Source organism: Bombina bombina, chromosome 4 (genome assembly GCF_027579735.1).
Source record: "Bombina bombina isolate aBomBom1 chromosome 4, aBomBom1.pri, whole genome shotgun sequence".
Taxonomy (NCBI): Eukaryota; Metazoa; Chordata; class Amphibia; order Anura; family Bombinatoridae; genus Bombina; species Bombina bombina.
The window spans coordinates 125,465,437-125,537,525 of NC_069502.1; positions in this window are offsets into that span (position 1 = coordinate 125,465,437).

The following is a 72,089-nucleotide window of genomic DNA, read 5'->3' on the forward strand; positions in this document are numbered from 1 at the left end:
TTAGAGTATGCTTATATCTAGAAAGTAACGCCAACAGTGAATATGTGAATTATATATCAATATTGTCTAATCCAAAGAATGTAAGGATTAATGAATCAATTGTTTATTAAAGGGACACTGACATGATTTATTTCAATCATTGATTTCACTGTTCAAACTGTTCCAAATGATTTAACATTGACTCCTATTATAATTGTAATGTTGCTACATTTTAATCTTAAAGGCAGATAAGCAATTATGGATTCAATAAATATTGTTTGTTGAAGGTATCCACCAATCATCAATAAAAACCCAGGTTGGTCAACCAAAATTGAGCTGCAGATAAATGTACATTCTTGATTTTAAAATACATTTAGCAATAGAATATTTCACATATGATTATAGTATTATATTTAAATGTTGCTTAATATTGCATGCTCTATCTGAATGACAACATTAATAATTTTAGCTCAGTGTCCCTTTAATATAAAAATATATTGATTTGACAAGGTTGGTGTTAATGAATTCTCTACTCCATATGTTGATGTAATGAATGGGATTGAGCATGCAATTCGAATCTAATATGTTATTTAAGGATATCCTAAGAATTATTTAATTTTCATCTATTAAAGGGACATGAAGCTCTAAATGTGTAATTGTATACTTTTTGAAACTATGTACTACTGTTATCTCAACACATGATTTTAACTTTTGACCCAATGCCAATTTATGCATAAAAAAAGAGCCGGATAATACCAGTAATGCATTGTTTAACCTAAACCAAAATCAATATGTTTTTAGAAGAACTAAAACAATAGACTGAACCAATGTAGCTCATAAAATGTTTAAACAAAACAATAAAATCACGTTTACAAATCATTCAATGTAAAATTTCGTTGGCATGTCCCTTAAATGACGTGATCAATTTCAAAAATGGAATCTATATTTTTTTTAAAAAATCATATGCAAAAGTGTGTGAGTTTTTTAAAAATTTATACAAATAAGATTAAGCAATACACAAGGGAAGAATATAAATTGGACATTCAAAGAATCTTACATTAAAATTAAGATATCCAGAATAGATGGGATATTTGAAATTTGATAAAAATTCAGAGTAGTCTTACAATGTAATCCTCTGTTTATTTTTTTTTAATTCTTATTTGTAAATATTTTACTAATCCATTTTGCAGATACATATAAATATTGAACAATGTGGATTTAGTATGTAATGTTCTGTCCATGTTTCTAAGACAACTGTCAATTCAAATGAGACATACCATACTGTGACAAGCCCTGGCTTGAGGATCCAGCACCAACATCCAGATCTGTAATATATTAAATGAAGATTGGATATCATTAATACAAATCATGCCATGTTTAAAATATTTACATTATTAGCAAATCAATTAAAAACTATTAATCTTTTGGAAGTCCCATGAGTTAATTGTTTCCTCAATTAAATTCATGATAAATATATCCTGTACTCTTATTTTCAATCAGTTGTGTTGTTTACTGTAGCTTTAATTATTTTTTGGTGTTATTTCATTCTCATCAATTGATGGGCATATGTTATTTTTGTTTTTGATTCTGCTTTTTTTTTATTATGTATAATATTGAAAATAAGAATACTGTATTCTTCACATATATAATAATTCACATTTCATTTTGACCAACATGTATAAAGCAATGCCACTTACAGCAAACCCATGTTAACGTGTATGTGCAATTCTAATTTTCGCGATCATTGCGCAATGATTCCAAGCTGAATTACGCATCCGTCATTTGACCAACATGTATAAAGCAATGCCACTTACAGCAAACCCATGTTAACGTGTATGCGCAATTCTAATTTTCGCGATCATTGTGCAATGATTCCAAGCTGAATTACGCATCCGTCATTTGACCAACATGTATAAAGCAATGCCACTTACAGCAAACCCATGTAAACGTGTATGCGCAATTCTAATTTTCGCGATCATTGCGCAATGATTCCAAGCTGAATTACGCATCCGTCATTTGACCAACATGTATAAAGCAATGCCACTTACAGCAAACCCATGTTAACGTGTATGCGCAATTCTAATTTTCGCGATCATTGCGCAATGATTCCAAGCTGAATTACGCATCCGTCATTTGACCAACATGTATAAAGCAATGCCACTTACAGCAAACCCATGTTAACGTGTATGCGCAATTCAATTTTCGCTCTGTGACGCATATTCTGTAGAGCACAAGAAACATCATTCCTATTTCATGTGTCACTAATCTAAAATCAGATATCTAAACATCATATGTAGTGTATGTTGTGAGATCTGTATAGGTTTAGTATCTGACTATATACACATTTTTAAAAAAATAATCAAATATTAAGATATTATATGAAGTTGGATAGTTACCTGGTTCAGATTCTCTATCAGCTCCTCCCAGGCCACCGGACGGAGAAGCAGCTGCCCTGGCCCCCGCGTCAGGACTTTCAGATCCCGCAGCTGGGAGGGAAGAAGAGGAGGCCAAGGATGGCGAGGATCTAAATCTTTTGGGGACCCGGAGATTGAGGAGCTCGCATAAAGTCACCTCACAAGGGAGTAGGTATAGTTTCCGCGGGGCCTTTCTTTGGCCCCCTCTTTTACGGGCTTGTACCCAGTCCCTTATGAGGTTGACTTTTTTTGTCAAGCGCAACCTCATATCTCCGAATCTCCTCATGATTTGATCCTGGCTCCTCTGGACGTCACACACCAATTGAACCGCATTGGTGATAGACTCCCAGAGGGCCTTCTTAACATGCGCATCTGTCGACCTCCTCTTGTTCCCAAACAGCTGGGGATAAAAGTCCTTGACGGCGTGGACCAGTGCAGCACTCTCTGGCTTGGTGAACCTGGGAGACGTCATGCCTGCTAGGTTGTCTAATATAAATATTTATATTATATTATAAATATATAACTGCCTGCAGGCATTAGAGAACTGACAAAGATGGCAACGTGTAATGGACTTTTATATGGTGAAGTAAACATGAGATGCACCATGGGACAAGTTATCTGTACATCTGATTGGATAAAAGTTTGAAATAGTGTTAGAATGTATGTGAGACCATCCTGACTCAAGTTGTGTTTGTGTGATGAACTCTGATTGGCCGTTCCTTAATGTTTCATATCTTAGTAACTTCCTTACACATACCTCCTGGTGGTGCTGTTACTTCATTTTTCATGTAGACTTATTTGTAACTCATGGGCCTGTCATGCGGATATGTGTGACGCAGATTTAATATCCGTGATCCGTTAAATATTAATGTTTAAAATCTAATACTATCACATTATTAAATGTTGTATACATTTTTCGGTTTAATAACGGTCTGTTTCTTTAATACAAATACACATTTAATATTGTATGTCTTTATTGTTTATTAAATCAATTTGCTGACTTATTGTGAAGTATTGACATTGCTCTATTAAATGTATTTCATAATGCACATTGATTGTGTGCTATTGCGTGACATTAGACTCTAATGTTTAAAGATGCAAATCTGGTGTTTCAAGATCCGTTTCCCATGCAACATTTCTGAATGTTCAAATTCAGGTTATAATGTGCGTAACTTGTATAATCTGTTTATAAATGTTAAACTACAGGTTTGTTTGTTATTAGTAAATAAACCTCGAGCTTGTATTTGTCTGAAGTGCTCATATATGTTATTGTGCAATGGCGTCTTTATTTTTAAATAGACATTACAAACAAACAATTGTATCAAAAGATCTGTAGAGATAGAAAATGGTTTAGACTTTAAAATGTAACTCAATTTATCTTAGTATTTAGATATCCTCAACAGAAGAAATTTAAATGCACATGGTTGAGCCAATCACATAAGGCATCTCTGTGCATCCACCAATCTTCATCTACTGAGCCTATCTCGATATGCTTTTCAAGCAAAGTATGTCAAGATAAGAAGAGAAGTAAATACACTCTTTAAATCTCTTAAAGGGACACTGTCCAAACAAATTTAGCGTTCGTGATTCAGATTGAGCATGAAATGTTAAGCAACTTTATAATTTAATCCGATTCTCAAATGTTAAGAATTATCTTGTTATCTTTCTTTGCAAATCAATAATGATATTTTAGATTACGGACAATTTTTGCAAAAAAAACCTGGGTTGTCCTTGATGATTGTTGGATCAATTAATCCAACCAAAAAAAAAAAGGTCTGTCCAGAGTACTGAAGCAAATAAATTATCTATTTAATGCCTTATTTTTAAAGTAATGATAGCAACATCACGAGGAACATTGATAATATGAGACAATTTTTAAAGTTGCTTAAAATAGAATACTCATTCATAATGTATAAATCATTACTTTTTTAACTGTCTCCCTTTAAGTATATTTTGAGTTCATGTCCCTTTTAAGAGACATTTCACAATAATGCTTGAAAAATCATAAACCTAGCCACCTTCCTTTTGCTAAATTAGTATAACATATGAGTAAAGCATATTTAGATTAACTTCTGGATTGTTTTACACACTGACTGAAATATATATTGTAATGGATGTATTTCACAGTCTTCAGCTTAGAGGGACATTAAGCTATATGTTATGTATGCATTTTGGATAAGATTATAATATTTGAACAACTTAATATGTTTTGGTATTCAATCATTAGATTGTAATTATATATATATTCTTGGATTAAATACATATCTAGATAGGCTATTTTGATGCTGATTGTTGGTTGCACATAGATGCCTTATGTAATTGACTAAGATATGTGCATTGATGTATATTTTTCGAAGTATATTTAAAGACTGAATGTAATTCTATAGTACTTTCTAAATATGATTAAATTCTTTTATTATTTTTTAAAAATCAAGACACAATATACTTTGTGAATGTCCCTTTAAGGACCAAAACATTTTGAATGTTGATTTAACATTGTCAAAAGAAACTAAAGGGGAATGAAAATTATGTCTAACCCAAGAGCTAAGATTTTAAAACATACATAATATTAATAACTATAGTTAAATGTCCCTTTAAATGACTCCACTAGAAAATAAAATCTATTAACATGGCATCCAATAACTAGCTTGTGAAAAATATGAAGTTAAATGACCTACCATTTATAAAAGTAAACATTTATAAATTTAATAAACTAATGTTTTGAGATACCTAAGGAAGATACAAGATCTAAAAACAAAAAAATATTCCTGGAAGTCATCAGATGACAATCTGAAATTAAAAAAAAAAATTTTACAAAGTTAATACACACGTTGTCAAATATTCATAAAATACATTTACAATCATCTTGTGTCTATGCTCTAACTTTGTTCAACATTTTATCAAGATATTTATGATTTAAATTAAAAAATAAATAAAATAAACATACACCATTATATTGTGTAATAAAAATTAAATTTAAATATCAGAATTTCGAATTATACATAATAATGTATATCACATTCCAATAATAAATATATATGTATGCTTAACATAAATGTAATATTTCATGTCCATTCAAATACCTCTATATCAACTATAATATGTATTCCTTTTTCAGATTGTGATCCCTAAATATCTAATTATGAACTAAATATGACTAATGTATGTAAGCTACTAATATTCAACATTCTTCACTAGCATGCATTGGTACACCAACCTGGATAATGCATGGTCTTTAAAAGTCAATTCAGGGGTAAACAGTTGATCTTCAATAGGTGTCTTATTCATCAGTTCATAAAATAGAGGACTGAAATACCATCTAAAAAAGTAAAATCCTCTAAGTGTCTGATTGTGATCCCTAAATATCTAATTATGAACTAAATATGACTAATGTATGTAAGCTACTAATATTCAACATTCTTCACTAGCATGCATTGGTACACCAACCTGGATAATGCATGGTCTTTGAAAGTCAATTCAGGGGTAAACAGTTGATCTTCAATAGGTGTCTTATTCATCAGTTCATAAAATAGAGAACTGAAATACCATCTAAAAAAGTAAAATCAACTAAGTGTCTGATTGTGATCCCTAAATATCTAATTATGAACTAAATATGACTAATGTATGTAAGCTACTAATATTCAACATTCTTCACTAGCATGCATTGGTACACCAACCTGGATAATGCATGGTCTTTGAAAGTCAATTCAGGGGTAAACAGTTGATCTTCAATAGGTGTCTTATTCATCAGTTCATAAAATAGAGGACTGAAATACCATCTAAAAAAGTAAAATCATCTAAGTGTCTGATTGTGATCCCTAAATATCTAATTATGAACTAAATATGACTAATGTATGTAAGCTACTAATATTCAACATTCTTCACTAGCATGCATTGGTACACCAACCTGGATAATGCATGGTCTTTGAAAGTCAATTCAGGGGTAAACAGTTGATCTTCAATAGGTGCCTTATTCATCATTTCAAAAATAGAGGACTGTGAAATACCATCTAAAAATTAGAAAATAATCTAAGTGTCTCCAATAGGATGCCTCCACAGCCTTATTCTATCAAATAGTTGGCACTTTCCATGTGAACATGTCTTTGTATGTTTTTCAAGGTCAGCAGATTGGAAAGATAATGCCAGACATGATCCCATTGGTATACTTCAATTTCAATCTTGGCTTTTCCACTGTCAGTCTGGGCAATCTTCACTGTCAGGCTTCGAATTCTTCCCTTTCAGTCTTTAGATTAAGTCAGCTCCCTAATGGCAGAAAAAGTTTAATAAAAATTACTACAAGTGTGTGAATCAGTTCTGTACCACTCTACCACCCCCCATTTCAGAATAAATATCTGTCACTAGCTTACTAAGCATGTGTAGCATCTTGTGTTATGTTCTATCAAGTTTGAAGATGAGTCATATTGAGCAGAACGAACCTCTAATGTGTGACATTGAACCATAGTCATGCTAGAGGATAGTTATGCTAGAGGATCCCTTTCTGAGTATGTACATTTTAAGTAATGTGTAAACTAAATACTAGTTTTGAAAATGTATGCCATATGATGTATTTGTGTACAATTCATGCCAGCAACAGTCCATACATTTATACTTACCAGCTGATGTCCTCTTTAAAAACCAGGTGGCAAAGACTCGCTACAGGACCCAATGACCAGAGCATCACCTATATTAAGAAATCAAAAACATTTTTAGCATTTGATGAACAATCCTAACATGTTTGCACAATTCTCTACTTGTCATTTCCCTAGAGTTCACATCTATTGACAATACTCCAGTCTAACTTCTATTATTTACCGTTTAAAGTGGCGGTTGATGATGTCTGCTCTGACATTGAGCCCCTCGTCCCGGAATGGCCCCTCTAGAACAGGATTATCCTCCTCATCTCTGAGGAGGTTTCGGTGCGCCTGGACGCCCTGCAGCATCCCAGCCCGCTGTGCAATATTATGCAGGACACTACAGGCTACAACGATCTTAGCCACCTTCTTTGGGTTGTACTGGAGGGCTCCTCCCGACCGGTCCAGGCACCTGAACCTCATCTTCAGGAGCCCGAACATCCGTTCAATCACCGCCCTGGTTCTCTTATGAGCCCTATTGTAGCGCTCCTCAGACACATCAGTCGGGCTACGCAAGGGGGTAATAAGCCAAGGCCGGCTCATGTACCCAGAATCACCTATAAATTATGAACAGAACATAAAACTGAATCCTCAAAATAGTATTTTGATTCCAATAAAAGTTTTTGTACACGATAATCCACTATCAATTTTTGTATTTTAAAAGAATAATCTAGTTCAATCTTATTCTCTATCTTCCCATTTCAGCTAAGACATGCTACATATGCGTATTTCTCCTAAACCAAACCTTGTGTAAAATGCAAACTAAATGGTTACATTGCATTCTCTATCTGAGCATTTAAGGTAAGACATGCTACATATCTGCATTGAACTAAAACTAAACCTTTGCGGAAAGAGACAATGACATGGTTAAATTGCATGAGCTAATATCTTCCCATTTCAGCTAAGACATGCTACATATGCGTATTTCTCCTAAACCAAACCTTGTGTAAAATGCAAACTAAATGGTTACATTGCATTCTCTATCTGAGCATTTAAGGTAAGACATGCTACATATCTGCATTGAACTAAAACTAAACATTTGCGGAAAGAGACAATGGCATGGTTAAATTGCATGAGCTAATATCTTCCCTTTTCAGCTAAGACATGCTACATATGCGTATTTCTCCTAAACCAAACCTTGTGTAAAATGCAAACTAAATGGTTACATTGCATTCTCTATCTGAACATTTAAGGTAAGACATGCTACATATCTGCATTGAATTAAAACTAAACATTTGCGGAAAGAGACAATGACATGGTTAAATTGCATGAGCTAATATCTTCCCATTTCAGCTAAGACATGCTACATATGCGTATTTCTCCTAAACCAAACCTTGTGTAAAATGCAAACTAAATGGTTACATTGCATTCTCTATCTGAGCATTTAAGGTAAGACATGCTACATATCTGCATTGAACTAAAACTAAACATTTGCGGAAAGAGACAATGACATGGTTAAATTGCATGAGCTAATATCTTCCCATTTCAGCTAAGACATGCTACATATGCGTATTTCTCCTAAACCAAACCTTGTGTAAAATGCAAACTAAATGGTTACATTGCATTCTCTATCTGAGCATTTAAGGTAAGACATGCTACATATCTGCATTGAACTAAAACTAGACATTTGCGGAAAAATAAATAAATGGTTAAATTGCATCCTATTGCTGAACATTACGCTAACATTTTAAAACTACAGTGGCAATTGTCAAACTAATTAACCATGTTGTGCACAAATACTCACCAACAAGATAACCAGGGGGCATTTGTCTTTCCTCAAACGGTCTCCACAGGGACGACTGAGCGATGATGCGGGCATCATGACAAGCCCCTCCAAAATTCGCACACACATGCATAATCCTCATCTGTGCGTCACAAACATACTGCACGTTGAGGCTATGAAAATGTTTGCGATTTCTGAAGGGCAAGTCATCAATTGGAGCACGCAGCGCAATGTGGGTACAATCTATGGCTCCCAAGACATTGGGCAATTGAGCAATATCAAAGAATTCCCGCTTCAGGCGCCTCCAATCACCATCATTTTGTGGGAATCCTATGTAATGCTTACTGATACGTACCATGGCGTCCAGAAAGTTATCAAACACCACAGAGAATGTACCTTGAGCCAGGCCATGCATGTACATTTCTCCGGATTGAAAACTCCCGGAGGCCAGGACGTAAAGACAACTTAGCATCTTACTCATGGCGGGAACAGCAGTCCTTATTCTTACACGTGGCTCCAAATGAGGTTTAAGAAGATCGTAAAGGCCAATGAGCTGTTCGCGATTGAGCCGAAACTTATCATAAACCTCAAAGTCGCTCATGTTTTCCAAGGTGGGTCTCACCCTGTAGACACGAGGACCTCGAACCAGACGACCCCTTCGTCTCAGTCTGAGCCGCCGAGGCTGCCTGATTCGATCAACAGCTAGTTCGCCAATAGCAGCACCAGCAGCGTCTACCATGTCATCGTCATCCATCTTTCAAAACAGCGTAACAAGGTATGCACTTGATCTGATGTGGATCACAAGTGATGCATTGGCCATGTTGTTTGGGGATTTATAGTACAATTAGTCCAATGGTAGTGAGTTTGTAATGATTGCTAATTGTATTCACTTGTTTGTATGTGAGCGGCGCGAATGCTTTCACAGTGGGCGATTTTTTTTTTTTGGGCTGAAATGTTGTTTTCCCCCAATGAATCTCAATGTGAAAGTGTCAAATATCACACATACAGTGCATGTTTGTAATGTTTGATCATATGCGTAATCAATATTTCTTAAACACGATCTTATAGTAACAAGCACACGTCCAGGCTAACATGAATGAAAGTGCATAGTTGTGTATAATGTGCATCGAATGTGATCAATCAATGTTGCTGCAACATTGTTTGAAAACGATAACAGTAACATCTGCCATCTGTAGTATTGTATATATAAGTGATTGGTGAGATGTCAGTATTGTATGCGTCCCTTTAAAATCGCAATAATAATTCCGAACTTCCCGTCTGCCATCTGTAGTATTGTATATATAAGTGATTGCCGAGCTGTCAATATTGTATGCGTCCCTTTAAAATCGCAATAATAATTCCAAACTTCCCGTCTGCCATCTGTAGTATTGTATATATAAGTGATTGCCGAGATGTCAATATTGTATGCGTCCCTTTCAAATGGCACTAATACTGAATAACTTCCGGCTGTCATCTGTAGTATTGTATATATAAGTGATTGCCGAACTGTCAATATTGTATGCGTCCCTTTCAAATGGCACTAATACTGAATAACTTCCGGCTGTCATCTGTAGTATTATATATATAAGTGATTTGCGATCTGACAATATTTCTTAATTGTCCCATTCAAATCTCCCTAATAATGCTGTTCCAAACTGTTATTTACGTATATGTTGTATTGAGTGTTAAAGTTCAGAAAGCGGCGGTACAGTGGTGAATCTGTAATGTGTATGGTTGAATCTTCTAATGACGTCATCATATTATTAACCTGCCTATGTAGTTCTGAAATCCTCATTGTGTTGTTGTATTGTGCTACATTGTTATTGTGTGCTGAATAAAATATAAATGTGTGCTTTGTGGTTGCGTGATGGGTGATGCGCGTTATGTACATATACGTATATATTGTGATTGTGTCCCACATATGCTGACTTCTATATAGCGGTCTGGCATTGTTGTTCCTTCCCATAAAGTGACATCTGTAATCTTGTACGTAATTCCTAATGGTTTATTGTGATGGAATCATGATGTTAAAAGTACATTAAAATCCATATGTTCTGTTTTGTGATTCCTATAGAGAATGTAATGTGTTTTCCCCCCATCATTTGAATGCACATGTATGAGTGAATGCTAAAAGTAATGTATGTGCATCCATGACTGATCATGTGTTAAGCCTATGTAGATATGCAGTTGCTGCAAGCATATGAGTTGAATAAATGAAATTCAATAATAAAGGTAAATGAGAGGTGTTTCCCATTGTGTACTGTTTGTGAATCCTGAAAAGTTTGAATTATTTTTGTGTCCGTTTAAATGTAATATTTTTTTTTAAAAGTTTGTTACTAGTGATGTTGATTTGTAGTTGATGTAATATAAAAGTCTGAAACAATTTAATGGTGTTGTGAATATTCAATAAGTAAAATCCCTAAGTCCACCATAGGGAAATAGTCATTTCTTGATCTATTTATCATAGCTGGGTCTAACGCAGAAAAGCATGTATTTTCTAGCGCTGGTATTTGGAGTTTTTAGGTCTACGCTATTTGCGTGCGTTAGGGAAATCTGTCTTTTGCGTGCACGAGCACGTCTTCCCCATAGAAGTCAATGGAGGCTCCAAATTTTGGTCATTTTTTTTTTCTAACACTGTTTTTCCTCGTAAAGTGAGTGATGTCATGAGCTTGTGTGAAAAAGTAGCTAAATCGTGTTAATTTTGTAATAAATAACTTGTTTGTGTATGTAACGTGGTGTATATTTTTTGTATGCATTGATGAGTGTATGTTTGTGATAATCTTATTAGTTAGATGTAGCTATATGAGGGTCTTTTCCCGTGTGTCAATGTAAGTCAATGGGAAAATGGATTTGTGTTGTTTTTTTTCTAACACCCGAGATCTCGCAACTTTTATCCTTTGTATTTTGAAGAAAAATTATTAAATCTGAAAAATAAATATAGTGTAGTGTTTGTATGAGTGTAAGTGTAGTTTGTGTAATATTTGTTTTGTGATTCGTGGATGTTTATTTTGTCGGTAGATGTTAACTACTGGGTTTGAGCTGTCGGTAGAGATTTGTGCGTTGGGTGATTTTTGAGTCGGTAAATAAGCTCTAAATACCGGAGTCCGTAAGAAACCAGCGTTAGGAGCCTCTAACACTGGTTTTCACGGCTAACGCCAAACTCCAAATCTAGGCCTAAGATTGTAGACAACTTATCAATTCAGTTTGCATTACCGAGAGAATTCAGTTACACTGCAAAAGAAATATCTAAACGGCAGATTTAAAAAGAATAATACAAAGAAAGGTCTCAAAAAAATATATTTTGCAAACTACTAATACAGAGTTATTGCTGCTCCTGAACTCCTTTCATATGAGTGAACTGGTCCTTTAAATAATAAAATGACAATTTTCTAGTGCTCTGTCTACGCACTGAGCTCTGATTTTACAGACAAATATAAGATAAGGATTATCCGAAATTCAACCCATTACAATTTACTTCATATATACACAAACTTGCAAATGCAACTTCTCCTACATTTTAAACTATTCAGCTTGTATAACAAGCCATGGACAATACATTAATATCAAAACTATGTTACAGTGGACTGTCCCTTTAAGGACTAACCATTTATCACGTAAATTACATATGTATACCCTAACCATAATTTAGGCTGCTTGTATGATTTGCCACACAAATTCCACCTCTGTACTGCATCATGACCTGCAGATTAATTTACTCGCAACAGAAACTGACCCAAATACTTTTAGATACATTTAATTATATACAGCCTATAACTATATTTTATCTTTTCCACTAACTCCTTACAAGTACAACATACTTAACCCATTAATCATACCAGAAACACTCTCATATTTACTAGAGCGTGACAAAAATCACACACACCATCACACTTTCAAAGCCGTTAGTTACTTCACTTGCATAAACAATATATTTATATGCCGCAACAGGTGGACAGTTTTTTTTCTTTTATATTTACATGCAACAATTATCACTTATAACTAAACTGCTTATTAATAACACACATACTTAAAACATGCTGTTGACTTTAAAATACATTTATAAAAAAATAACACTACAAAATACCTCCTTACAACGTCTGATTTCCCAGCAGAGAAACAGAAAGAAACATTTTTACAGCGATACAGACACACAAGCCTATCTCATCTCGCATACCAGAATTCACTCCCCTTTTCACTCCCCTTTTCCTCCGGAAAACTAATATTCAAAATAACATACCAAAGACACATAAAAATACAATAAGATCAACTTTTCACCAAGTTTAAAATGTATTTAAGTGTCAGAATCCGTAAAGAATGGCCATTTCTCAACAGATTGGGACAAAAAAAATTCAAATAATACATTCTTTTTTTTGTGGTTTAGAGTAAATCTGTTACACGTCATACAAGCCACAGTGAGGACCGACAGACCATCACACATTCTGCATCACAATATACAAAATTTCCTTTTCATTTTTGCAAACAAAGAGAGAAAGAGTTTTACCAACAGAGCTGCTGCAACAGTTTTTTTCCTCTGTTCTCTGATCTGTGTGTGCGCTCAGTGGCGGCCCCCCTTCTTTGCCCGCTACATTATTAGCTATAAGCAGATCCCATTCCTCAACACAATAATAGCAACAATAATAAAATGCATAGCCACTTAATATTTTCTAAGCACAGCACAATTTTATAGCAGTAAAAAACAAATAAGCAAAGCAAAGCATCAGATATCAAACATGAGATCCAGGTGGGTAACAAAACTCTATTATAGGAATAAATATGGAAAACTTTAACACACGTGAGACTCACTCACTGTAACAACACACTGCCAACTTGCACAGGGAACTTAACTTAAAACCTCCTGTTAAATTGCATGCTAACTCTTATCTCTTGCGCGCTTACCAGACAGAACTACAATATCTGTCTTAAACAAGCACAGGACTATTAACCTGGCTGGAGGGGTTATCACAACTGCCGGCAGGACTTTAACCTCCTCAAACCTGTGCCTCCACCGCAGGAACCCCTTAACCCTTTATCATATATTACCAACACCTATTACAAGACTAAATTTAGGTTCAGATTCACAGAGGGAAAGCATGGTAAAAACACTCATACTCACCGACTGCGAATCCCACGAGCTGACACCAGAATTGTTAGGTATTATTCCCAGGGGGGGAGTGTCAGGTCAGGCCGAAGCCGCGGGCCCACTGTACCACCTGAAGCAGATGTAGATTATCTGATAAGGATATACTTAGAACAGACTCAGACCACGCAGCAAATGATCTAACACTATTCATCTTTATTGAACAGTGCAAACATGTCTTATAGACTTCAGTAACAGCAGATAGGGTTAACTTGGTGACACGTTAGGACCGCGTCATTTTACACAGTTATACACAGTGTTTGTCAGGGAAAAGTACTAGCTCATAAACAATATCTATAGTCATAACAAGCTAACATCTGCGAGAACAACAAGGTCGTTGGACCATCTTATTGAGATAATACCCTCCTCGGCATATTGCCAGGGACATCTACAAGGTTAGCTAGCTTTGCAGAATAAAATGACAAGCATATATTTCTCACTACAGAATAACCCATTATAATAAAGTCTAATCATTACAAAATGGATGCCAATCATTACAAGATGGATGCGAAGAACAAGATGGCGCCCAAGAACAAGATGGCGCTACTTACGCTAACAATAATTCCTAACAGTGTTTATAACACACATCTGTTTAATAGATACATTATATTTGAACAAAGCTATGACCTAAGAAGGCAAAACACTGAAAAAGGTAATTTGATTAATTGCTTCTCAAGAACTCTTGGTAGTGTAACTACTCTTTTAAAGGTATTTTATTGGGGGGTTTCTCTCACTCTTCCCTTCTCACACTCCCCCCTAAAACCTAGACTCTTACCCCCATGGTTTCCATCACAGCAGCCACGCTTAATGTGCAAGGCCTTAATTCCCCCACCAATCGAAGCCTCCTATCTTTCTACCTATTGGCACACAAACTACACCTAATTTTTCTTCAGGAGACCCTTTGGGAGAGGGATACTCAGTTCTTCCAAAACACTACCCACTTCCCTATCTGTGAAACAGCTTAATTCTCTGAGAAGAAAAGGGGAGTAACCATCTTAGTACATAGAGAGATAAAATGCACAGTTGACTCCATAGAACGCAACCCTGACGGCCACTATATAATTGTTGTTTGCACTTTAAATGGGATTCTATGCACCTTAGCTTCAGTCTATACACCAAACTTAAAACAGTTGCCCTTCCTACGGACATTAGTAAGGCGGGTTGATGAACTTAAAAGGGGACACCTACTGATTGGGGGAGACTTTAATCTTGTATGGGACCCCACACTAGACAAGAAAACAATGGGGAGTCACCCAACTGACCGCAATTTGATTTTCTCAATCTAGTGCGTTCCATAAACTAATGTATCAACATAGCCTGTATGATATATAGAGATGCTTATCCCGTCAGAAAAAGACTACACACACTACTCTAAACCCCATAACTCCTATGCATGCATAGATTACTGTTTGTGTGATTAGTGAACATTAGACAAGTTTAGTACCCCATGTATGAGACTATGCCCCTGGTCTGATCATGATATGGTCAGCGCCAGCTTTTCCCTGCTGCAACTCTCGGAAACCAGGCCGTCCTGGAAACTCCGGACCAATATCTGTCTGACACAGAGGTCCCTCAGTTAGTAGACGTCATTCAAGACTTCTTGATGCTCAATGACATGGGGGACACCAGCCTAGAAATATTATGGGCCGCCTTTAAAGCCTATCTTTGGGGACACTTTATGAAAAAGAATGCCCAATCATGCGCACAAAATAAGCATCCACTAGCTAAATTATATGAGGAACTTTGTAAATTAGAGACCACAAACAAAAAAATACCCTAAACTTTTGATTGCACAGCAGATTGGAACTATTAGGGAAGAAATTAAAAAACGGGAACTCATAAGAGTAGAAGATAACTTATTTAAACTCAGACAACTATACTACTGCAAAGGAAATAGAGCAGACAGACTGTTAGCGCTTAAGCTTAGGAAGCGAGCTGAACAGAATAGGATCTCAGTGATACAGATGGCAACAGGTATAGTACGCTTCCTGAAAGTGATAGGACAGGCGTTCGCCGACTGCTACACCTCTCTATATAATCTTGAGGACACACTGAAAATACCCCAGACTAATACTGAGACCATACAAAAATTCCTGATGAGACTTCACCCCCCAACCTTGACCACAGACTACATAACAGAGTTAAATAGCCCCTTAACAACAGAAGAAGTTAAATCTGCTATACTAAACTTGAAAGCACATAAAGCTCCAGGGCCCGACGGCTTTACCGTAATGTTTTACCAAACTCTAGTTGAGATATTAACCCCACTACTCCTCAAACTTTATAGTAAAGTGGCAGAAAAAGATAGTTTTCTCGCCATACCTAAAGAGGGAAAAGACCCAACACTATGGGAAAACTATAGACCTATCTCCCTAATTACCGTTGACGTTAAAATATATATGCAAAACTATTGGCAACTAGATTAGGGAGACATTTACCATCTATCATACACCTAGATCAGGTAGTCTTCATACAGGGACGACAGGGTACATATAACATATGCAGACTACTCAACGTCTTTACAGAAGCAGCGGATATAGGTTTACCTCTGCTCACCCCATCTCTAGATGCAGAAAAAGCATTTGACAGGCTGGGGTGGAGATACATGTTTGAGGTTTTGAGAATGTTTGGGATACCAGACTTTTTTAATACAGCTTATAGAGCATTATGTACACCCCCACCAGCAGTAGTTAGAGGTATGGGTTTTTGTTCCCCTAAGGTCCATATTATGGGACTAGACAGGGATTTCCCCTGTCCCCACTTCTATTTGCCATTGCCATAGAGCCGTTAGCAGAAGCTGTTAGACAAAACAGTGCAATATAAGGCCTCCAACTACACGACACTGTGCAGAAATTAGTTCTTTTTGTGGATGACTTGACAATATTCACTACCGCCCCTAATGTCACTTCTAGGGTTCTTTGGAAACATCTCGCATTATAAGGTCAATGTGACCAAAACAGAAGCATACTCAATTAATTCAGAACAAAAAGAACAGCGAGAAATCCAAAGATCGTACTCTTTCAAGTGGTCAACTAGGGGGATCCGACATTTGGGAGTGTTCCTATCACATGACAAGTAAATCAATATTAAAGATAACTATAACATCATGCTAAAGGAGATAGGTGTTATGCTCAGTTTGAAAAAATATGATGAGATATCCTGGATGGGTAGGATAGCTGCCTTAAAGATGATGATCCTCCCCAAAGTGACATACCTATTCCGATGCATACCAATACAAGTACCGACGATCATACTACACAAGTTTCAGGCATTGTATTGTTCAACACATATGTGTGGAATAATAAAAAAACGGTGAGTATCTTACAGTCCCCTATAGAGAGAAGAGGGTTAGGGCTCCCAAATGTAAGACTATACCATGATGCAGTAATGGTTACTCATGTCTCCGCCTGGGGTCAGGGTCTTCCACCCATAAGGTGGAGAGAGCTAGAACAAGCATCACTACCAGCCTACGTTAATCTCTCAGACCTCCTTTGGCTCCCACCACATCTGGCAAAAATAATGTAATCATATTGAATCACATAGTTAAAGGATGCCAACTAGCCTGTTTTAAATTGCTTCACAACTGCCACATTGCCCCACACTTGGTTGTTGGCTTATTACATGGCTTGCCTAACATGCATATTCACAGCTAGGGGCAAACCGGGATCTCTCAATTAATGGACTTTTATTTGAATGAAAAACTATTAACACATTCAGAAATGCTGAATAGACTAGACCTCCCCCCTAAACTTAATTTTGAGTTTTTGAGATTGAGATCCCTCATGAAGTTGTGGGACTTCCTAGCAGATAGACACCGCAAAGTGACACTCTGGGAGATTAGATGGAAAGCTGACCTCCAATTAATTAAACCCCTTACGACTCACTATAAATGCCTTTTGGGGGAGTCCACACTAACTAAAATGAGACATATGGAGGCCTGGGAGACAGAACTGAAACAGACTTGGACTAGGGCTATCAATCTAACCAAATTGGCCATGCATTGTGTGACAATGTATGAACTCTATTTTAAGTTGTTTACCAGATGGCACTTAGTCCCAACTAAACTGCAGAAAATCTTCCCTGAGCACTCTCCTGAGTGCTGGATGGGTTGTGGGGAGCTGGGAACCCCTCTCCACATATGGTGGTCTTGCTCTAAAATCCAAACCTACTGGACAAAGATTCGAAACATGTGTGCGACCCTAGATCTCCTGGAGATATCTCATCCCGCCCTAGCCCTGTTGAACCTTGGCATTAAAAAACTTCCTACACAAAAACAATACCTACTCCTCTATATTTTAACCTCAGTCAAAATGTTGATAGCAAGAAGCTGGAAATAAGTAAACCGTCCCAGATGGCAGGGTGTGGTAGACTACATTAACTATGTGAAGTCTATGGAAGACTATGTCTTCAGAATCAGAAAACAGTCAGCAACTTTCTGCTATATCCAGGAACCATGGGAAGCCTATTTAGCACATAAAAAGACAGTGATATAAACTACAAGACAAATATTTGCCCCCTCATTCGCAAACCTGTATGTGGGATGGTGGGATTATCTATATCTGTATACTGAGAATAATCCCTTTAAAGAACATATTGTTTTTTATATGCGTTTCATAGACGATTTGATTTTCATAGTCAGGGAACCTTTTGAATACAATGATTTTCTTACATATCTAGGTCAAAATGAATTTAATCTAAAGTTTGTAGGGGATATGCATGAAACTGTAGTTGATTTCTTGGACCTTACCCTGAAAGGGGATGTTGAGACTGGCGAAGTGATCAGTGATACTTTTCGTAAGTTGACAGCAGGGAATACCATTTTACATGCTAGGTCATGTCACCCACCACATTTGGTACGATCTATTCCCAGGGGTCAACTTATGAGACTACGCAGAAATACCAATTTGGACAGTCTGTTTGAAGTACAGGCCAAGGCCCTTATTGAACGTCTTAAATTAAGGGGGTATGATGAAAACTTCTTAAACCAAGTTTATACAGAGGTCAGACATAAATCTCAGCAAGAATTAATCAGAGGAACTAAAAAACAAAATACAATAAAACAGGACACTGTAGTGTTTTCCACTGAAAATTCAAAGCAATTTAATCAAATTTGTTCCATTCTAAGGAGAAAACTTAATTTGCTTGAGAATGATGACGTCTTAAGACCACTCATTGGCTCATGTAAATTTGTGCCAAGGAGGGCACCGACACTTTCATCTAGATTGTCCCCAAGTCTAATTAGCTCCAATCACTCAGATAAGAGTGATTGGATTATAAGGAGAGGAAACTACAAATGTGGCCACGGTTCTTGTATAACTTGTGGCTTTGTACATGTAGGTAATGGCTTTAGGAGTAGCCAGACTGAGGAAGAGTTCAAGCATAAATTCTATGCCAATTGTAGAACTACATTTGTAGTTTATCTCCTTGAATGTAAATTCTGTAATTTGCAGTATACAGGTCAGACAAGCAGAGAGTTGAGGTCCAGAGTTAGGGAACACGTTAGGGACACTAAGGAATATGTAAAAGAGTCAGCGATATCCAGGCATTTTAATTTAATACATATGACTAATGTCTTTGATATGAAGGTCCAGGTAATAGATCGCATCATGTTTCCACCTAGGGGAGGTGATAGAAATAGATTACTATTAAAACAAGAATTATATTGGATATATAAATTGAGAACTATCACTCCCCTAGGCTTAAACCGTGAATGGGACATGAGTTATTTTGTGGAATAGTTTAATTTATTTAAACATAATTTATTTGGTTTGGCCTTCTTTTTGCAGTATATGTCCATTATCCTGTTAGCTTATTTGTACAATTTGTAGTATTCTTATCTGTGTTTTGATTGCATAATTTTAGATGCATAGTTTCATTTGCATATAGTTTTATACTGATATGTATAATTATTATTCAACAGAGTTGATATGCATTTTTTCAGTACAATGCTATGTTATTATGCATTTGAAATAATATCGTATAAATGCTATTGACTATTTAGATAAATCCATTGGTTTAATATTTAGCATTTAGATGATATAATTTATTGCTCCACATTTAGGAAAATTTACATTTCCATTTGATTAACACTATAACCCTTTGTGGGGTATCATTGTGATTGTTTTGATGTGTATTTTTTTATTGATTTTTTGAGCTTTGTTCCATCTTTGCAAAATGATAATAGAGTTTGCAGTAAGGTAAATTCAGAATGTATTTTAACATTTGTATTGTTGTATTTTAATTGTCTTCAGGTGTGCTGTGCCTTTAAATAGGCTATGCACACTGAACAAACTCACCCTATGATTAAGTGCTCAATGGAGCACGAAACTAGTCAGGGAGTTTGTGTGCCCTGTACTGTCCATTTTTTAATGTCCTAATAAAAGTTTAATTTTTTTAAACAATTTTTTGGATAGCCCTGATCTTTTCTCCTTACTAGTGCAGCTGCTACTCTTCTTATTTTTAACACAAATATTTCCCCTTGTGAACGCTCAGAGAGCGGGAAATCCCTGGATTAGAGAATATCATTCAAGGTTCGTTCCACCCTCCCCTACTCCAGTGACCCATTACTCCCTCATTTTCTCTTTCTTCCCCCCCCCCCCCCCTTTTCCCCTATTTTTTTTTCCACTCTTACTACCAACTAAAAGTTTTGTTCTTATTAAAATACGAGAAGCACTAATTTGTTAGGTCATAGACAATTGTGAACACAACATTATTTGTTGTCGATGTATATAGGGTACAGCTGAGATTACCATGTACCTAATACCTGTTAGTGTGTACTTTCGTTAAGGTGTTTTAAGAACTTTACTAGGAAAAAATTGAAATAAGCATTCTTGTTTAATCTAAAGTTTTGTAAGAGCATCGATGTATAACTACAGAATGTAGAACTTAACATTTGAATGATGTATACACAAAATGTTTGTATTCATTTTCTGAACTGTTTAAATACAATAAAAATTCTATTATAAAAAAAGTGATTTGGATTTAAGATAGACAAATGGATATTTAAACAGTAGAATTTATTTCTTGTGTAAATCACTTTCGGCTAGATTACGAGTTTTTGTCGGTAATGGTGTGCAGTGTTAACGCACAGTTTTTCCTTACCGCTCACCACAGACAACGCTGGTATTACGGGTCTTTAGAAACCCGGTGTTAGCCGCAAAAAAAGTGAGCGTAGAGCAGAATTTAGCTCCACATCTCACCTCAATACCAGCGCTGCTTACGGTAGTGGTAAGCTGGCAAAACAGCTTGTGCACGATTTCCCCATAGTAATCAATGGGGCTGATTTGGCTGTAAAAAAGTCTGACACCTGCAAAAGCAGCGTTCAGCTCCTAATGCAGCCCCATTGATTCCTATGGGGAAACAAAAGTTATGTCTACACCTAACACCCTAACATAAAACCCGAGTCTAAACACCCCTAATCTTACACTTATTAACCCCTAATCTGCCGCTCCCAACATCGCCGCAACCTACATTATATTATTAACCCCTAATCTGCCGCTCGGGACACCGCCGCCACCTACATTATACTTATGAACCCCTAATCTGTCGCCCCCAACATCGCCGCCACTATAATAAAGTTATTAACCCCTAAACCTAAGTCTAACCCTAACCCCCCTACCTTAATATAATTTAAATAAATCTAAATAAAATTACTATTATTCAATAAATTATTCCTATTTAAAACTAAATACTTACCTATAAAATAAACCCTAAGATAGCTACAATATAACTAATAGTTACATTGTAGCTAACTTAGGATTTATTTTTATTTTACAGGCAACTTTGTTTTTATTTTAACTAGGTACAGTAGTTATTAAATAGTTATTAACTGTTTAATAACTTCCTAGTTAAAATAAATACAAATATACCTGTAAAATAAATCCTAACCTAAGTTACAATTACACCTAACACTACACTATAATTAAATAAATTACCTAAATTAACTACAATTAATTACAATTAAATTAAATTAAATAAACTAAATTATGAAAAAAACACTAAATTACAGAAAATAATAAAATAATTACAAGTTTTTTAAACTAATTACACCTAATCTAATCCCCTTAATAAAATAAAAAAGCCCCCCAAAATAATAAAAATTCCTACCCTATACTAAATTACAAATAGCCCTTAAAAGGGCTTTTTGCGGAGCATTGCCCCAAAGTAATCAGATCTTTTACCTGTAAAAAAAAAAAAAAGACAATACCACCCTCAACATTACAACCCACCACCCACACACCCAATCCTACTCTAAAACCCACCCAATCCCCCCTTAATAAAACCTAACACTACCCCCTTGAAGATCACCCTACCTTGAGACATCTTCACCCAACCGGGCAGAAGTGGTCTTCCAGACGGTTTGAAGTCTTCATCCTATCCGGGCAGAAGGGGTCCTCCAGACTGCCAGAAGTCTTCATCCAGGCAGCATCTTCTATCTTCATCCATCCGGGGGCGAAGCAGGTCCATCTTCAAGACATCCGACGCAGAGCATCCTCTTCTTTTCGACGACTAACATTAAATGACAGTACCTTTAAGTGATGTCATCCAAGATGGCGTCCCTTCAATTCCGATTGGCTGATAGAATTATATCAGCCAATCGGAATTAAGGTAGAAAAAATCCTATTGGCTGATCCAATCAGTCAATAGGATTGAAGTTCAATCCTATTGGCTGATTAGAACAGACAATAGGATTGAGCTTGCATTCTATTGGCTGATTGGAACAGCCAATAGAATGCAAGCTCAATCCTATTGGCTGATTGGATCTGCCAATAGGATTTTTTCTACCTTAATTCCGATTGGCTGATAGAATTCTATCAGCCAATTGGAATTGAAGGGACGCCATCTTGGATGACATCACTTAAAGGTACCGTCATTTAGTGTTAGTCGTCGGAAAGAAGAGGATGCTCCGCGTCAGATGTCTTGAAGATGGACCCGCTCCGCTCCGGATGGATGAAGATAGAAGATGCCGTCTGGATGAAGACTTCTGGCCGTCTGGAGGACCTCTTCTGCCCGGATAGGATGAAGACTTCGGACCGTCTGGAGGACCACTTCTGCCCGGTTGGGTGAAGACGTCTCAAGGTAGGGTGATCTTCAAGGGGGTAGTGTTAGGTTTTATTAAGGGGAAATTGGGTGGGTTTTAGAGTAGGGTTGGGTGTGTGGGTGGTGGGTTGTAATGTTGGGGGGGATATTGTCTTTTTTTTACAGGTAAAAGAGCTGATTACTTTGGGGCAATGCCCCGCAAAAAGCCCTTTTAAGGGCTATTTGTAATTTAGTATAGGGTAGGGATTTTTATTATTTTGGGGGGCTTTTTTATTTTATTAGGGGGCAGGGGCAGAACTATCAGTGATGCAGCAGTCGCGGACGCGACCGGGCCCCGGGAGGTCCCCCATAAGGGAGGCCCCAGCATCAGCACTTTTTTTTTTTTAAACTTTTTTTTTTATTTCTTGTCAGCTTCCCCGCGGCCCCCCCAGCGGCCCCCCTCCTTCATCTACTGTCTACTGCTGCTCCTTCAGCCTGGCTCCTGACACTTTTAAATCAGAGCGTTGCCGCGGGTTACCATGGCAACGCTCTGAATCATTTCCTGCTTAGCGGGAAAGAAGAAGAAACATGCATGATGCAGTGCAGTGCTGCAGGCAGCTGAGACAACACCAAGCAGTCACCACATTGCCCAGCGTTGCTGGTAAGTACTGTGAAAGCTGAGAGTGAGTGACACTGTACTACAGTCTACATATGGCATGAGTTCTCGGGAGGGAGCCCGTCAGATTTCCTGTAAAACGGTTATGGCTCTATTTGGAGGACAATAGTTGGGATTATAGTTCTGTTTTCCTTTCTTGCATTTAGAAAACTGGAAATCTAGCAGTAGTCAGAAATCAGAATACATAGGAAAAATAAATAAATGTTTGCACTTTTTAAAAGCAGAATGCATAAATGCAGAATCAAATTTTTTTTGTCATTTCTTTTTACTTTGTGCTGGGCCTTATATTATTCAATCACATCTTTTTTTTTTCTGTATCACTTTAGAATAGTAAAATAGTTTACCCGAATTTAGCAGTAGCACTACAAAGTTTACACATCCACAGTTATAATGAATATGCAAAGTGTTAATCTAATATGGGTTATCATGTGCATTAATTAATAATATTTTTTAGTGTGCAACTGACACATATAACTCAAATTGGCAAGAGGAAAGGGATGTTAAAATGTGATTGCAAGTATAATAGTGAAGACTTAAGTTATTATAGAAGGTCACCAAAACTCAACAACATACTCTCAGGCCTGTGACTGATGTATTTTACCAGTACAGCTTTTTGCACCCATTACGTGTGCTCAGAACACATTTTATAACAATATATAGAGCATACATCTTTTGCATGTGCATGAAGAGCTGCACTTTGCTTAGACAATGCAACAGGACGGCACGGGGAAATGAATGCATATGGTATTAACAGTTAACAGCGTCAGTCCTCATCAGTGGAGCAGCCAGCAGCATCCCCTACCCCTACAGAATCCCCAGCAGACCCCAGAAACAACAAAAAGTTAGTACTGCATCTTCTTCATCTCTCTCGGCACGTTTTTATCCCTCAAACACAATAAACATGTGTATAACAACACATGCACAGAGCAATACTCAATAGTTTATATGCACACATATATTGTGCACGTTGTACCAACAACGCGTTCACACAGTGATATGTACACAATGCCTGCAATCAGCTATATACAACATAATGCCTGCACACACTAATAATACAGTCACAATGCCTGCACACACTAATAATACAGTCACAATGCCTGCACACACTAATAATACAGTCACAATGCCTGCACACACTAATAATACAGTCACAATGCCTGCACACACTAATAATACAGTCACAATGCCTGCACACACTAATAATACAGTCACAATGCCTGCAATCATCATACAACATAATGCATGCAATCAGCTATACAATATATATAATGCCTGCACACACTAATACACAATGGATTATATGAGTCATGCATTAGGTTGCATGATACAAGTCACTGACAGCTCTCTGACCACAAAAACTAATTAAAATGCTGATATGAAGCATATTTAGATTATATATGCTTAATGTGCATGTGCACAGTCAACATCTCACTGAAAAAAAATGTTCCTACACAAATTTGACAAAAAAACTTCTATTTTATCTGGAACATCCCTGTAATATGGATGAATAAAGTATAGAACTTTTAGTCATTTAAAGAGTGGAGTCATATGGGCTAAATTTTGGATGGGACTTTAATGTTTGCAGTTATTTATAATAATGTCTACACAACTTGACACTGTGTCATGTCGTGTCGGCTCTCATCTGGCTGGGAGAAAATCTGCTTGGCACGGGTTATATGGGGTAAGCTGGGGGTGACATATAATAAAAACAAATGGGGAGAATAAGACACTGTGTGAGCAGGGGACTGGGGTAGTGACAGTAGTATACTGTATATATCTGAGTGGACTAGTACATTTTCTCCCCAACTAGTAAGATATATATACAGGGAGTGCAGAATTATTAGGCAAATGAGTATTTTGACCACATCATCCTCTTTATGCATGTTGTCTTACTCCAAGCTGTATAGGCTCGAAAGCCTACTACCAATTAAGCATATTAGGTGATGTGCATCTCTGTAATGAGAAGGGGTGTGGTCTAATGACATCAACACCCTATATCAGGTGTGCATAATTATTAGGCAACTTCCTTTCCTTTGGCAAAATGGGTCAAAAGAAGGACTTGACAGGCTCAGAAAAGTCAAAATAGTGAATATCTTGCAGAGGGATGCAGCACTCATAAAATTGCAAAGCTTCTGAAGTGTGATCATCGAACAATCAAGCGTTTCATTCAAAATAGTCAACAGGGTCGCAAGAAGCGTGTGGAAAAACCAAGGCGCGAAATAACTGCCCATGAACTGAGAAAAGTCAAGCGTGCAGCTGCCAAGATGCCACTTGCCACCAGTTTGGCCATATTTCAGAGCTGCAACATCACTGGAGTGCCCAAAAGCACAAGTTGTGCAATACACAGAGACATGGCCAAGGTAAGAAAGGCTGAAAGATGACCACCACTGAACAAGACACACAAGCTGAAACGTCAAGACTGTGCCAAGAAATATCTCAAGACTGATTTTTCTAAGGTTTTTATGGACTGATGAAATGAGAGTGAGTCTTGATGGGCCAGATGGATGGGCCCGTGGCTGGATTGGGTAAAGGGCAGAGAGCTCCAGTCCGACTCAGACGCCAGCAAGGTGGAGGTGGAGTACTGGTTTGGGCTGGTATCATCAAAGATGAGCTTGTGGGGCCTTTTCAGGTTGAGGATGGAGTCAAGCTCAACTCCCAGTCCTACTGCCAGTTTCTGGAAGACACCTTCTTCAAGCAGTGGTACAGGAAGAAGTCTGCATCCTTCAAGAAAAACATGATTTTCATGCAGGACAATGCTCCATCACACGCGTCCAAGTACTCCACAGCGTGGCTGGCAAGAAAGGGTATAAAAGAAGAAATCTAATAACATGGCCTCCTTGTTCACCTGATCTGAACCCCATTGAGAACCTGTGATCCATCATCAAATGTGAGATTTACAAGGAGGGAAAACAGTACACCTCTCTTAACAGTGTCTGGGAGGCTGTGGTTGCTGCTGCACGCAATGTTGATGGTGAACAGATCAAAACACTGACAGAATCCATGGATGGCAGGGCTTTTGAGTGTCCCTTGCAAAGAAAGGTGGCTATATTGGTCACTGATTTGTTTTTGTTTTGTTTTTGAATGTCAGAAATGTATATTTGCGAATGTTGAGATGTTATATTGGTTTCACTGGTAAAAATAAATAATTGAAATGGGTATATATTTGTTTTTTGTTAAGTTGCCTAATAATTATGCACAGTTATAGTCACCTGCACACACAGATATCCCCCTAAAATAGCTATAACTAAAAACAAACTAAAAACTACTTCCAAAACTATTCAGCTTTGATATTAATGAGTTTTTGGGTTCATTGAGAACATGGTTGTTGTTCAATAATAATATTAATCCTCAAAAATACAACTTGCCTAATAATTCTGCACTCCCTGTATATATATATATATATATATATATATATATATAAAAGTGCAAGTAGAATGTGTCCACTCAGTATTATGAGTAGATACAAGCGTTACTCTATAGTAGGCGCTAGTCAAGAATGGGTAGGATATAGTGGCAGCTATATAAGACAAATACTGGATGAGATATATCACCTCAGACAGTAAAAGTAAATGAAGGTACAAGGATTAAAACAGCGCCTATATATCCTCTAAGGCATAGGATATGTACAACAATGTGGATGGAAAAAATAATAAACAAGATAGTTCAATATAAGTCCTTAAGGTGTATTTAGTCCGTGGTATATCTCCAACATGCAGTTGCTATGAAGTAATGGATGGTATATAATACCCTTACCAGATATTACCCCAATCTGATGAGGTAAGTATGCCGCACTGGGGGTATGTGTAGGTAATCAGATCTTCTCCTTGTATCCAGTGAGATGGCTATTTCGGTTTTCGTTAGCCTCCTGGAGTATGCAGGGATGTGCTTCTGATGGTAGATGTATCCCTTGAGCTTCCTGTAGATTAGTGGTTAGCCTCTTGGAGTACTTCTTCTGTCTTGGTATAAACATTAACCGACATCAAGCATATATATATTATTGTCTCTTTCCTCAGTATGTGTGTGTATATATATATGTATGTGTGTGTATATATATATATATATGTATGTGTGTGTGTGTATTTATTATAAAAAATGTAAAAAAAAATTTTTACATTATGACCAAAAAAATATTATAACTAAAAAAAGCCTAAAACCTGGGAGGGCAGCAGAATTTTGAGTGCCTAGGGCAGCACAAAACCAAAATATGCCACTGAGGATTCTCACCACTACAGCCCCTATCTCCACACCACAGCACCTATCTCCTCACTAAAGCCCCTATCCCCTCACTAAAGCCCCTACCCCTAACTACAGCCCTTATCCCCTCACTACAGCCCCTATCCCCACACTACAGCCCCCTCACTACAGCCCCTATCCCATCACTACAGCCCCTATCCTCCTACAGCCCCTATACCCCACTACAGTCCCTACCCCCCCCCCCCTCTTCAGCTATCACTATCAGGCTATCAGTGCAGGTGTGTTTGTCCTTTTCTCATTTTAAGTGTAACTTGCCTAATAATTCTGCACTCCCTGTATATATATATATATATATATATAATATATATATATATATATATATATATATATATATATATATATATATAATTGTGTGTATATATTATATATAAATTAGTGCCCAAGCACAAACTACATCATGTACTTGCAACTCATGTGTAGTAGATTGACTTTATCATGGATACGCTACAGTCCCTATCCTCCTACTACACTGTGTGTGTGTGTGTGTATATATATATATACACATGTATGTGTGTGTATATATATATATATATATATATATATATATATATATGTATGTGTGTGTATATATATATATATATATATATATATATATGTATGTGTGTGTGTGTGTGTGTGTGTGTGTATTTATTATAAAAAAATTTAAAAAAATTTTTTACACTATGACCAAAAAAATATTATAACTAAAAAAAGCCTAAAACCTGGGAGGGCAGCAGAATTTTGAGTGCCTAGGGCAGCACAAAACCAAAATATGCCACTGAGGATTCTCACCACTACAGCCCCTATCCCCACACCACAGCACCTATCTCCTCACTAAAGCCCCTATCCCCTCCCTAAAGCCCCTACCCCTAACTACAGCCCTTATCCCCTCACTACAGCCCCTATACCCACACTACAGCCCCCTCACTACAGCCCCTATCCCATCACTACAGCCCCTATCCTCCTACAGCCCCTATACCCCACTACAGTCCCTACCCCCCCCCCCTCTTCAGCTATCACTATCAGGCTATCAGTGCAGGTGTGTTTGTCCTTTTCTCATTTTAAGTGTAAGTTGACATGATTAACAGAATTTTTTACAGTGTTACGTGTTGCAAAAAAAAAAAATTAAATGTATCAAAATCACACTTTTTTTCAGGAGGGGGGGGGGGGCCCTTCATGGATTCTTGCACCGGGTACTGCGGTTTCTAATTACGCCTCTGTTAGGGGGATTAGATTAGGTGTAATTAGTTTAAAAACTTGTAATTATTTTATTATTTTCTGTAATTTAGTGGGGGGGGGTTCATAATTTAGTTAGTTTATTTTATTTAATTGTAATTAATTGTAGTTAATTTAGGTAATTTATTTAATTATAGTGTAGTATTAGGTGTAATTGTAACTTAGGTTAGGATTTATTTTACAGGTATATTTGTATTTATTTTAACTAGGAAGTTATTAAAAAATTAATAACTATTTACTAACGATTGTACCTAGTTAAAATAAAAACAAAGTTGCCTGTAAAATAAAAATAAACCCTAAGCTAGCTACAATGTAACTATTAGTTATATTGTAGCTAGCTTATGGTTTATTTTATAGGTAAGTATTTAGTTTTAAATAGGAATAATTTATTTAATTGTAGTAATTTTATTTTAATGTATTTAAATAATATTTAAGTTAGGGGGGTGTTAGGGTTAGGGTTATACTTAGATTTTGTGGTTAATAAATTTAATATAGTGGCGGCGACGTTGGGGTAGGCAGATTAGGGGTTAATAAATGTAGGTAGGTGTCGGCAATGTTAGTAACGGCAGATTAGGGGTTAATAATATTTAACTAGTGTTTGTGAGGCGGGAGTGCGGCAGTTTAGGGGTTAATACATTTATTGAAGTGGCGGCAATGTCCAGTTAGGCAGATTAGGGGTTAAAAAATTTATTTTAGTGTTTGCGATGTGGGGGGCCTCAGTTTAGGGGTTAATAGGTAGTTTATGGGTGTTAGTGTACTTTTTAGCACTTTAGTTAAGAGTTTTATGTTACGGCGTTAGTCCATAAAACTCTTAACTACTGACTTTTAAATGCGTCATCAGTCTTGACAGGAGAGGGTGTACCGCTCACTTTTTTCCAAGACTCGTAATACCGGCGTTATGCAAATCCCATTGAAAAGATAGGATATGCAATTTACGTAAGTGGATTTGCGGTAAGCTCGAGTCGAGGAAAAAAAGTGAGCGGTACACCTGTACCTGCAGACTCGTAATACCAGCGGGTGTTAAAAAGCAGCGTTGGGACCTCTCAACGCTGCTTTTTAAGCCTAACGCAAGACTCGTAATCTAAGCGTTTGTGAGTAAAAGAATCACTATTAGAATAAACTGGGAGCCTTCTTTCTCTAGCAAAAATCATTGGAGTTGCATTAACTGGATGCGCCTCTCTTGAATAAAACTACTTTGTGCTTTACATTTTTTAATGCTGTCAGTACACTATGATTCCCTACCACACTTTTCTGCAACTCAGAAATAAAAAATATAAATAAATATTGTGTTCAGTATAATAATATAACATTGTTTATGAAGGCTTTTTAACACAGATATTATAAACAACAAATACACTCTCTCTATATATATATATTCGTTGTTCTAATGAAAAGTCCTAAGTTTTAAAAGCTTGAGAAAATTCTATAATTCTCTAGCTGTCTGTGATCCAAAATTACCTTGATAGAATGGCGTAATTTGCTTTTTATGTGATAATTGAAGCATTAATATGTAGCCTTTTGAAAAAGCACTAATATATCACACATTAGGGAGTTGTATGAGGATGCAGACAGAGCTATAAAATAGGAAAGTTTAAACACAGAAAACAAGACAAATTAGCAGCCTTGAGTCTGCTTCATACTGCTTAATATGTTTAAAGATAGCCTTTTGTCAAAGCTGATATTTCAGATCAGTCTGCTCTTTCTCTGTTTATGGGAATAAATAATACTCTTCTTATGTGTATAATCACATGCTGGAAACAGGTCTTACAAAATAGATGTAATAACACTGTTCCTTTTGGATTTATTTGTATAGAGACACTGAACAAATATTTTATTTTCATAGTTTAATTCACACATTTTGCTTTGTTTCACTATAACATTTGTGCAGTTCTTCTTACACAACTTTTTTATAAGAAAACCTACCCCAAAGAAATTGTTGAACAGTGTCATGAATACCCCATGATTGAGATGCTAAGGGGTTAACTTTCTGTAGTTGTGTGCTAAAAACAGTTTTTTAAGAGGAACTGTGTTGCTGTGTTTATGTGTGCATACAATTTCCCTTTGATATGCCAGACCCCTCAAAATACTTTGTAGTATACACAGAAGAGACCTTTATGGCTCAAACTGTCAGCAGAGGGCATGATGGAACACAGAGCCTCAAACCAGGAACTACACTGGGATCATTGATAGGACAGCCAGCTCTGTAAATAAGTGCTGTTATCAGAAATAATGTTTTAGGAACATAAAGAATGCAATATATATGGTGTTCAGTATTAAAATACTGCTTACAATATCCCTAAGAGATTGCCTCTCTGTATACAAGCACTAGATTTACCTAGCAGAAATTATAATGTGTTTTATAATTTCAGGCAAAAACTTCAAGTTTATTGACTGGGAAATCGAAGGATGGATTAATACAAGCTCTTTTTGAATATGATAGAAGCCAGGCCGCACAAGCTGAAGCCTCAGGAGAGGTGTTTGCAGCTGTGGGCAGTGATTTATCAAGATCTGGAGATCCATTGAACTGTTATTTGCAGACTGTTCTGAAACATATGGGCTCAGCAGATGCAAGTTTGCGCATGGAGCTAATTGCAAAATTTCATGAGTGCCAGGCTGAGAGAGAGGCCCTGGCCACTGAAAGACAAGCAGCTGAGCACCAGGCTGAGCACCAAGCCGAGAGAGAGAGTCTCTGGCCACTGAGAGACAAGCAGCTGAGCGCCAGGCTGAGTGTGAGAGAGAGGCCCTGGCAGTTAAAAGTCAGGCTGCTGAATGACAGGCTTAGAGAGAGTATCAGCTACAGCTTGCACGGTTGGAGAGAGGGACTGTCTCACCTGTTGTTAGTAAACCCAGAGACCACTCTGCAGAGAATTTTCCCACTCTGGAGAAAGATGGCGATGTGGATGTATTCCTGCGTAGCTTTGAAAAAGTTTGCAGACAGTTCCAGCTGCCAAGGGAGCAGTGGACCAAACACCTTACCCCTGGTCTGAAAGGTCCTGCACTGGAGACTTTTGCTGAACTACCCCCAGAGTTTGATCAAGACTATGATAGCATTAAACCTGCACTGCAAAGGAGGTATAATCTTACTCCTGAAGTATACAAATAGAAATTCCATACTCTGCAGAAGGGTACATCCGAGAGCTATGCTGCAGTTGTTGGAAACCTGACAACAGCCTTTAAACAGTGGATCAGAGGGCTAAATATTGCCACTATGTAGGAGCTGGAAGATTTAATGGTTAAAGAGCAATTCGTACAGCTGTGCCTAGCAGAGGTACAGGAATGGGTTCTTGACAGGAGACCCAAAAAAGCATTGGAAGCGGGTGAGCTGGCAGATTTTTACACAGCCAACAGATCACCAGTGAATGGGAGAAAATCCTTGGTTAAGGGGGCATCCACCTGGAAAGGAGCTTATCCACGACCCCTCATCACAAAGCCTGTTGTGCCTTTGTTTAATGTGTCTGTTCCCTCTGGGAAAGGAGGGGTGAGTGTTGCACCTGGGCATGGGGATATCTGCAGGTGTTTTGCTTGCAACAAAGTGGACCACATCAGCTCCACTTGTCCAGAGAAGATTACATTGGTGTCATCAGCTGGAGGGGTTAATCCCTCAGAAGTACCAGCATCTGTTTTGTTTGTTACACGACCAGAGGAAAGCAACAATGAGAACTTGCAACCTGTAACTGTTGGATCTAAGGTAAAATTGGGGCTTCGGGACACAGGTGCAGCAGTGACTCTTGTGCATCCAGGGCTGGTGAGCTCTAAGGACATTATTCCTGGCAGGACTGTAGCAGTTAAAGGGATTGGGGGAATGCAACTTGCAGTGCCTATGGCACGTGTATATCTTGATTGAGGAGCCGGGAGAAGTTTAAGAAATGTGGGGGTATCTGAAAATATTCCTAATGGTGTTTTACTGCGTACTGGGTAGATTGTTATCTCTGTATGTGCCTGACAATGCTTCATATGATCTAGTGACATTAGCTGTAGATCCTGATGTGCAAAGGGATGGGTGTAAAAATGCTCAGAGACATGCTGACCAGGAGGGAGGACAGAGTGTATATGTGCAAAGTATTTTGCCTGAACTGGGCGTGTCTGTGCTGAGATGTGAAACTGTAAGAGGAGAGACTGACTGGGGAGAAAGACAGATAGATGGTGTGGGTCTGTCAGTGCTTAAACCAGCAGGATCTGCAGAACAGAATTTAACTGTCTGTGCCTGAACAGAGTTTAACTGTACAGGGAGAAACTGTCTGTGAGAGGAGGCAGATGGGTAGTGTGTGTCTGTCTGTGATTGAATCAGTAAATTCTAAAGAAGGAAGTGAGGATATGGGGGGAGAGAATGACTGGGTGACTGGGCCACTGGAGGATGTGTGCCAAACTGTGCCAGAACCAATTGAGTCCCCTGTGGAAAGACAGGATATATGGAATAAATGGAAGAAGGAAGATATGTGCTTGTCTGCACCAGTGTCAGAAGGATCCCAAATTCTGTGTGAGTATGTGAAGTTGCATACTGGCTGTGAGAGAGAGCAGGGGGAGAATGTAGCCTACTCTATGACAGAATCAGCACCACCCCAGAATCCAGAGTGTGTGGGGGAGGAGGGTACAAGATACTCTTTGAGGGACCCCCAGAGTGAGTGTGAAAGATTGTGGGTGACAGAGACCCCAGTAACCTCAGCTGTGACCTATAAGCAGATTGCACAGACTAGGGGACAGAGACTGGCACAGACTGCAGATGCAGGGGGGAGGAGTACAGAGAAGTGTATTTACACAGCCCCACAGTGCCATAAAGCAGATACACTGACAGGTTTTCAGAGTCAGAATCCCCAGCAGACACAGCAGATAGGACCCACAGTGGAGAAGAGGGGGGCAGTTAGACAACCCCCTACCAATCATAACAAAGTGCAGGAGTACAGGCATCCTACTCAGGTGGAGGGGCAAGATCCCTGGGTAGTTAATCAAAAGCTGACAAAACACAATACAGTCAGAGGGTGTAAAACTAGGCTTCACCTCTATAACAGGGTATGATGTACCTTTCAGGGACAAGATGCAAGCCTTATTGGGGGAGGTACCTGCAAAACCCAGATATGCCAATGCCATATTCCTACAAAAACAGTTGCAGGATTCTACTGCCAGAGAGGGAGTGTATGAGATAGGGCAAAATGTTCTTGTACTAACACCCATGAGGCAGAACAAGCAACAGGCTGCATGGGAGGGCCCCTGCAATATATTAAATCAGCTGGGTAGAGCAAATGGTGTGTCATTTTTAAATGGAGGGCATCATGATGGCAAAACTGCTATGGCAATTTGTCTGGCAATGACGTTATCACCACAAGGGGAAGCTCCCTTTGATACGCAGCTGGAGTGGCTTGTGGCCACCTCCCTTTGCGTCTCTCTTTTTTTGGGAGTGTCATGAATAGCCCATGATTGAGATGCTAGGGGGTTAACTTTTTGTAGTTTTGTGCTAAAAACAGTTGTTGTTGTTTTAAGAACTGTGTTGCTTTGTTTATGTGTGCATACAATTTCCCTTTGATATGCCAGACCCCTCAAAAATACTTTTTAGTATACACAGAAGAGACCTTTATGGCTCAAACTGTCAGCAGAGGGCATGATGGAACACAGAGCCTCAAACCAGGAACTACACTGGGGTCAGTGATAGGACAGACAGCTCTGTAAATAAGTGCTGCTGGTGCTTGGTATCAAAATACTCACCATATCCCTAAGGGATTGCCTCTCTGTATACATGCACTAGATTTACCTAGCAGAAATTATAATGTGTTCTATAATTTCAGGCAAAGACTTAGAGTTTATTGACTGTCATAAAAGATAGGGGGCTTCCCAGCCCCTGCAAAGAGGGAGGGGCTAGCAACCTGATCTCCTAAACTCTTGTATAAGAATTTTCTGTCTTAGCAATTAAATGTTCTTTTTACATGCGAGGCTGTATACCAACAGAGTGAGCACAGATACCAAGACTAATAAAGTATAAGGGTTTCTGCTATTTCTCTTTTTTATTTTAAAACTGTTTGCTTGTGTAATTCTATCTGTTAATGTATTTTTATTATTCATGCATTGTGCTAATTTTTCGCATAATAAACCTTCATTTATTAAGCTTTGGCCTTTGTCTAATATTTGAACCTGATTACTGAAAGAGACTCGTAGTATTAAGACTGGTAGTATTAGTACTGTGATTTTAGGTTATATTTTGCTAATATGTAATCTGGGATTTAATTTGTAATTTTCTGGGTTTTCCTTAAGACTTCCCATATAATATAATCTTAAATTGTGGCAGTTAGATATAGTTTTAGTTTAGTGCAGGTGGCATTAAAGGGGAGTGTTGGGCATTTCTTTTACATCTAGTACAGACTGGAGAGTGTTGTTAACCCTTGCACCCACTGAACTAAGCCACAGGCTTGCCTTGAGTGGCTAAACTGTGACAGATTAGTGACAGTAGAAGGGGTCTGATAGCCCTTTCTGTGCCAAACAAGTGACTGGCGCAGGGTTGGTTAACCTTGGTCGTCACAAACAGGGTTATGAGAAGGCCAAAAATGAGAACAAAATCTTGGATTCTAGTTTAGGTATTCTTTCGGCAAAAGAATTTAAAGATAGTTATGATGACACCAAAAATATTTTTAATACCATATAATAGTAATTTTAGGAAGATTAAGCAAATATTAAATAAATATTGGGGATTCTTAAGCATGATCCTATTCTTAAAGATATTGGGCCAGATTTTGAGTGGTGTGCTAACTGTTACACATGAGCGATATAGGGTTTAACATGGCTGTTTGCGCATGTCTGATGTAGTGCTCATATTACAAGTTGAAAGTAAACGCGATCGCTTAAGCGCAATTGAAGTTAACAGTAAACTGTTTCACAAAACAAAAAAGTGTCACAAAACACATCAAAAATACATTACAAAGTACATTTACAGTACACTCATAATAAAAAAAGAGAAATATTGCACAGAAATGTTATAAGGGCTTAGAGGTCTCAGGTGCTAGAAAAAAAAGGCAGGCAAAGGGCTTTAACATAGAAATACATACATATACATGTCTAATTATGTATATGTATGTATGTATATATATATATACAGGCATACCTCGTTGTATTGCGCTTCACTTTATTGCGCTTAGCAGATATTGCTCTTTTTACAGATTGAAGGTTTGTGGCAATCCTGTATTGCTCCATTTTCCCAACATATATACACATATAAACACATAATTACATGTATATACAAATATACACAACTATATATACACACCATCAAAAAGATTACGACTCACTAAAGGTTTAGATGATGATTATAATTTTTTAGCAATAAAGTATGTTTTAATTAAGGTATGTGCATTGTTTTTATTTAGACATAATGTTATTGCACACTTAATAGACTACAGTATAGTGTAAATATAACTTTTATATCGACTGGGAAACAAAAAAAATAGTGTGACTCACTTTATTGCTATATTCGCTTTATTGAGGTGGTCTGAAACCAAACCCGCAATATCTCTGATGTATGCCTCTGTGTATATAGCAGCACTCACTGTTCCCAATCCATAATGTCGGAATGCTACCCAGAGTAATAACAAAAAAGAAGTCCATAGGGTGCGCTCGCCGTTTGAAAATACAAGGTGTCTTTATTGAGTTAACGTTTTTGGGGAGTAACCCCCGTCCTCAGACTCTAGTCGGTTGAGTGCACCCTATGGTCTTCTTTATATATATATATATATATATATATATATATATATACACACACAAAACACAGGAATTAACCGCACTCACAGACTGGACTGGGTACACATCCTAAGCCACTGTAAACTCCACAGCCCTAAACACTGACAGACAGCTGCACAGTTCCCAGCTACCCAGGCAGTTAATCCCTGAGCAGCCTGGGTGACAGGTCCACAGGGAAGCATTACAAACATTATCAACACAACACACGGAAAACCTGGCACTCACCAGCAAATTCACAGTAATGTTTAAAAGCAAAACTGGGGGAAGTCAGTTACATTTGGCACCAAAGGATCAAGCCCAGGACCATGTCAAGGTCTCCCACTTCCTGGGATCCTAAACCAGCACCCACACAATGCACACCTTCAAACAAACCAACAAGGAACCTCCCAGGGTGACACAGGCTTTTGTAACATTTGTAATGCTTCCCTGCAGACCTGTCACCCACGCTGCTCAGGGGTTAACTGCCTGGGTTGCTGGGCACTGTGCAGCTGTCTGTCAGTGTTCAGGGCTGTGGAGTTTACAGTGGCTTAGGATGTGTACCCAGTCCAGTCTGTGAGTGCGGTCCATTCCTGTGTTTTGTATTTACATAGGGGAGATTACAAAAGCCTGTGTCACCCTGGGAAGTTCCCAGTTGGTTTGTTTGAAGGTGTGCATTGTGTGGGTGCTGGTTTAGGGTCCCAGGAAGTCGGAGACCTTGACGTGGTCCTGGGCTTGATCCTTTGGCTCCAAATGTAACTGACTTCCCCCAGTTTTGCTTTTAAACATTAAAGTGAATCTGCTGGTGAGTGACAGGTTTTCTGTGTGTTGTGTTGATAATTGTTAGGGTATCTATAAATGTCAGTGGAAAATACATATATATATATATATATATATATATATATATATATATATATATATATATATATATCTATACAGTGGGGAAAAAAAGTATTTAGTCAGCCACCAATTGTGCAAGTTCTCCCACTTAAGAATATGAGAGAGGCCTGTAATTTTCATCATAGGTATACCTCAACTATGAGAGACAAAATGTGGAAACAAATCCAATCACATTGTCTGATTTGGAAAGAATTTATTTGCATACTATGGTGGAAAATAAGTATTTGGTCACCTACAAACAAGCAAGATTTATGGCTCTCACATACCTGTATATTCTTCTTTAAGAGGCTCCTCTGTCCTCCACTCATTACCTGTATTAATGGCACCTGTTTGAACTTGTAATCAGTATAAAAGACACCTGTCCACAACCTGAAACAGTCACACTCCAAACTCCACTATGGTGAAGACCAAAGAGCTGTCGAAGGAGACCAGAAACAAAATTGTAGACCTGCACCAGGCTGGGAAGACTGAATCTGCAATAGGCAAGCAGCTTGGTGTGAAGAAATCAACTGTGGGAGCAATAATTAGAAAATGGAAGACATACAAGACCACTGATAATCTCCCTCGATCTGGGGCTCCACGCAAGATCTCACCCCGTGGGGTAAAAATGATCACAAGAACGGTGAGCAAACATCCCAGAACCACACGGGGGACCTAGTGAATGACCTGCAGAGAGCTGTACCAACGTAACAAAGGCTACCATCAGTAACACACTACGCTGCCAGGGACTCAGATCCTGCAGTGCCAGACGTGTCCCCCTGCTTAAGCCAGTACATGTCCGGGCCCGTCTGAAGTATGCTAGAGAGCATTTGGATGATCCAGAAGCAGATTGGGAGAATGTCATATGGTCAGATGAAACCAAAGTAGAACTGTTTGGTAGAAACACAACTTGTCGTGTTTGGAGGAGAGAGAACACCATACCTACTGTGAAACATGGGGGTGGCAACATCATGCTTTGGGGCTGTTTCTCTGCAAAGGGAACAGGACGACTGATCCATGTACATGAAAGAATGAATGGGGCCATGTATCGTGAGATTTTGAGTGCAAACCTCCTTCCATCAGCAAGGGCATTGAAGATGAAATGTGGCTGGGTCTCTCAGCATGACAATGATCCCAAACACACCACCCGGGCAATGAAGGAGTGGCTTCATAAGAAGCATTTCAAGGTCCTGGAGTGGCCTAGACAGTCTCCAGATCTCAACCCCATAGAAAACCTTTGGAGGGAATTGAAAGTCCATGTTGCCCAGCGACAACCCCAAAACATCACTGCTCTAGAGGAGATCTGCATGCAGGAATGGGCCATGGACATTTTGTCTCTCATAGTTGAGGTATACCTATGATGAAAATTACAGGTCTCTCTCATCTTCTTAAGTGGGAGAACTTTCACAATTGGTGGATGACTAAATACTTTTTTCCCCACTGTATATACATATGTATATATATATATAATATAAGATAATATAAGTATGAAACGAGAGAGAGAGAGAGAGAGAGAGAGAGAGAGAGAGAATTTACTGTAAATATTTCACATTCCAATGTTCTGCACATAGCAGAATATGTTATATGTATTTATAAATAGATATTCCTATATATATATATATATATATATATATATATATATATATATATATATATCTGTATATATCTATACCTATATATAATCATCTATATAAATATACACTCACAAGCCACTTTATTAGGTACACCTGTTCAAATGCTTGGTAACACAAATTGCTAATAAGCCAATCACATGGCAGCAAATCAATGCATTTAGGCATCTAGACGTGGTGAAGACTTGCTGAAGTTCAAAATGAGCATCAAAATGGGGAAGAAGGGGATTTAAGTGACTTTGAACCTGGCATGGTTGTTGGTGCCAGACGGGCTGGTCTTTGTATTTTAAAAACTGCTGATTTACTGGGATTTTCACACACAACCATCTCTGAAAAATAGAAAATATCCAGTAAGCGGCAGTTGTGTGGACGGCAATGCCTTGTTGATGTCAGAGGTCAGAGGAGAATGGGCAGACTGGTTCGAGATGATAGAAATGCAATAGTAACTCAAATAAAAACTTGTTACAACAAAGGTACGCATAATACCATCTCTGAATGCACAAACCATTGAACCTTGAAGCAGATAGGCTACAGCAGCAGAAGACCACACCGGGTGCCATTCCTGTCAGCAAAGAACAGGAAACTGAAGCTACAATTGGCACAGCCTCACCAAAATTGGACAATAGAAAATTGGAAATTGGAAAAACGTTGCCTGTTCTGATGAGTCTTGATTTCAGCTGCGACATTCAGATGGTAGGATCAGAATTTGGTGTAAACAACATGAAAGCATGGATCCATCCTGCCTTGTATCAATGGTACAGGCTGGTGGTGGTGGTGTAATGGTGTGGGGGATATTTTCTTGGCACACTTTGGGCCCCTTAGTACCAATTGAGCATCGTTTAAATGCCACAGTCTACCTGAGTATTGTTGCTGACCATGTCCATCCCTTTATGACTACAGTGTACCCACCTTCTGATGGCAGGAGAATGCACCATGTCACAAAGCTGAAATCATCTCAAACTGGTTTCTTGAACATGACAATGAGTTCACTGTACTCCAATGGGCTTCTGATGGCTACTTCCAGCAGGACAATGCACCATGTCACAAAGCTGAAATCATCTCAAACTGGTTTATTGAACATGACAATAAGTTCACTGTACTCCAATGGCCTCCACAGTCAATCCAATACAGCACCTTTGAGATGTGGTGGAACAGGAGATTTGCATCATGAATGTGCAGCCAACAAATCTGCAGCAACTGCGTGATGCTATCATGTCAATATGGACTAAAATGTCTGAGGAATGTTTCCAACACCTTGTGGAATCTATGTCACAAAGAATTAAGGCAGTCCTGAAGGAAAAATGGGGTTCACCCCGGTACTAGCAAGGAATATCTAATAAAGTTGCTGGTGAGGGTATATATATATGTATGTATAGATATATATTGTACCAAAATACCATCAGATATATGTAGAAATATGTATTTAAGAATAAATAGAACATATTTTGCTACGTGAAGAACATTAGAATGTGAAATATTCATATTTTCATGTCAGGTTAGCGCACTTGAAAATATGCGATTGGGTTTGTGCGCGAGTAGGGTGTAAGGTTTTATCCACTTTTTTTATTCCATTAACTTCTATGGGGGATATGTTTATGCATTCGCAATATTCTAACTTTATGCATTCCCAATATTCTAACTAACTAATAAAAGTGAAAACTTTTTGCTTTCAACTTGTAATATAAATACAACTTGACGTGCACAAAAAGCTTACTTCTAGCAGAGTTAACACATGAGAGGGAGCATTAAAAACCCTTCAGCCCATTATCAGAGAGAAAACAAAAAGGTGTTTTTAAACGAGCTCCCACTCTCAAGAATACACTAGAACCGTGTAAGGATGTATTACATAAAAATTGAGTGAAGACGAATGGGAACGGTCTACGGCACATTCTACATAAAAAAGGCTCATATAAATACATGAGAGGTAAATGCCAAATGTGCAAATATATCACACAAGGATGCAAATGTCTCACATGTGACAGAGGAAGTTTTTCCCATTCAGATCCATCTCACTTGTACGTCTACTTATATGATATATTTGCTTACTTGTGTATGTGGTTTCCAATACATGAGTCGCACTTGTAGAAGGGTAGGAGATATGTTGGTTGAACATCAAAGGAATATTACAAATTATTTTAAATTTCACAGTGTCTCCAAGTATGGTAATACACGTCATAGGGGATGTATAAACCCCTTTACCATTACCCTATTTAACAGAAAGTGAAATACTATTCTTATAATAGGTTCCTATGACTCCTCCAATGAGAGACTTATTGGATCTTTAAATTGGGTACACTATCCTCTTAAGTATTAAATGTCAATATAGATTTGGCAGCCTTTTGATTTCAGGATGTTTGAGAGGGGTTTATGCTGCTTTCTCGTTTGTTTTCTAAAGTATGTGCCCTTTACTTATATTTGGCATTTATTTATCACATATGTAAGGTTTTTTTAATAATATTTTTTATAATGTTTTATCTTTATGGTCTTTAATGGGTTAACTTACCACCTATCCTCAATTTCCAACTTGGAGAGGAATCTAGTGGCATTTACTAGTGCTCTTTATATATGTTTGACCAGTTTTGATTTTTCATTGTAGATAAGGGGCTGTAGGATTCACAGTATTCGTATATGTTTGACAGTATTGTTTTTTCACTTAAAGGGACACTAAACCTAAATTGTTTATTCCATGATTCAGATAGAGCATGCTATTTTAAGCAACTTTTTAATTTACTCCTATTATCATTTTTTCTTCATTCTCTTGCTATCTGTATTTGAAAAAGAAGGCATCTAAGCTAAGGAGCCAAGCAATTTTTGATTCAGACCCTGGACAGCACCTGTTTAATGGTGGCTGACATTTAACCACCAATCAGCAAGAACAAGCCAGGTTGTCAACCAAAATGGGCCGGCTTCTAAATTTAAATTTTTGGTCTTCAAATAAATTTAGCAAGAGAATGAAGACAAATTGATTATAGGAGTAAATTATAAAGTTGCTTAAAATTGCATGCTCTATCTGAATCATGAAAGAAAAAATTTGGGTTCAGTGTCCCTTTAAGGCAACAGTTGTAGAATTTATAGTATTTACTATAATATACTATTAATTTTCAATATTGTGTCTTTTGACTGCTCTTTTTAAGAACACCTTATATTAGTCGCCCTCCGTTCCATTGAGTATCTATATTTGAAACAATGAATAGGATATAGCAAGCGACACTGCAGGACCTTTGTAGATTGTTGTTGTTTAATTATTATTTTTTATTTTTCAACCCATAATTTTATAGCACTTATCACTATATAATTTTCAAGTATTGCATCTGTGGGATTTTGCATAAACTTTGTAGCCAAGAGATCTGCAGTGCACGTATATTACTTTTTGGGTAATGATTTCACTATGATTAGGGTCATAATGTTGTTCAGTACTCTGCAGGTAACGTTCATCTCTATATATGTAATATTGGAACTTATAGCGGAAGGAGTACAGAGTGTTTTGACAGTTGAGAGAGGGGATTGCACTGTCCATCTGACTAGTATTCCCATTGTGGATTGTTAGACTGTAGATGACCTACGGCTGTGGGTTGGAATGTATACACATTGATGGAGGAGGTTTCAGGCTCTCCATTATTCATTGATGATGATGCTGTGATCATGTGAGGGAGGGGTCTAGTCATTCTAGTGCGCCCCAATTTAGACACCGTTGTTAGTTGATATTTGGAAAGGGGTGGGAATTTTGGTTAGCACTGTCCACTTACAAGAGGCTTTTCCAAGGGTTTCATTAGTGATTGGAGGAGGCATAGGGAGGGGGTGGATCCCTGTTATTTATTTACCCACAGTGAGGCTTTTTCATTGAAGCTAAGATATACATTATAAAAAAAAATATTATTTTTTATTTTTGCCCTTTTGGTGTCTGATTTATTAGGCTGTTATGTTTGTAGCCACCAGGAGATGGTCAAAGTCTTTTTTAGTAAACGTCTCATTTTATGTGTATGGTGTGCATTTGTAGAATGACGGCATGAACATGGGGCAGTCCTTTGTAAATAGTGGGGAGGGGTAAAATAATAATGTGTAATGATGTAATTAAGCCTGATGAAACAGCTCTTACAGTTAAAATCTTGCCACTGAAAGGCTGTCAAGACCAGTATTGGTGACAAGGTGCATCTAACATAGAGAATAGTTATTTTAAAATCAAACTCCTGCCCATGTTTCCTCATTAAAATACAGGTTACTCAGATGGAATGCCCATGAAACTCCTATATATTTGTGGGTATAATGTATATGGATATGCAGTTTATTATATGTATGTAGTATACTGTTAAATACTATAATATGTAAGTAGAGTATTTTTGCATTTAAAGGGACCTGACACCAAAAATTAATCTTTCATGATTTAGGACAATTTTGAACAACTTTCCAGTTAACTTCTATTTCCAAATGTCCTTAATTCTGTTGATATAATTTCTTGAAGGAACAGCAATACACTTTTAGATGCTAACTGAACACATGAGTGAGCCAATGACAATAGGCATATATATGCAGCTATCAATCAGCAGTAGCACCCAGGTGCTTTGCTGCTCCTGAGCTTACCTATATAAACCCTTCAACAAAGGATAACAAGGAAAGGAAGTGAATTAAATAATATACTTAAAATGGAAAGTTGTTTAAAATGTTATGCTCTGTCTGAATCATAAATGTCTTATTATGGCATTACTGTCCCTTTAAATACACATTTTTAACCTTTGTCATGTTCTTTTCTTTTTCGGAAGAAGATTTAGTGTGCAGGATATTAATATTCCATAGAAGAGAGTAGCTACAGCTTTTTTGTTTTACCAAAGTGCATTTTTTCAGCTTTGATCTATGTAAAATGTCTATATTGAATTTGGCGACTTTTAAAAAATTCTAATTTTATAGCCGCAATAAGTTCACATTATTCTGAACGTGTTTTACTTCTAATATTGCAGCTACATTATAAAAAAACTTGTTATTAATAAATAAAATAAAAAAATTTAAAAGCTGCCATTGTCTTATATATAGATTCACTATTGTATTGTAGAAAATGGTTGAGTTTCTGTTGAGACATGTAAATGGTATTGCCATTCAATACTGTGTAAATGTATAATTTACATTACACCTTCAATGCAGATGGTGATGCTGTTTTAAAATTCGGCCAGTGTCAGAGAAGAGTAAGGCATTTCAATTATTCAAAGAAAATAGTACAGACTCAACATAAAAAATATATAAGGAATGTAACAAAGCATGCAAAAAAGCAATGAAATTACCCAAAATTGAAAATGATAGATTAATTACAATGGACTCTAAGGTGCCGATTTATCATGCCCCCAATGTGGCCAGATACATCTGTTTCCCTGCGAGCCTTAAGGCTCACCGGAAACAGGAGTTAAGAAGCAGCGGTCTTAAGACCGCTGCAACTTAAATCGTACGCCACCTCTGATGCGGCGTACAGCAATCAACCCAATCATATACAATCGGGTTGACACCCCCTGCTAGTGGCCGATTGGCCGTGAATCTGCAGGGGGTAGCAATGCACAAACAGTTCACCAGATCTGCTTGTGCAATGTTAAATGCCGACAGAGTACATAACTTCCTCCCAGCACACTGTGCTGCCTAGGAGACAAGAGGGAGACCTGCAGTATTCAAGGGGGTATGAATATGAAGGGGGAGTATGCAAGGTGCAGGGGAGTGAGCATGGAAGGGGCAGTGAGCATGGAAGGCGGAAGTATGAGCATAAAAGTGGGGATTATGAGCATTGAAGGGGGGAGTATCAGTTTAAAGGGGGAGTATGAAGGGGTATGAATATGAAGGGGGAGTATGGAAGGGGCAGGGGAGTGAGAATGGAAGGGGGAAGTATGAGTATGAAGGGGCGAGTATGAGTATGATTTATTATCAGTAAATGTTTGATTTGTATACCCAGGGTCACGTAAAAGTTTCTCGCACTAAAAGGGGTCGCAAGTGGAAAACGTTTAAGAAGCCCTGCTAACCATCCTGTCACAAAATTAGGGCTATTCTAAACTATTCTCTATATCTCTCACCATGGAGGATCTCTTGCAGACACTGAAGTTCATCTTTGTAGACTTTGAAATAGCACTGATTCGGGCTTTGGATTTCACGCTACAGCCTCCTCATTCTGAAATGACACGACACCTGAAGCCCATGATACTACTACCAGAAGAACAAATTTTTGTGGAGACAAGCCACAAGATAAACCGAGCTAACCTGCACAGGCCTAACCCCGTGGGCTGCGGCCGACCCTGGGGAATGGGCCACTACACATCTATTGCGTAGAAGTGGCGGATCAATGGATCTGCAAGTCGCCATGCAAGCTCTCCCAACACACATATCTCTAATGTTGAGACTGAGAGTACAGGAACCTAGCAACCCGATCTTTGATCATCACTTATCCGCCTGAAAGATTGACACTGAGAAGGCATCTACACATTGGTTTGAAGCAGAGTCAGACGCCACATCAAATCTATTGCTGGATCGTTACTGTCAAGAGCTAGGGAGATAGACTACATACCTCTACTGCAACCCCATAATATCCCTATCACACAAGAACTTGGGAGCACTGGTGTGGGGTAGGTTACTACAATCTCAATAGCAGAAACTGCATTAACCTCCTAGTGCAGTAATTGCCCAAGAATTGCTGCTATCTTTATCTACCCACTGGAACTATTCATAATAACACAGAGGTCTATTGCCTTGGATCTCAAGATAGGTATAGGCCCTTTGGTCAGATATGCAGTTTTACCCTGCTGGACGTTTAGTTTTAGTTACTACTCATATATAGTACATACTATTTGTTTTAAATGTTTGAGGTTTTCTAAAGTGTATTTTTTTTATAGATGTTAACCCGTTTTCCTTAGAAATTTTTACTTATAGTATACTAGCATGCCTTTTCTGTTCAATGTTGATATGTACAAACTGAATCTGCTGTTAACTATCCCTAGTAAGCTTAATTCCATTCTACTCATGACTCCCTGACAATACTAAAGATATCCTCCATACTTTAATATACACATTAATATTTGCTATAAAATACAGCCTTCTATCAATATTTATATTCAATAGGCATTCGGGGTGGACTTCGATTGCAGAGCTATATAACTATTTGTCAGCAATACTTATCTGTACCTGAATTTGCTCTATCTCTATTACATTTTTGATTAGTAGAAGCTCCATCCCTAGATACTAGATAGATTACTAGCACATCATCCCAAGATCTTACACAGATACCGTTGACATCTCCACTAGATGGATGTAAAGATCTAAATATGTTTTTACAGATTAAGCAAGTTTCTCTCTGCTGTAACCGCATTAGGGAAAGATTCAAAGTCGGTGAGAGATTCCCACGATAAAAAATAGAGTACCCCCACTATTTATAAACAATTATATATGGTTTCATTCATATATACTCTTGTCAAGGGCTCACGAGTGACCCTATATGCTTAAAGTTCAAACTATACCCCTCTCCCTTCCCCTCTTTAATGCATATTTATACTAGCGGTGCACGAATAACCTTTTGTTTTACTTTTGAGGATTTCTCCATTATTAATCTTGATATGTAAAAATAAGGGTTGACTATACTATACTACACCTGTTTTAAAAGAGAAAAAATTAGGTTATTACATAATACAGTTTTTACAGAGGGCTAGTCCTCAGAGGCATATCTAATGTATAAGGCTATTAAGTTTAAATCCAATATTTAGCTACAATTTAATTCTATTTGCTTGAAGTGATATGTATATGTGTTAACTGTGGCTGGTGGTATAATACATAACAATGCTGGACGGGGGCTCTTAAGACATTGATACAGAATGTTCGGATTCCAGCCTCTGAACTTGGCCTTCCAAGAGTTTGACTGCTACAGTACCATAAGACGTCCTACAAGCTGAAATACCATGTATGCTTATAACAACAACATTCTTCTGCTATGACGGCATTGATTTTGTACACCTATGCTTACTATATTCTTTTGTTTCCCTTGTATGTATTTTTATAACCTCAATAAAAATATTATTAAAAAAAAGGGAAGCAGGGCTGATCCAGGATGCTATAGACCAGTTAGTCTGACATCAATAGTTGGGAAGATACTTGAAGGCATTATAAAGGATTATATTGATAAGTATATTTGTGTAAAGATTTTCAGTTCAGATCAGTTTGGTTATATGAGAAATAGATCATATCCAACTAATCTAATTAGATTCTACGAGGAACGAAGTAAAATATAAAGGGGAATCGTTGATGTAATATACTTGGATTTTGCAAAGGCGTTTGATACAGTGCCACTTGAGAGATTAATGTACACATTTAGGGACTGGGAATAGCTGAAAATATTAGCTCATGGATAAATAACTGGATAAAAGACAGGGAGCAACGAGTAGTAGTAAACGGATCATATTCAGATTGAACAAAAGTAATCAGTGGAGTCCCCAGGGATCAGTACCGGGCCCTGTTCTTTTTAATATTTTTATTAATGACTTGGAGCAAGGATTAAATCGCAATATATCTAATTTTGCAGATGATACAAAGTTGTGTAAGGTCATTAGGTCAAAGCAGGAAGAACTTGCTTTACAAGGGGATCTGCAAAAATTAGAAGAATGGGCAGCTAAATGGTAAATTAGATTTAATACAGGAAAATGCAAAGTTCTACATTTTAAAAGTAAAAATAAGCAGGCAATCTATTATTTAAATGGGACTAGATTTAGCTAAACAGAGAAGGAAATGGTTTTGGGAGTAGTCATAGATAACAAGCTAAAGATGGGCGCACAATGCAGGGCACCGGCTTTTACGGCTAATAAGATACTAGCATGTATTAAAAGAGGCATTGATGCAAGGGAAGAAAGCATAATTCTGTCACTATAGAAATCCCTGGTAAGACCTCACCTTGAGTATGGAGTGCAGTTCTGGGGACTGATTTTAAAAAAAGACATTGCAGTTCAGAGTAGGGCCACAAAGCTAATGAGTGGAATTGAGAATTTTAGCTATGACGGGAGACTAGCCAAACTTGGTATTTTTTCGCTAGAAAAAAAGGCGCTTGAGAGGTGAAATGATTACTTTATATAAATATATTCAAGGCCCATATACAACTATGGCAGAAGCTCTGTTTATTCCAAGAAAATTGTTTGTGACAAGAGGTCACAATTTAAGGCTAGAGGAAAGGAGATTTAATCACCTGCAATGGAAACATTTTTTCACTGTAACCCAAGGAGGTAGTGAATGCCAATACCTTAGATATATTTATATAATGGATACATTTCTGGCTAGAAACAGAATTCGGGGATATGATTGGTTGTGTTAAATGGGTCACCTTTTTTAATGGGATTAATTTAAGCTCAACTGGAGTTTTTTGTAAGGAAATTAGATTTGTATAGGTTGAACTCGAAGTATTACAGAGTAGATATCTGATGCATCTGTCAGTAGTAATATCTTTTAATTGCATAGTGAACCACAACTTTCAAGATTACACAAGTGTATCACCAACATGCACAGCCCATCTTCTAAATATTGAATTCCAAAATAATGAAAGCTGATGTACATCAAGCAATCTAACATAGAAGATCTCACTATGGCATCTATTTATCAAAGCGTCAACTTACCTGCATTCGACGGCACCAATACGCTCGCCTAAGATCGCCTAACATCGCTTCCACATACCTGAATACGTTTTCCAAAATTATCAAAAAAGCTGTCAAAAAGCTAACAGTCAACGATCTCGCTGCTCTTCGGCTTTTTTACAGCTTTCTTGGTATCCTGTCACTAAACACCCACACTATATTGTTTACCCCCTATACCGCCATTCCCAGACCCCGCCGCAACTCTAATAAATGTATTAACCCCTAAACCGCCACTCCCAGACCCCACCGCAACTCTAATAAATGTATTAACCCCTAAACCGCCGATCCTGGAGCCCACCGCAACTCTAAAACAATGTTTAACCCCTAAACCGTCACTCCCGGACCCCACCGCAACTAAATACAATTATTAACCCCTAAACCGCCGCTCCCGGAGCCCACCGCCACCTACATTATATTTATTAACCCCTAATCTGTCCCCCCCTACACTGCCGCCACCTACCTACATTTATTAACCCCTAATCTTCCGCCCCCAATGTCGCCACCACTATATTAAATTTATTAACCCCTAAACCTAAGTCTAACCCTAACCCTAATACCCCCAAACTTAAATATAATTTAAATAAATCTAAATAAATATTACTATCATTAAATAAATTATTCCTATTTAAAACTAAATACCTATAAAATAAACCGTAAGATACTAATAGTTACATTGTAGCTATCTTAGGGTTTATATTTATTTTACAGGCAACTTTGTATTTATTTTAACTTGGTACAATAGTTATTAAATAGTTATTAACTATTTAATAACTTCCTAGTTAAAATAAATACAAATATACCTGTAAAATAAAACCTAACCTAAGTTACAATTACACCTAACACTACACTATAATTAAATAAATTAACTAAACTAAATACAATTAAATACAATTAAAAAAAATATCAAAAGTACAAAAAAAACCCACAAAATTACAGAAAATAATAAAATAATTACAAGATTTTTAAACTAATTACACCTAATCTAATCCCCCTAACAAAATAAAAAAGCCCCCCCAAAATAAAAAAAGCCCTACCCTACACTAAATAACAAATAGCCCTTAAAAAGGGCCTTTTGCGGGGAATTGCCCCAAAGTAATCAGCTCTTTTACCTGTAAAAAAAAAGTTACAACCCCCCCAACATTAAAACCCACCATCCACACAACCAACCCTACTCTAAAACCCACCCAATCCCCCCTTAAAAAAACCTAAAACTAACCCCTTGAAGATCACCCTACCTTGAGAAGTCTTCACCCAACCGGGCCGAAGTCCTCCATGAAGCCGGCAGAAGTGGTCCTCAAAACGGGCAGAAGTGGACCTCCAGACGGGCAGAAGTCTTCATCCAGGCGGCATCTTCTATCTTCATCCATCCGGCGCGGAGCGGTTCCATCTTCAAGACATCCGACGTGGCGCATCCTCTTCTGACGACGGCGACTGAAGAATGAAGGTTCCTTTAAGTGACGTCATCCAAGATGGCGTCCCTTCAATTCCGATTGGCTGATAGAATTCTATCAGCCAATCAGAATTAAGGTAGGAAAAATCCTATTGGCTGATGCAATCAGCCAATAGGATTGAAGTTCAATCCTATTGGCTGATCCAATCATCCAATAGAATTCAAGCATGTATATTCCACATTCTTTATACATAGGTATAAAGGTAAGCCTATGTCCACACTTTTGTCTTTTTTTAACTTTTGTATTCCCCCTGTATATACAATTTTACATCTTTATAGATATTGATTCAATGTTGATATATAACTTTATGTCAGTATATGCTCTATGTAAAGCTATATATTTCCCCTGTCTGTTCTCCTACACTGGACACTGTCTGCCTGTTACCTAAGCCTCATGATTTTTACGACACCTCCTCCTCTCCCTGCACTTTCTGTCTTCTTAGCTATTCTGTGTTTTAAGATATAATCTGTAAATTCCATTGAATTGGTCAGTATTGCATCAGACTTGATAAAGGAAGGAACTTTTCCGAAAGCTTGTCAACTTATAAATGTATAGTTAGTCCAATTAAAAAGTATCATTGCTCAATGCAATACTCTTGTTATTTTGATATCTAAATCTCTGGACTAACACGGCTACTCCAATCAACGTGACTATGGAAGATACTGAATATATTCACATAGATATATAGGTATAGATAGATATATAGGTATAGATATATATTTTACATTTACATTATCATGTATATATACAGTATATATATATATATAACTAAAGAACATTTTCTTTGGAATGCATAACGCACTTTGGGTTTTGGGCTGTAGTTAGCGCACATAAAGAATTAGTTTACTCATCTCAGCTTTCTGGGCACATAAACCTGACAGCAATACACCATCAATTCTTCATGTGCACTAACCTGACATGAGTTATATTAAAGTATGTATTTATTAATTCATATATTGAAAAATATTAATAATTAATGTAAATAATCATTATAGCTGTACTTAAAAATTCTAAAACAAAATCTGAATATACTGTATATGTATTTTTTATCTATAATATTAATGATTATTATTAATATTCTTTATATTTTATATGTAACATTTACATAACTCGCTTTAAAGTGATTGTAAAACTTAAGCTATTCTGTCAACACTATTTGTAATAAAGTAAATGAAGGGCACTTTTATTCAGCAAAATCATTGTAGAAGCTAAAATAAATAAATAATTACCTTTTTATTTTCTTATATATTCCGCCGTTCCTCCGCCCGCAATGCATAATCTTTTTCTGTGTAAAATGACGAATCATGTTGAAAGCCAATAGTAACATGCCCCTTTTGAGATCAAAACCAGGAGCATAGTTTTTATGAGTGTAATAGTTTATTTTAATGTATTTTTGTTGTGTTTGGTGCAACTTTTATTTTAGCCCTAACTAGGGTGACCATATTGCCGCTTTAAAAAGGGACACATGAAAAATACATATGGCAGGGCCGTTAAAAGAAATGTTTTGAATAATGTCCCATTTTTCATATGTGTCCCTTTTTAAAGCGACAATATGGCCACCCTAGCCCTAACCTTTTACACAAGGTTTTCAGTTGCCCTAACACAATCCACATTAAATTTGATTGCGCTCGAGCAAATGCATTTACTATCCAGAGCAAGGCCGTAGGCGATCCCCTATTTAGCCTAATGCTAGGGCCACCTCAGAGGAGTGTGCATGTGTCTCCTGCACTATATGTCAGCAGTTTTGCAGCACTAGATGGGAGCACTATTTCCTGTCATGTAGTGCCCCAGACATGTGCATGGTACCTACCTAAATATCTCTGGAGCTAAGAATAATATGAGAATGAAGCAAATTTGATAGAAGTAAATTAGAAACCTTTTTAACACTGTTTTCTTTATCTGAACCATGAAAGAACTGATGGGTTTCATGCCCCTTTAAATATTCATTATTCAGACAGAGTATGCAATTTTAAACAACTTCCAATATACTATTATCATCACATTTGATATGTTGTCTTGAAATCCTTTGTTGAAGAGTAAACCTAGGTAGGGTGATAGAAGCATAGGAGTGTGCACATATCTTCTATGACAGTATGGTTTGCAGCTATGTATATTATTGCTATAAACAATGTGGCAAATACTGATGCCAGTTGGCTAAAGAAACATACACATTACTAAACTCATCTAGGATTATTTTTTAACAAAGGATACCAAGAGACCTAAACAAAACTGAAGAAAATTGGAAGTTGTTTAAAATTTCCTTCCAATCCATTTAATTGAATTTTGACTTTACCGTCCCTAAATGCAGGTTAGATGTTCCTCATTTTACAGAAATGAAGACAAAATTTCATTTTGATTTTAAAGGGACAGTCTACACCTTAGTCATCTTAAAGTCTTACTTTAGATTAAGCTGCAAATATCCTCCTGCACCCTTTCTACATCATGCTGCAGTAACAGTAAAAAAGTTATTTTTAAAATAATATTGTTTCTGGCTACTTTGAAATGGCTACCAAGCTCCACCCACTGATGACATCACAATTTGGGCTACATCTAGAGACTCTGCTGATTCTGAATAGAACTGACAGTCTGTTGAATCCAACTAGTGAGTCTTTTGTAACTAGTGAGCCTTTAACGCAGCCCAGATTGTGATGTCATCAGTGGGTGGAGTTTGGCAGCCATTTAAAGTGGCCAGAAACAAAATTTATTTTAAAATCACTTTTTAACATTCCTACTGCATGATATAGAAAGGGTGCAGGATGCTATTTGCAGCTTAATCTATGGTAAAACTTTAAGGTGCAGATTGTCCCTTTAAGGTGTTTTTTTGAAGATTTATTTTTTTATTTTAATAAATCTAGAGTCTAGATAATACTTTGTTTTCTTACTGTTATTTTCTAAATATAAGTATTGAACTTTGAGCACTTTCACAGCTCTACTAAGGGATATATGTAAATGAAATTGGAAAAACAATTGCAAAATCTGACATTTAATGAAGTACCATCTGTAAATCAGTTTCAGCCAAACACACCCACTGAAGGAAATATTCTGCCACACACAGCACATGTATCCACAGACCTTACCATCCGGCCAGTCACGTTTGTGTAGCAGTGAAAAAATAATTATCTGAAGAATGAAATATTCTGTCTGATCGACCATCACTGCTCCTAATTTGTAATGTAATGTATCCATTTACATTCATTATACAGTGTTATTTAAAGACGAGTTAGAGATGACAAAAAAGAGAAAAACGTGACTGGTCTATAATTATATTTTCATTGAGATGTTTTATTAATACCCTGACAAACTAGTGTGATTTTAGTGAGATTGTCTCTTTGTATTAACTGAAGCAGCACCTACACCTGTCAGAGGGCCGGATTACAAGTGGCGCACTATTGTTTGTGCAAGTCAAGATATCCAATATTGCGCTAACTTGCACTTTTTACAAGTTGAAAGTAAACGCATTTGCTCAAGTGCAACTTAAATTTGCACGTTTCAGGTTAGTGCAACTGAAGACATAGGGGGATATTTATCAAGCCATCAACCGCAAATACGCTGGAATTCCACGAATTGTGGCGAGATTGATTCGACCTAGTTATCAAAGCCTACAGACAGGCAAAAAAAAATCTGTGAAGTAAGATACGATCCGTCGGTCTTAATCGGACACATATCAATGCTTACATCATTACAGATGTTCAGAATACACATTCGCCACTATTTGACACTTTTTCAAAGTTATCAAATAGTTAACAGGTACCCTTGCATCAATTCCGGCCCAGCGTACCTGGTTTTCAATCCGCCACCCTGGAGGCTGCGGATGCGATAGGAATCAATGGGAGTCTGAAAGCAGCGAAAGCTCATGTTCGATGCTGCCAGATATCCCATTGATTTCTATAGTAGAAAACCAGTAATGTTTACACCTAACACCCTAACATAAACCCGAGTCTAAGCACTCCTAATCTGCCACCCCAACATCGCTGCAACCTAAATAAAGTTATTAACCCCTATTCCACCGCTCCCTGACACCGCCGCAACTAAATAAAAGTATTAACCCCTATCCAATCGCTCCCGGACCCCGCCGCAACCTAAATAAAGTTATTAACCCCTAAACCTCTGGCCTTCCACATCACTACCATTAACTAAACCTATTAACCCCTAAACCACCAGCCCCCCACATCGCCATAAACTAAATTAAGCTATTAACCCATAATCCTAACAACCTGCTAAATTTACATTAAAATTATAACATCCCTATCTTATAATAAATTAAAACTTACCTGTATAATTAAAATAAACTATATTAGACTATTAATTAACCTACCTTAACTATTATACTAAAATTACATTAAGCTAGCAATTAAATTAACTATATTACATATTAAAATAAAAACCTAACCCTACTCAAATTATTGAAATCTACTATTAAAACATTAAAAAAAAACGCTAAATTACAAAAACAAACAAACACTACATTATGAAAAAAAAAACAGCATAAAAAATAAAATGAATTACATCTAATCTAATAGCCCTATCAAAATAAAAAAGCCCCCCCCCCCAAAAAAAAATTAAAAAAAACCCCTAGCCTACAATAAACAACCAAAGGCCCTCAAAATGGCCTTTTGCGGGACATTGCCCCAAAGAAATCAGCTCTTTTATCTGTAAAAAAAAATACAAACACCCCCCCAACAGTAAAACCCACCACCCACCCAACCAACCCCCCCAAATAAAAAGCCTATCTAAAAAAACCTAAGCTCCCCATTGCCCTGAAAAGGGCATTTGTATCGGCATTGACCTTAAAAGGGCATTTAGCTCTTTTACCTGCCCAGACCCTAAAACCCACCCAAAAAAACCCTTACATAAACCTAACACTAACCCCCCACAATCCACTTACAGTTTTTGAAGTTCCGCTTGAAGGATCCATCCAGCCGGCAAGAAGTCTTGCATCTTCCATCTTCATCCATCCGGCAAAGTCTTCATCCAAGCGGCCTCTTCTATCTTCATCCATCCGGCGCGGAGCTCCTCTTCAATACGGTCGCCGCCGTAAACTGGAACTTGAATGGAAGTGATGTCGTCCAAGATGGCGTCCCTTGCATTCCTACTGTCTGAAAGGTTCCAATCAGCCAATAGAATTAGAGCTGCTAAAATCCTATTGGCTGGTCCAATCAACCAATTGGATTGAGCTCTCATCCTATTGGCTGATTGGAACAGCCAATAGGATAAGAGCTGCTCAAATCCTATTGGCTGATTGGAACAGCCAATAGGATGAGAGCTGCTCAAATCATATTGGCTGATTGGAATAGCCAATAGTATTTTAGCAGCTCTAATGGTAAGTAAATGTGACTTTATGTGCAGAACATTGGAATGTGAAATATTTACTATATTGCATAAATATGCTTTTACATGTTTTCATCTACTTGACTGTAAATGGCTCCAATGCACTTCTATATATGTCTATATATGTGTACATATGCATTTATGTTTTTATATGTGTATTGATGTCTGTAAATACATATATACACATAACTTCAATTGCGCTCAAGCGATCGTTTCAACATATAATACGAGCGCTACATATTCATAAATACATATATACACACATTAAGACCGCTGCTCCTTAACTTTTCCGCCATGTCTGAGGTGACGGACTGCAACCATCCCAATCAGATACGATCGGGATGATTGACACCCCCTGCTAGCAGGGGGCGGAATTGCACAAACGTATGCTGTCGGCATTTAGCAATGTCGGGCGGACATGATTTGCTACATTATGTTATTAACCCCTATCCTGTCGCTCCCGGAGCCCACCGCAACTAAATAAAGTTATTAACCCCTAAACCGCAAGCCCCCCACATCTCCATAAACTAATTTAAACTATTAACCCCTAAACCTAACAACCCGCTAACTTTACATTAAATATTAACTCATCCCTATCTTATAATAAATTTAAACTTACCTTTAAAATTAAACTAAACTATATTAAACTATTAATTAATCTACCCTAACTATTATACTAAAATTACAATAAACTATATTAAACTAATAATTAATCTACCCTAACTGTTATACTAAAATTACTTTAAACTATATTAAACTATGGCCACTAGAATTAATAACATACTCCCCACTCTTATCCATATCGACCAGGTCGGCTTTATTCAAGGTAGAGAGGTCAAGGATGATACGATTCGGGTCCTGCAGACTATACTCACTGCCAATAACCCTAACATTCCACTAATTTTACTCTCCACTGATGCGGAAAAGGCATTCGACAGAGTGGACTGGGATTTTCTCTGGGCCACTCTGTCGAAATTTGGTTTCTCTGCTAATATGATCTCCCGCATTAAAGCATTATACAATGGTCCCACTGCTAGAATTTGTGCCAATAATATTTTTGTCCCAGAAAATGTCTATTAGAAACGGTACAAGACAAGGGTTTACCCTTTCTCCCTTATTGTTTGCCCTGACTGTAGAAGTGCTTGCGACCAGAGTTTGAAGCAACATTGGAATTGAGGGCATATCCTTCGGGACAGCCCCTCAAAAATGTCTACTTTACGCAGACAATATCATATTTACAGTATGTTCCCCATCCGCATCACTGCCAGCTTTGCTGGCAGAGCTAGCGGACTATAAGATAGTCTCAAATTTTTCGATTAACATGGAGAAATCTAAACTTATGCTCCTTCATTTATCAGAAGTAGAAATGGGTTTTTATCACATCACATACCACCTTTCAAGTAACCAATACAATTCGCTACTTAGGAATAGATATATCCCCCTTCCAATCTGAACTGTTTGACCTCAACTACAGTGGGGCAAAAAAGTATTTAGTCAGCCACCAATTGTGCAAGTTCTCCCACTTAAGAAGATGATAGAGGCCTGTAATTGTCATCATATGTATACCTCAACTATGAGAGACATAATGTGGAAACAAATCCAGACAATCACATTGTCTGATTTGGAAATCATTTATTTGCATATTATGGTGGAAAGTAAGTATTTGGTCACCTACAAACAAGCAAGATTTCTGGCTCTCACAGACCTGTATCTTCTTCTTTAAGATGCTCCTCTGTCCTCCACTCATTACCTGTATTAATGGCAAATGTTTGAACTTGTTATCAGTATAAAAGACACCTGTCCACAACTACAAACAGTCACACTCCAAACTCCACTATAGTGAAGACCAAAGAGCTGTCGAAGGACACCAGAAACAAAATTGTAGACCTGCACCAGGCTGGGAAGACTGAATCTGCAATAGGCAAGCAGCTTGGTATGAAGAAATCAACTGTGGGAGCAATAATTAAAAAATGGAAGACATACAAGACCACTGATAATCTCCCTCGATCTGGGGCTCCACGCAAGATGTCACCCCGTGGGGTCAAAATGATCTCAAGAAAGGTGAGCAAATATCCCAAAACCACACGGGGGGACCTAGTGAATGATCTGCAGAGAGCTGGGACCAACATAACAAAGGCTACCATCAGTAACACACTACGCCGCCAGGGACTCAGATCCAGCAGTGCCAGACGTGTCCCTGCTTAAGCCAGTACATTTCCGGGCCCGTCTGAAGTATGCTAGAGAGCATTTGGATGATCCAGAAGTGGATTGGGAGAATGTCATATGGTCATATGATACCAAAGTAGAACTGTTTGGTAGAAACACAACTCGTCATGTTTGGAGGAGAGAATTCTGAGTTGCAACCAAAGAACACCATACCTAAAGTGAAGCATGGGGGTGGCAACATCATGCTTTGGGGCTGTTTCTCTGCAAAGGGAACAGGACGACTGATCCATGTACATAAAAGAATTAATGGGGCCATGTATCGTGAGATTTTGAGTGCAAACCTCCTTCCATCAGCAAGGGCATTGAAGATGACACGTGGCTGGGTCTTTCAGCATGACAATGATCCCAAACACACCGCCCGGGCAACGAAGGAGTGGCTTCATAAGAAGCATTTCTAGGTCCTAGAGTGGCCTAGCCAGTCTCCAGATCTCAACCCCATAGAAAACCTTTGGAGGGAGTTGAAAGTCTGTGTTGCCCAGCGACAGCCCCAAAATATCACTGCTCTAAAGGAGATCTGCATGGGCCAACATACCAGCAACAGTGTGTGACAACCTTGTGAAGACTTACAGAAAACGTTTGACCTCTGTCATTGCCAACAAAGGATATATAACAAAGTATTGAGATGAACTTTTGATATTGACCAAATACTTATTTTCCACCATAATTTGCAAATAAATTCTTTCCAAATCAGACAATGTGATTGTCTGGATATGTTTCCAAATTTTGTCTCTCATAGTTGAGGTATACCTATGATGAAAATTACAGGCCTCTCTCATCTTCTTAAGTGGGAGAACTTGCACCATTGGTGGCTGACTAAATACTTTTTTGCCCCACTGTATATGCCGCTCCAAAAGGAATCTCAAACATCTCTTGAGACTTGGCATAAACAAGGCCATCTTTCATGGATGGGCCGCGTTAACGCACTTAAAATGAACCTCATCCCCAAATTTCTATATCGGTTTCAGGTTCTTCCCTTAGACATCCCTCAGGCTTATTTAGCACAGCAACAAAAACTGTTTGATTCCTTTATTTGGGCTCAAAAGCATACCAGGGTGACCAAAAAACACTCTCAGCATGAGAAACCTTGTGTACAATTAGAAGCCTACTTGTCAGGGGGCCACAATCTTGGAGACCTGTGCTGGATTTCGGCCAAGCACAGACCCCCAGAGGCTATCGCCAATTACTATATAGCAGCAACACTAAGGGTATGGGATAAATCATTAACCTTAGACAACCCAATCTCAACTATACCTTGCCCTCTTACTCCCATCCTTAATAACCCCCTTCTACTACAATCACACGCCTTACAAACCCCGATAGTTGACAGCTCACCCTCCAATGTCCCAGCCCACCTGGCACTTAATAATGGTCAAATCTGCCTGCAACTTGAACTTTCACAAATCCTAAGTCCCCCGTTCCATCTCTGGTTCCCCTACCTCCAGTTAAGGCACGCCATACTAAACAGCCCCTTTACAGATGACCTGACTAGACACCTGTACCGCTTTGAAAAATTGTGTACTACCCCAGCCATGAGCAGGTCTCATATTTCTATAATCTATAAACTACTTTGAGGCTCGTTTCCAGTTAAGCAACCCTCATATATTTCTAAATGGGAGAGGGAACTTGGTATCACCCTAACAGATTCACAATGGAATCATATCTTTGTAGAAACCAAAAAATCATCCCTATCACTGGTGTTTGCAGAAATGAACTACAAGCTACTGTCAAGATGGTATCTTACTCCACACCGTCTCCATAGCATTTTCCCCAATTCCTCACCTCAGTGCTGGAGGAAATGCGGTGGCATTGGAACCCTCTCCCACATCTGGTGGTCCTGCCCACTTCTCCAAAAATTCTGGGAGGATGTTATTAATTACACTAATACAACATTAGGGCTTTCTGTCACACTTTCTCAAAGTATTGTCTTGCTGAATTACACCCCCCAATCTCTTGCCTATACCGGAGGAAGCTATTCCCCTGCCTGCTCAATTGCGCCAAACGACTAATACCCCGGTTCTGGAAATCAACACAAACACCTAACCTCCCCATGTGGTTGAAAGAAGTGAATCTTGTTTTATCTTTAGAAAAAATACACTATACCTTTGTGGGTAAACAAGATTTTATTGCAGATGTTTTATACTTTTGGGAACAAAGGTCTATACAGTGATGCAACAGAACACTACACATAAAATACTCGACACAACCTACTTCATGCTGTGATCTGAAAATAATAACATTAATAGAGATGCCTGTAAAGATAGTGAGTTTCTTGATGTTATGTACCCTTCCCCACAATTGTGCTTTTGAATGTAACTGATCTAAAACCTGCTTATCTCCTTTGTGCATAACTTTAGTATTAGTTTATGGACTTGATGTTATTTTCTCCAAAGACTACCCACCTATATGTATATATCAGAGATTTTGATACTGTAATGTGTCCAATTATTTGTATAATCACATATCCCTGTATACTTGTATGAAGACTCAATAAAACAGTTGAATATAAACTATATTAAACTAATAATTAATCTACCCTAACTGTTATACTAAAATTACAATAAACTATATTAAACTAATAATTAATCTACCCTAACTATTATACTAAAATTACATTAAACTATATTAAACTAATAATTAATCTACCCTAACTATTATACTAAAATTACATTAAACTATATTAAACTAATAATTAATCTACCCTAACTATTATACTAAAATTACATTAAACTATATTAAACTAATAATAAATCTACCCTAACAGTTATACTAAAATTATAATAAACTACTAATTAAATTAACTATTTTATATATTTAAACACCTAACCCTACTCAAATAATTTAAATCTACACTAAAAAAATTACTGTTACAAAAAACTAACAACTAAGTTACAAAAAATAACAAAGACTAAGTTACAAAAAATAAAAATAAACACTAGGTTACACAAAACAAAAAAGAAATTATCAAAGATTTAAACTAATTACACCTAATCTATGAGCCCTATGAAAATAAAAAGCCCCCCCCCCCCAAATAAAAAAACCCTAGCCTACAATAAACTACAAATATCCCTTAAAAGTGCCTTTTGCGGGGCATTGCCCCAAAGAAATCAGCTCTTTTACCTGTAAATAAAAAATACAAATACCCCCCCCATAGTAAAACCCACCACCCACACAACCAACCCCCCCAAATAAAAACCTAACTAAAACCACCTAAGCTCCCCATTGCCCTGAAAAGGGCATTTGGATGGACATTGCCCTTAAAAGGGCAGTTAGCTCTATTGCAGTCCAAACCCCTAATCTAAAAATAAAACCTACCCAATAAACCCTTAAAAAATCCTAACACTAACCCCTGAAAATCCACTTACAGTTTTGAAGATCCGACATCCATCCTCCAAGAAGCCGGCAGAAGTCTTCATCCAAGCGGCCAAAGTCTTCATCCAAGCCCGCAGAAGTCTTCACCCAGACGGCATCTTCTATCTTCATCCATCCGGCGCCGAGCGGCTCCATCTTCAAGACATCCGAAGTGGAGCATCCTCTTCGTTCAACGTTTTCTTCCCGGATGAATGTTCCTTTAAATGACTGTAGAAAAGTAGCTGGACCAGCACACACCACAGGAAAATGTCCCTTTGAGCCAATATGTCATGATACCACCCTTTATGGGCTGTCTTACTTGACACCCTATAAAAATTCACTGTGTACCTGCCCTTATTGCTTGTTAATTTGTCTCAAACAAGCATTAAGTCCTTTAGTGAGAGATAAGTATCCTTCGTTTTGTGCAAATTACTTTGTTCTCCTTGGAAGTGCATTCTATAGAACCTACCTGCTTCTCCTGATTATAATTGTTGCAAATCTTCCTTGTCAGCAGCTGTTTTTCTGTTTGTTCCTTCTCTGCCGAGACGCCTCTGACATCATCAGCTACGGACCGTTCCTGTCTCCCCTTCACTGTTTGTACAGCGCACACGCTCCTACACCGGCTGGTTTGGAGCTGAACTTACCGCATCTTCTTTCCGCTCTCAGACTTGGAATTTCCACCCAGCTGTCAACCGGAACTCTGCCAGTACTTAGCTATAGCCCACCAAGGTCCCCTCAGCACATATTCAGGTAAAAATCAATCTGCTACGATATTATGAACTGCCATACTAACGTTAGTTCTTATTATCACACTGATAATACTCACATTTAGGTACCATGTTTATGGTTTTTGTGTTAAATAGTAGTAGGATTCTATGTGTATTTTAGTTATACCACACTCAGTATACTACTGTTTAATATATCAACTACAGATCTTCACTTCTGTGATTTCAGATGTAATTACAGGATAATAAGACTCTGTTACAATTATTATATAGTGTTACAGCCTGAGATCTGTTCAGCAGCTGAGAAGTCTACACTCTCCTTTATAGGAATTTCTACTTGAAGTATTACGTATTAACAAGACAACATGCAAGTGGACCCAGCTGAACTCGCTCAAGCAGTAGTCACACTTACACAAAGAGTTGATAATTTAACTCAGGGTCTTAGGGAAACTCAAATGGAAGTTCAGAATTTACGTTCTTTCCTTACTCAGGAGATTGCAAATAAATTAGCTGCAGTATCATCTGTCCCAGAACCCCAAGTATTACACCCTGAAGTATTTTCTTTACGACCAAAAACTTATAGCAGTGAGAAACAAAAGGTTTTAACAATTATATCCTATCTAAGGGGTGAACCCCGGGCATGGGCGGATGGTTATTTTGAATCCCAAGATCCGATATTAAATTCATTTCAGGCCTTTTTTGACACTTTATCAGCACTATATGAGGATCCTTATAGACAGGTCACTGCTGAAAAACTTTAAGACAACTTAAACAAGCAAAAAGACCTGTAGAGGACTATATTACTGAGTTTAAAAGATGTGCCAGAGATTCTGAATGGAATAATGTTTCTTTGCAAAATCAGTTTCGCCTAGGTTTGAATGAAACTCTAAAAGATGAATTGGCTAGGTTAGACATACCAGATTCCCTAGAAGCATTATATGATTTGGCTATAAAATTAGACAGGAGATACCGAGAAAGGAGACATGAGAAGCTATCCTATGAATCTTCCAACAAAAGATACGTTAGCAATCCAACATATACCCCTTCCACTTCTTCTGAAACACCTATGGACTTAGGGATAATACGGGGACCCCTCACTCAAGAGGAAAAGAACAGAAGGAGACTTAACAGACTTTGCATGTATTGTGGTTCTAAGGATCATATCCTAAAAGACTGTCCTACGCTCCTAAAACAGAAGTCAGGTAAGACTTCTCATTCTAACACCACTTTATGCACCACTCACTCAGATCAAATGTTCATAAGACTTCCTCTATCTTTACAGTGGGATCAAAGACGACTGAATGTTGATGCTATCGTGGATACCGGGGCTACTGGTTGCTATATAGATTTAAGTTTAATAGTTAAAAATACAATCCCTTTCACTGCAAAAGAAAATTCAGTTTCCATTTGTGTTATTGATGGTAATTCCATTAGTACTGGCACCGTAACACAAGAGACCATACCCTTACTTGTAACTTCTAAACAAAAACACACAGAATACATGGCTTTTGACATTATTCCTTCTCCTTTATTCCCTGTGGTAATTGGTATGAATTGGTTACTTAAACACAAGCCAACTATTGAATGGGAGAATCTGTCACTCAAACTTGATTCAGCTTACTGTAGAAACACTTGTTTGCACAATCACAGTATTCTACATGTTTCACAACCTTTACTACCATCTGTATACTCAGATTTTAGTGATGTATTCGACGTAAAGGAAAGGCAAGTATTACCTCCACACAGACAGTATGACTGTCCTATTGAATTAATACTGGGTAGCACAGTGCCCATCGGACGTATTTACCCTCTCTCAAAACCTGAGTTAATTCATCTTAAAGAATATATTGATGAAAACTTAAAAAAGGGGTTTATTAGACCTTCTACCTCTCCAGCAGGCGCTGGTATGTTCTTTGTGTGAAATAAGGATAACTCATTACGTCCAATAATAGATTATCGCCAGTTAAATAAATGCACAAAGAAAAATCGTTACCCCCTACCGCTCATACCAGAGCTTATAGAAAGACTACATGGCGCAACTATTTACACTAAGTTAGACTTGAGAGGGGCATATAATTTAATACGTATGAGGGCTTGTCAGAGTATATGAATATTATGATGAATATTACATATGTATACATATATATATATATATATATGTATATTTTATACACTGTATATGTTAGATGAGACCTCAGGATTAATTGAACATAAGTTTGTTGAACACAGTTTCTAATCCACAGGGGGTCCCAAACCCCTACCAGATGGGTTAGCTGGGTGAATACACGTTTATCAGGATTGAAAATCAGCATAGCTTTTGAAGTACCACCGCCTGCGGTGTAAAATACACAAACATTTTTTTTTCTAAAGGAACTAACTCAGTGACCCTATTCATTTGACTATATATGCAGAGTTTTATAACTCCAAGACATTTGGTGATGAGAGAAAAATGTGCTTGGAAGCCCTCTGGAATTTGTCACCTAAGTCTTGTGATTTCAAAGTAAGATGTGTTGCAAACACACAGCTAGGGGGAAGGTGACACAGATAGAGTTGGATGCATTTTGCAAGGGGAACAATGCCAGTTTTCCATGTATGTTTGGAATGATTCATGATATATATTGAAATTAAGCACATTGTATTAGGTGGATGGTTGCTGCAGGGGATATTTATATAGGAAATAAATTCAGATATACATAAAAATTATATATATGTTTTGAAAACATAAAAGGTCTTACTTAGCCTCTGGTTTTTAAGAATATTTGTGGACCTAAAAGTAAATGATTAATAATACTTAATCTTATTTCATATGAACCATAGACATATGAATGCTTAGATCATTTCTAATAATTGTTTCCATTTCTATTGCAGGCATCAATTCATATATGCAGAAATTGTCGGAGACATAGAGCATACTATATCATGTGAAAACATAATAGAATGTATAAATAGCATTAATTTCAGAATAATTGGCAGCATAAATTAATATAATATAATATATAATGTTAGACACATGTTTCATATCAAAATGACCAGAGATGTAATATGATCTTACCCAGCTGCGATTGGTATTGCGAACTTATTAATATGAAGAAAATTATGGTAGTTATTACACATTTTAAAGAAAGATGTTTAAATGTATAGCTGTATTTATTTATTTTTGTCATGCTGCATTTGTTTGTGCTATCTATTTGTAATACTGCCACCCGATGGACAAGGTACGGTGTTGCGACACAGGTATTACAGCCCGGAGATGATTGGCTGTTAAAAAAATGCATCTCCTTAGCAACGCACACTCACAAGGGGAGCCAATGGCAGGGAGAAGGTTTCGAAGGGCCACCCATATTTCACACCAATGATTAGACAATAAGTTGTATGCAGAAGAAAGAAAAGGAACACTGGCTGCTGAGTTTGGTAACTGACTGAAAACTGTTTTGCGTGGGACACAGTCAAACTATAAAACAAAGTGGGCCATACTTCTCTTCCATTGCAATTACACTTATTTTATATGAGGTGGGAAAAGTCTTGAAGCTGAATATCATTTTGGTAACGTATATATATAAAAAGAAAAAGGGTTGCAATTAATATTTTAACACAGATATATGCATAATAGCTGTAATTTATATTCAGTCTGTATATGGTTAAACAAATCCTTGCTGCTAAATTATCTTATCTGTACAACTATAGAGTGATAACTCAGAATTGGGTTTTTACATAAATAATATATACAATTTCTGATGTTTTTAATAGAAGTGTATATTGTACTATTGTTTAAATTAACACTATAAATCATATTGCTGAATGTTTGTAACTGCTATTTTAGGTCTTATTGTAATATTTTAAATGCAGCTCTGAATGAAAGATTGGTTTTAAAGTAAATTGGCATGAGCTTTGCATAGCATATTTTAAATAGTTTTTGTTTTAATGCATATAATATTGACTCATATTCTAATCATTACAAATATTTACGTATCAACATGTTCATAGTTATTTACTAATAATAAAGAATTCAGATATTTAGATTAATTTTATTGTCTTAGCAAATGTATGTTTGATTGCAGGTTTAGTTTAAAGGAAGATTGTTAAATATATTCCCTGCCATATACTTACACATTGTTTAGAGAATACTGCTAAGATTTTCATAAATATACTGACAGGCTGGAGATGAATGGTTAACCGCTTTTAGAACTAGGTATGGCCTGTTTGAATATCAGGTCATGCCATTCGGATTATGTAATGCTCCAGCCATGTTTCAAAATTTTATCAACAACATTTTTAGAGACATCCTTGACACTTACATCATCATTTATTTAGATGATATTCTGATTTTCTCCAGGAACCTTGAGGAACATACTAAACATGTTCGTTCAGTGTTGTTTCGTTTAAGAGCTCATAATTTGTTCGCCAAATTAGAGAAATGTATATTTAATTCATCAGACATTTCTTTTTTTGGGCTACCCTATTTCACCATCTGGAATAGAGATGGATCAGAACAAAGTTAAAGCCATACAAGATTGGCCACAACCACAAGCCAGGAAACAGTTACAGCGTTTCCTTGGTTTCGCAAATTATTATCGCAAATTTATCAACAATTTTGCTGCTATTGCTAAACCTTTAACCAATCTTACTGAAACTCAAAATACCTTTAAGTGGCATACTGAGGCACAACATGCCTTTGACTTTTTAAAATCAAGCTTTACTTCAGCTCCTATTTTGCAATATCCAGACCCATCCTTACAGTATACTTTAGAAGTAGATGCGTCAGATTACGCCATAGGTGCTGTTCTGTCACAAAAGATGATTTCTACTGAAGTACTTCATCCTGTGGCTTTTTTTTCAAGAGTTCTTTCTCCTGCTGAGTTGAACTATTCAGTAGGAGAGAAAGAACTTCTTTCTATAAAATCCTCCTTTGAACAGTGGAGGCATTTACTTGAAGGGACGTTAGAACCTAATTTGATCTTTTCTGATCATAAAAATTTACAATACTTACAGTCTTGCAAAACTTTATCTACCCGCCAGGTATGGTGGAGTATTTTCTTTTCACGTTTTAACTTTGTGATCAGTTATAGACCTGGGAAAAGGAATGGTAAGGCAGATGCCTTATCTAGACTGCCAGATAAACCTATCCACCCAGAATCTCCTATACCATTATTGCCAAAAAGTTGTTTCTTAGGTATTCTACAATGCCTACATCTCTAAAACATTATCAGACAATAGACAGGGACAAACCTATGCATCTTTTACACAAAGATAGAAATGTTTTTTTTTATGTATAAGAACCTCTTATACATTCCTAAGTCTTGTAGATTGACAATTCTACAAACAATACATGATTCTGCTTTAGCAGGACACCTTGGGGTAAACAAGACAACATCACTACTACGTAGATCCTTTTGGTGGCCAAATAGCCTAAAAGATGTAAAACATCACATATCATCCTGTACTACTTGTTCTACTTCTAAACACCATATGGGTTACTTCTTTCTCTACCTGTACCCAGTAAACCATGGTCACACATATCATTAGATTATATTGTAGATCTACCTAAATCCTCCAATAACACAACCATATTAGTAGTGGTTGACCAAATTAGCAAGATGGCTCATTTTATTCCCTGCCACTCTCTACCTACAGCTAAACAAACCAGTGATCTTCTAATCAAAGAGGTTGTTAAGCTACATGGATTACCAACATCTCTGGTATCAGACAGGGGTTCTCAATTTACTTCCAGATTTTGGAAGGAATTATGTACCTCTTTACAAATCCAACAACGACTCAGCACCTCGTATCATCCACAAACGAATGGTCAGACGGAGCGTACCAACCAGTGGTTGGAACAATACCTTCGCTGCTTCTGTTCCTTCCAGCAACATGAATGGTCATCCTACTTACCTCTTGCCGAATTCTCATATAATAATACAGTCAACTCATCCACTCAACAAACACCATTTTTTATTAATTATGGTTATCATCCATCTTTCCATGCGTTCTCTGACATAAACAGTTCTTGTCCAGAAGTCAATGACACTGTAAATTCAATGGCAGAAAATTTTTCTGTCATCAAAGATAATATACAAATGGCTCAGAAAGCTCATAAAGTCTACTATGATTTGAGAAAAAGACCCTCTCCTGTTTATCTGGTGGGTCAGAATGTGTGGTTGTCAACAAAACACTTACGTCTCTCTACTCCCTCGAGAAAATTAAGTCCCTTATTTATCGGGCCTTATCGCATCAGGGCTATAAATAATCCCAATACGGTCACTTTGGATTTGCCTACACATCTAAAAGTTCATCCCACATTCCATGTGTCTTTGGTGAAGCCTGCACCAGCGACTGGTTTGTCTACCACTGCTACGCTCTCACCTCCTATTGTACAACCTGATATTGAGTATGAGGTTCACAGTGTTTTGGACTCTAGATGGTATAGGGGTGTCTTACAATATCTTATCAGATGGAAAGGTTACACTGCTGCGGATGACTCTTGGGAACCCGATACGAACCTGCATGCACCAAGACTGGTGTCCCTCTTTCATCGTCGCCACCCAGATCGTCCTTGTTCTTCACACCCGATGGTTGTTCCTTGAGGGGGGGGTATGTCATGATACCACCCTTTATGGGCGGTCTTACTTGACACCCTATAAAAATTCACTGTGTACCTGCCCTTATTGCTTATTAATTTGTCTCAAACAAGCATTAAGTCCTTTAGTGAGAGATAAGTATCCTTCGTTTTGTGCAAATTACTTTGTTCTCCTTGGAAGTGCATTCTATAGAACCTACCTGCTTCTCCTGATTATAATCGTTGCAAATCTTCCTTGTCAGCAGCTGTTATTCTGTTTGTTCCTTCTTTGCCGAGACGCCTCTGATGTCATTCTCTGCCGTTCCTGTCTCCCCTTCACTGTTTGTACAGCGCACATGCTCCTACACCGGCTGGTTTGGAGCTGAACTTACCACATCTTCTTTCCGCTCTCAGACTTGGAATTTCCACCCAGCTGTCAACCGGAACTCTGCCAGTACCTAGCTATAGGCCACCAAGGTCCCCTCAGCACATATTCAGGTAAAAATCAATCTGCTACGATATTATGAACTGCCATACTAACGTTAGTTCTTATTATCACACTGAAAATACTCACATTTAGGTACCATGTTTATTGTTTTTGTGTTAAATAGTAGTAGGATTTTATGTGTATTTTAGTTATACCACACTCAGTATACTACTGTTTAATATATCAACTACAGATCTTCACTTCTGTGATTTCAGATGTAATTACAGGATAATAAGACTCTGTTACAATTATTACATAGTGTTACAGCCTGAGATCTGTTCAACAGCTGAGAAGTCTACATTATCCTTTATAGGAATTTCTACTTGAAGTATTACACAATATTAGGTGACTGTAGGTGCACACCTGGAGGACCTCCCTTTCCAGGGTCATAGTAAATATATCACAATAGAACACACAGGTAGCACACTATGTGAAACAACAGCAGCTTTATTGAGCAACGTTTCGGGGCTCCTGCCCCTTTATCAAGCTGACAAACAAGTGAACATGTCAAGCTATTATAGACACAGGTGACCAATCACAACATCATGAAGAGGGGTCAAACTGAAAGTGAGATCACACATGACCTCATACACATCATCACTCTTAATTAACCCCTACACTCCTGAAGTGAAATGTTCACAAAATTAAAAACAAGTGCAGCAAGTTGCTACCTCTACTACATAATTACATAAATTACATACATTGGCAATTTCATAAAGTACATCAAATAAAGTTTAAATCAGTATACCCAATCAAAAAGCACATTAAATGAAAGGAAGCAGATCAAATTCCCGATTAAGCCCTTTGGGATGCATGGTATCTAGTTTCCAAATCCATCTCGCCTCTCTATATAGTAGGTCTTTGGCCCTATCTCCCCCTCTAATACGTCTGGGGGCCTGGTCTATGACCATGTATCTGAGTTGATTAATTTGATGGCCTTTTTCTAGAAAGTGTGCTGGCATCAGGAGATTAGATGTTTTCTCATTTCTAATTGTGGATTTGTGTTGGCATATGCGTTCTCTGACCCTTTGGGTTGTCTCGTCTACATATAATAGCCCACATGGGCACTTTAGCGCATAAACTACATGCGTAGAATTGCATGTATAATAAGCCTTAATCAAAAAAAATCCTCCAGTATATGGATGAGAAATAGAATCTCCTTTAATGACATTGCCACACTGTTACTTCTCTTTATACTGTCATACCCCATTCAGTGGGTATTGACTGTATCAGTAACGCTTTAGCTAAGAATGACCAATATAGCCAGAAACAACAGGAATGGCTTATTCGATTGCTTAATCTGGTGCTTACAAACAATTTCTTTTTATATGAAAAACAATTCTACATGCAAAAGACAGGGAAGGCAATGGGGTCCAAAGTGGCCCGAGCCTATGCCTGTTTGGTCATGGACTCCATCGAAGAAAGAGTGGTTTATGGTGACCCCCTATTTACACAACACTGTCAGGGGTGGTTCTGCTACATTGATGACTTGTTCATCGTGTAGCGGGGCCCCCCTGATAAACTGCTTCAGCTTAAGGATAACATTGAGAGTGCGGTCCATTTCCTTAAATTCAGCTGCAAACAGGACTACCATAAGGTGGAGTTCTTAGATACCATGGTTTTAAAACAGAATGGTACACTCACTACAGATTTGTTTGTGAAAAGCATTGATCGGAATACTTTATTACATCGCAAAAGCTACCATCCCCCGAAAGTTTTTGACAGCGTCCCCAAATCACATTTGATTAGGGTGGATAGGATAGTCTCTAATCCCAGGATGAGACAGGAGAGGTCAGTTGAAATGAAGAAAAAATTAATTAAGAGGGGTTATGACAGTCAGAAACTAGATGAAGTGGAGAAATCCATGAAGGAACCCCCTAAGAGATATACTACACCTGCTATCAAGAGACTAAATTTTGTTACTTCATATAATGCCATGAGTCAAAAAGTTTACAATATTATCAATAGACATTGGCCATTATTGAAGGAAGCTTGCCATACATAGAAGAATTCCCAAGATCTGCTTACCGTAGGGGCAACACCTTGGGTAAAAGATTGGTTAGAGCAATGCCCAACCCTGATTCTACCATCAGAGGGGAACATAGATTCTTTGGTAAACCTAAAAATGGTACGTTTCCCTGTTTGGGTTGTGGTCAGTGTGGCAATGTCATTAAAGGAGATTCTATTTCTCATCCATATACTGGAGAAATTTTTTTGATTAGGCCAAAGACCTACTATATAGAGAGGCGAGATGGATTTGGAAACTAAATACCATGCATCCCAAAGGGCTTAATCGGGAATTTTATCTGCTTCCTTTCATTTAATGTGCTTTTTGATTGGGTATACTGATTTAAACTTTATTTGATGTACTTTATGAAATTACCAATGCATGTCATTTGTGTAATTATGTAGTAAAGGTAGCAACTTGCTGCACTTGTTTTTAATTTGGTAAACATTTCACTTCAGGAGTGTAGGGGTTAATTAAGAGTGATAATGTGTATGAGGTCATGTGTGATCTCACTTTCAGTTTGACCCCTCCCCATGATGTTGTGATTGGTCACCTGTGTCTATAATAGCTTGACATGTTCACTTGTTTGTTAGCTTGATAAAGGGGCAGGAGCCCCGAAACATTTCTCAATAAAGGTGCTGTTGTTTCATATAGTGTGCTACCTGTGTGTGCCTTTAAATGACGTCATCCAAGATGGTGTCCCTTAGATTCCGATTGGCTGATAGAATTCTATCAGCTAATCGGAATTAAGGTGGAAAAAATCCTATTGGCTGTTGCAATCAGCCAATAGGATTGAGCTCGCATTCTATTGGCTATTCCAATTAGCCAATAGAATACGAGCTCAATCCTATTGGCTGATTGCAACAGTCAATAGGATTTTTTCCACCTTAATTCCGATTGGCTGATAGAATTCTATCAGCCAATTGGAATCTAAGGGATGCCATCTTGGATGACGTCATTTAAAGGAACATTCATTCTGGAAGAAGATGTCGAATGAAGAGGATGCTCCACGTCGGATTTCTTGAGGATAGAGCCGCTCCGCGCCGGATGGATGAAGATAGAAGATGCCGTCTGGGTGAAGACTTCTG